The sequence below is a fragment of the Amia ocellicauda genome, chromosome 9, assembly GCF_036373705.1.
Source record: "Amia ocellicauda isolate fAmiCal2 chromosome 9, fAmiCal2.hap1, whole genome shotgun sequence".
NCBI classification, from domain to species: Eukaryota; Metazoa; Chordata; class Actinopteri; order Amiiformes; family Amiidae; genus Amia; species Amia ocellicauda.
Window position 1 is genome coordinate 36448577 of NC_089858.1, and position 52866 is coordinate 36501442.

Here is a 52866-nt window from a genome sequence, read left to right on the forward strand (position 1 = left end):
CAGCTCTCAAAGGACTTTGGGAAGAGGGGAGGGGGATGTGTGGGGGGGCATATCATCACAGTTTTGGTTGACTAGCTCGCTGTGGAAGAGGGGGAGATGGTAATATAGTAATATAGAGTTGCTGAACATTAAATGTTGTTGAACTGACATGAAATGATAATGGGCTGCAGGAGTGGCTTGAGCATCGGCAGGGATTGGCAGAGATATTTCGGAAATGTCATCCTGTATCGCGATGCTCCTCCAGGCCAAGTGTGGAGGCGGAGAGTCCCCTGCTTCCCAGAGCTGGCGCACGTCCACATTGCGTCTTGAGAATCCATCTTGGGTAAGGAAGCCGTCTCCCAGGCGTGAACGCTCCTCCTCAGTACAGCCACCGCGCGCATTCCCCCAGCGGAGCGAGAGCAAGGCAGGGCCATGGGTTGCCTGACAGGCAGGTGTTTCGGTACAGGACAACAAAAACCCATCCCACCCACCCAAAAACAGCACTGCAGAACTGGCGTGGCCCAGTCTTATTTATGGGTCTGATCAGCTGACTAGACACATTTTATACTGCACTAGAAGCTGCCAATTATAGTACAGGTGATGTGCCTTCGTTTTTACGCCATCAGCTCTAAAAGAACTTAAAACAACGTTATGACAATGATATAATAATTAGATGTATTGACTGCGCCACTTACAACAACCACCAGACCACACTGTGGCCAACTCAGTGTGAGCACCCTGCTATATATATATATATATATATATATATATATATATATACATACATATACACTCACCTAAAGGATTATTAGGAACACCATACTAATACTGTGTTTGACCCCCTTTCGCCTTCAGAACTGCCTTAATTCTACGTGGCATTGATTCAACAAGGTGCTGAAAGCATTCTTTAGAAATGTTGGCCCATATTGATAGGATAGCATCTTGCAGTTGATGGAGATTTGTGGGATGCACATCCAGGGCACGAAGCTCCCGTTCCACCACATCCCAAAGATGCTCTATTGGGTTGAGATCTGGTGACTGTGGGGGCCAGTTTAGTACAGTGAACTCATTGTCATGTTCAAGAAACCAATTTGAAATGATTCGACCTTTGTGACATGGTGCATTATCCTGCTGGAAGTAGCCATCAGAGGATGGGTACATGGTGGTCATAAAGGGATGGACATGGTCAGTCAACAATGCTCAGGTAGGCCGTGGCATTTAAACGATGCCCAGTTGGCACTAAGGGGCCTAAAGTGTGCCAAGAAAACATCCCCCACACCATTACACCACCACCACCAGCCTGCACAGTGGTAACAAGGCATGATGGATCCATGTTCTCATTCTATTTACACCAAATTCTGACTCTACCATCTGAATGTCTCAACAGAAATCGAGACTCATCAGACCAGGCAACATTTTTCCAGTCTTCAACTGTCCAATTTTGGTGAGCTTGTGCAAATTGTAGCCTCTTTTTCCTATTTGTAGTGGAGATGAGTGGTACCCGGTGGGGTCTTCTGCTGTTGTAGCCCATCCGCCTCAAGGTTGTACGTGTTGTGGCTTCACAAATGCTTTGCTGCATACCTCGGTTGTAACGAGTGGTTATTTCAGTCAAAGTTGCTCTTCTATCAGCTTGAATCAGTTGGCCCATTCTCCTCTGACCTCTAGCATCAACAAGGCATTTTCGCCCACAGGACTGCCGCATACTGGATGTTTTTCCCTTTTCACACCATTCTTTGTAAACCCTAGAAATGGTTGTGTGTGAAAATCCCAGTAACTGAGCAGATTGTGAAATACTCAGACCGGCCCGTCTGGCACCAACAACCATGCCACGCTCAAAATTGCTTAAATCGCCTTTCTTTCCCATTCAGACATTCAGTTTGGAGTTCAGGAGATTGTCTTGACCAGGACCACACCCCTAAATGCATTGAAGCAACTGCCATGTGATTGGTTGGTTAGATAATTGCATTAATGAGAAATTGAACAGGTGTTCCTAATAATCCTTTAGGTGAGTGTATATATATATATATATATAGCTCTCACACGCTGGGTTTCTCAATGTCTGTGAAACAATGTTTTAAAAAACCAACACTCCCCAGTTCGTTCTTACACAATATGAAAATTTTATTTGAAAATTATTCTGATAATTTACCTTAAGCGACACAAAATTGCCTTTCGTTGCCTCACTGTATCATATTGATGAGTGTGTGTGAAACAGAAAGAAGAGAAAAAAATATATAGTTCTGAAGGTTTAATAACTTTTGTGATTCGTTCGCTGTTTTTTTATTTGTTTGTTTGTTCACTTGTTTTTAATTTCTTTACAAAAATCTTGTGTGTGTTTGTGCTTGTTTTACTGCATAGTAACTGTAAGGGGTTTAAAAAGGTCAATATAATGCAGCAATAATATACAAAATTGAAAAAAAATAGTTCTCAATGTAAAGGAAAATGTATAAAAAAAAGGTGGCTTGAAAACCATGCATATAAAACAAAATGTACAGTATACAGTATAATTGTACTTCTTAAAGGTTAAACAAAAATCTAACAGAAACAGGAGCCTTAGCGTTGAGTTGCTGCCACCTTAGAAGTACTGTGCTGTAAAAACTAAATCAAATCTGTAAAAGTGCCGTATACAGCAATAAAAGGCTTCACAATTTCATAGCTGCCCGGGCTCTACGCTGCCTGGGTGTGACGGTACTTGGGTCTACACTTCGCTTAAATAATTCTTGCTTCTCGCAAACCGTTCATACTTTGATTCCCTTTCGTTTATATTCTTTTTTTTTATATAGCAAGATAAATAACTTGCAAGAAAAGAATAACAGTAATGATGACAACAATGATAATAAAAAATAATAATTATAATAACAATAATAATAATAATAATAATAATAATAATAATAATAATAATAATTACAAAATGAAGGAGGTTTATATTATTCCTAAATCTAACTATAATAATAAGTTAAATTGCTCATTTAAATAAAAAGGATATATGAGGAGATGCAGTTCAGCCCTGGCTATCCCTTTCCTGACGTCTGGAATCTGGGGGTCCGAATCCCACCAGACAGGCCACAGGGAACTCCACTGGGTTCTGGGATGTTTTGGCTTTAAAGTCCAGATCCCACCTGTTAGTAGAAATCCACCATTTTGTGTTTCTGTTTTTATTTCCAGAAGAACAGCACCTCTGTTTGATCTGTCCGCCAATACTGAACTTGGCTGAAGAGTTTCTATTGTGTGCTGTGTCTCGGAATCCAGGATACCTCATGCCAACAGTGCCAGGGCGAAGGGTGGGTGGGAAGAGGTATGGTAGTAAAAAGAGGTACCACTCCCATTCTTCTTTGGGAAACCGGAGGCCAAATGTGTTCCGCCTCGGGTCAAATCCCTGTGGAGATTCGAAGCCCAAGCATCTGCAGGTCAGGGAGATGGGGGCCGTAAAATATTCAGTCTGGCTTTCCCCTTTCTCCACAGAACTGGAGTGAGAGGTGATGGGAACAGGAAGTGTGGGAAGAGTGAGCAGGTTTATGTTCAGCAGCTGGCAGGCAGTCTGAGTATGGCGCTCTTCCGCTTGTGCCAAATATGGGACAGTTTGCCTCTTTGTGTTGCTGCGGACTGTTCTTCTTCGCGGTCCGGCTCCCTGGAAGAGTAAGTGTTGGTGCGGCGGCTGTCTGTCGCAGCCTGAGTGCACCAAGAAACAGGAGCTGAGGTGAAAGGTCAAGGGTGGGGTCGAAATGCCGAAAAACATGGCCTCCGTGGATGGCGACAAACAGAAGGCCGGCTGGGAGGAGGAGGGGGGTGGGGGGGGCGGTCAGGCTCCTACATGGGTGGAACAACCAATCCTGTCATTGCTGGAGAGAGAGGGAGAGGGAGAGAGAGAGAGAGAATTGTGAATAACACACAGGCGTTTTGCAGGACACAGTCAGGAAGTCACTAAATCCACCAGGAAAATCAATCAAACAATCATGCAGAAACAGGTGTGGGTGTACGAGTTAAAAGTTCTGAATCTCTGTTGTGTCAGTTTTGCCTTGTTAAACTCCCGAAGCAAATTTCCTCTCTGCTCCAACTTCTACCCTCTGTGTGACAGTCCTTCGAAAAATCTGAGAAATAGTGGAACAATAGGGCTTCCACATTAGAAACCGAAAGGCTTGTTCCACGCCAGTTTCTGTAGCCGTGCTCGGCACACAGTGGCTATCCTCAATCCGTTCGGCGGTACAGGCAGCAGAAACCCTTCCCTCTCCAGCCCACTGCACCGTACTTATCAAATGATTGCTATGATTAAACAAAGTGACATATGACAGAAGGACTGTCAGCCCATTGGTGCTTGGAGAATTCCCCCTGTAATGGTTTCCAGAACAACATCCAGATGTTCCACGAGAAAGATCCTAGTGCCAAAGAATCAGCAACGGATGAATCCCCATGAACTGATTTCCCTCAAGAAAAAGCAGTAGAGTAAAGTGCATTGTAAGTACACACCAGAGTGCACTTATAGCAGACTGAAAGTGTACGTATAGTGTACTTCACTGTACTTCTTTACCATAAGGGGTTGTTCATTATAATACAGCTAATTTCTCCCTGTCCCTTTAAGGCACGCAGGGATAAGACACATCCAGTAGGCTTGTACTTTACATGGGTGTAGGACTCGAAGAGCCAAAACCAAGTCTGTTTTACCTAATTTGTCAGCTCAGGTGTCTACATCTACCTTGGCCTAAAATAAAGACCTGCATGGAAAAGGTCTCAGAGAATTCGCTGATTCACAGTGGGCGATCTATACCTTTTCGGCACAATACAAAGCATGAAAGTGGCCCCACTACCAGTGTGAGTACTGTGGGCCAGGGCTGGGGTCAATTCCAGATTTTCCATTCCAATTCCGTTTGTCATTCCTTTTTTCAATTCCATATTCTAATTCCAGTACAGCCCATTATGTAAATGGCAAAAAGAACTGGAATCGGAATTTGGAATTGGAATTGAGAAAGTGGAATTGACCCCAGCGCTGCCAAAGGCCGAGTGCTTGGTCAGGCTTTCTGATTTTCCAATGTGTATGATGGCGCGCATGGGTACAGCGCACTGTCTTGCATGTCACCCAGCCCTGGGGTCCTGCTGTGTCTGTGATGGGATGGGGGGAATTACATGCAATGGGTTGTATGGGGGCAGGTTTGCAAAGCTCAACTGTGTTGCTGAAATGCTGCAGCCCAGACACCCAGGGGGCCAGTGGTGCTGACAGGCAGTGGTGGGCAATCGCAACTCAAAGCCACTGTGTCGCCCCCCTAACCTACACCCCCCCTCCCCCAACACACTTAAACCGCAGACCCAGGAGCCTCTCAACTCTCTAAAGATCAACTTCAAAGGCACGCAAAGTCTGAAACCAACCAAGTTTCTTTGTAAGGGTTTGGGGGGAGATGGGGGGACATGGTGGAAGGGGGATTTGACAGTACAGTTTTTGGGTACGAGTGTGTATGTGTGAGTGAGAGTCTTTCCTAAGTGCTTGTTCAGACTACTTTATGCCTTGGCTGTGTTACAAGCCGTCAAGAACAATACAGACATGGCAACAATGAGTGGAAACATGCAGAGAGCAGCGTTTTGTGTTCCAGGGTATCTGCAGGCTGAGTTGTCACTTTCAAACCTTAAAATAAACGTGATCTTTTCTTCTTGTATTCTCGTATTTAAAAACAATCACTCACAGAGCCTTTACCAAAAATAAAAAAAGCACTGAGCAGCTTCCCTTTGCCGTCCGCAGGAGTTTAGTTCCAGCGTTGCCATGGGGAAACCTGTGGCACCTCACATGACCATTAACAAGAGCTGCACGGACTTTTATGTTATGTGTTTACAAACCATCTTTGATCGAGAATGGAGAGAAAGAAAATGAAAGAAAGAAAAAAAAGACAGAACCAGAAAAAAAGAAAGAAAAAGACAAAAGAAAGCATTTGAAAACCTCTTATCTGTCACTGGAATGTCTCTCCTCCATGCTAGGTTGTTTCTTTCTCTTGGCTTCTCTGTTTTTTTGCATGACTATATTACTTGTTTCGTGCTATCCTTGTCACTATTACAGATGTCTGCACCAACACCTGTACCTGTTTTTCTGGTTGTCTTGTGTGTGATGCGCTCAGTGGGAGGTCCGTGCCGAGGGAGCTGGGCTCAAGAAAACCTGGCTGGCTGAGTGAGTGAGATGTATGTGTTACTAGCGTGTCGTCAGGAATGGTCATGACAATGTGCCGGCACGGTGCTCAGCTCTGCACCCCGGAGAGCCGGACTAAGTGTGTGGGTTACTCTGGCCCGGGCATGGGGTACCTCGGAAGCTGTTGCCCCCGGTGGCCGGGCAGGCGGGGGAGGGGGAGCCCTGGGGCCGGATGACTGGGGCGAAGGCGCTCTTCTGCTTGACGGAGGGGAACGAGGAGAAGGGCAGGATGGATGAGGAGCTGGAGCCGGGCACTGTGGGACTGGAGGGCATGACTGCACAGACACACAGACGGACACGCACACAGAGACACAGAGCTGTTAGCTGGTGGGGTTTCTCAGCGGGGCCCACTCAAACCTCACGACTCGGCGGTGGGGCTTCAAACAGACCTCAAAGTCAACAAGAGAAGGAAGAGGGGAAAAACAGAGGGAAAGGCAAGAGAGACAGAGGAACGACAGAAGGCAGGAAGGAGAGAAAGAGACACACATTCAATGGCAAATAGAGAGGCAGGCATTGACAGAATGGCAGGGCTGCAGTGGGATGGAGAACCGAATGTCTAAAATCCCTGTCCTGAGGGGCGGTGAGGACGAGCTGGGGGAGGGTTTAGAGAGTGACACTCACTGCCGTAGGGGGAGCCTGTGGGCGAGGCGCTGTTGAACCCTGGCGATCCTGGCACGCCCAGACTGGACATGGGCACCGCGCCGTACCCGTTCATCCCGCCCGAGCCGTAGCCTGACTGCTGGGGTGTGGAGGCCGAGGGGTACCCCCGGGGGGAAAGGCTGCTGGAGTTCCGGATGTACCCTGTGGAGACAACACACAGACATAAGGCCCGGCCACCAGCGGACAGATAATGGGCCGTATCCTGGTCACTGTGTTGAGTGTGAGTGTGTGAGTGTGCGTGTGCTGGGGGAGGTACCTTGTCCACCCCCCTGTCCGGGCTCCCCAATGCTGACGCCCAGCTGGCTGCTGTAGGAGTTGAGGCCCATGACGCTGCCGTGGGCCGGGGAGCTGGGTAGGGCCTGCAGCTGACTGTGAGAGCGTGGCACGCTGTACAGGGCCTCTGCGATGTCCGCCGCCCGCTTCAACAGCATGTCCTGACAGATGTGCACAAAGAGAGAGAAAGAGAAAGAGGGGGAGAGGGAGGGAATAATAGTGTTACAGTGGTCACCTCATGGAATTCCACTCTGGAAATCAGAGATACATACAGGCATGCTGCATCAGAGCTGAAGAGGGAGACAAGGGAAAGAAGAAAAGACAGAGAGAGAGAGAGAGAAATTTGCTGATCGATGTATAGACAGACAAACAGAAGGGCAGAAAAACAGACACACTGACAGACATGGATAGACAGACACACACACACACCTGGTTGCTGTGTGGGTTTCCATACAGAGCTTCCACCAAATCAGCGGCCCTCTTCAGTAGCATCTCCTGGACAGGGAGAGACGTGGATCAGTAACGACACACACACACCACGGACACACAACAGAGAGATAAGGCAACTGTTCTCCACACAGATCCTTTCTAGGGGGGACGGGGGTGTGAACAAGAATGTGGGGAGATCCTGGGGAGTGTGGAGGTGCTTCTCAGTGGGGCAAACTCCACGCTGAGGTTAGCTAAGGGTGTGTATAATTTGCAATGTTCTCACAGCGCTCAGTCCAGGGGTCACCATTCCCAGTCGAAAGAAGGAAGCCAGACGGTGCTGTACCAGTAGTTACAGGAAGTCTTCTCTTACCTTGGCCAGTTTGTCTGGGTCCCCTGGATGTCTGGGAATGACTTTCTGCAGACGCTGGAAGCCGTAATCGATGGTGGGCTCATTCAGGGCTGAAATGAGAGAGAGGCCAGGTTTCAGTACCGTGAAGGAGTTTCTCCGATAAGGTTGGACGAGAAGAGGACCCTGCCTATTGCTCCTCTACAAGCTGCAGGGGAAAGGTTATGAGGTGGACTGTAAAACTACCCTTTGCTACAACATGTGTATACCCAACAGGTTTCAGCCCATTAGTGGCGACAGATTTAGCATGGGTATTTCTGGAAGGGTTACTCTGAGAAAACAGAGCGGGTGAATCAAAATCTGGGGCCCCACAGCCCCTCTACTCTCTCCTGCCCTCGGTTTCCTGACCCAGTGCCACAGCTCAGCAGGACACACTGTATGGGGATGGATGCCGTAGTGAGCAGTGATGTGTGGATGCGGTGTAACCCTGCACTGGGAGCCTCTCGGTGGAGTAATGGCGCACTGGCTACCCTTCCCACACAGGCAGGCCACTAGAGCCCACGGGCTGAAGCAGAGGAAGTGTCAGTCAGCGCCCCCCTAGGCACTGGGCACTGGAGCCGCCCGTTCTGTCTCGGAGTCACGTTACAGTCTGGGCCTCGGTGGCGCTCAATCACGGCCCTTTCCCTAAAGTGAGTATGTCACCAATGCCCTGGCGAGGGGCAGAGGAGCGAGCGGCAGGGCAGGAGAGTTCAGCCTCTGACATCTGGAGGCCCTGGTTCATGCGCCGCTCACCAGAGGCGAACATTCTCTCCTTCTCATCTTTATTGTATTCATCCCGAGAAGGATCCTTACCAGATCGAAGTGCTGATCTGTCTCTGGTTTAACGCTCAGTTGGAGCCTGCCATAAGTGTACAGACACCTCTCTGTCTTTACTTTTGATTCTTACTTGTGTGTTTTATCTAGCTTTCACATCATAACCAGGACAATCAACTCAGAGGTCCAAACAAGGACAGCACTGGCGTTGCTGCCATGTCGCTCACCTGTGTAGATGAAGCGGCCTGGAGCTCCTTTGCAGAACTGCTTCGATTTGTAGGACAGCGTGACCTCCACGACCCCAGGGATGTGGCGAGGGGGCGTCTGCACTCGGATGGCGTGAGGGGTGATGAGCTGCAACACAGGGCACAGAGTGTCACCAACTCGGGCCATGCTGCACCACACACTGGCACAGAGCACACCCTCAGAACACCAACTGTTTTGTATATATATATATATATATATATATATATATATTTAAGGTTACTTTTTTTGGGGGGGGGTCTCAGATCATTTGAAGGACATTTTAGATTCAAGCAAAAGCACTGAGGTATGAACACACCACACCTGCAGGGGATACACCACTGAACAGCAGGGCAGAAAAGGGTCTGAATCTCCAAACAAGGTAAAACAGGGAAATCGGGTCGTTTAGTGACTTCCAGAAGGGTATACATACACTCGCAGGTTTTCAAAGTCAGGTGACCCAGTCAACCCACACATCCCCCCTGGATTCCACATGGATCCCTGCCCTGGCCCACTCTCACCTCGCTCCACACCAGCATGCTGCCGAACACCACCTGCAGCCCGTCAAAGAAGTTCTCCCCAATGACGATGACCATGGCGCCCCCGGTGGTCCAGCCCTCGCTGGGACTGATGGCTTTGATGCAGGGCGTGGCTGTGGAAGGGGACAGAGGCGCACAAATTAGCGACTGGGAAGGTTTGGAAGACCAGTCTTATCCATGCGTGTCCGTCGAGATGCAGGTGTTTGGGCTTACTCTTCTCTGTGCTTGTTGGCGATCTGTCTCAGCCACACTAATTGTGTCGTGCGCCTATCTGCTCTCCCGTCGTCTAAAGCTATGGTTTTGGCTCTCTGCTGACAGATACGATTCTAATGCAAAATAAAGAACTGCACGATTCTGACATTCTGACAAGAAACACAAGAACTCCTTCGAATCCTAGTGAAAGCCTCTCTTAAGGCTTATTGCTGACCTGCATACTGTTGCCTAAAGTGTATCGCGGCCTCTGCTGTGGAGTGAGCAGCACTTACCGTACTCCATGCCGGGCTCCGCGCCGTCGGAGGGGTCCAGCCGGCGCGCCCGCCGCCCATGTTTGGAGTTGTTGTGGACGAACATGTTGTCCGAGACAGCCAAGACATGTCCATCCACACTCACTGTAGTGGACAGCACCACCTGTGGGGAGGGGGGGGGGGGCAGGGATGACACAGAGACAAACACAAAAGTGGTTAGTTTTTTTTTTTTTATCGGCTGTGTTTCAAAGGAGCGAGGAGAAATTAAATACAATCAAATAGCATAGGTAGAGTGGGTTTCCATGCTTGATGATGATGATGATGATGATGATGATGAAGAAGAAGATAGTCATTATTATTGTTGTTGTTTTTATATGATGTCTTTTGTTACTTTTGTGTGTGTCGCCTTCAGGAAATATACTCCGAGGGTGGGCCACTGCTGGTCTTGTTGAAGTTCATTCTCACACTGCTGCTGAAACCAGCTGACCCAATCCCCCCCCCCCACCCCCATGTGGCTGTTTCGAATCTGCGCTGTTCGATTCCCTGCCAGCAAACAAGGAGGAAGCTCATTCCTTGGGTGTGTAGAGGAAGGAGGGGTTTGGGGGACAACAGAATTCTCTCACTGACATTAAACATATGGAATGAATCATACTTTTGATAAATTGTGGAAGTAATTTAATTTCTGGAAAACACTGTTGTCCTACCCTACCCCCCACCCTCCCACCCCCTCCTTGCTAGGCGAGGGAATCTGTGCAGCCTGCTTTAACTGTTACTGGTGCGTTACCACAGGAGCGAGCTCTGGTGGTGCTCTCTGACCTTGCACCTCATTGCTGATTGGCCAGGACAGATAAGAAACCAAGAGAGTGTATTACAATTCCATTTGGAGGGTCCCGTGTCATAGCTATGAGACTAGGAGACACGCACATCCTTGTGGGTAGAGCCGAGGAACTGCAGAATTTGGCGGCACATTGATGGGAATGTGGACTAAGTGTGGCTGCCTGGTCTGGTGGTCACAGCTAGGGGCCAGAACTATGGGAATGAGGCAGAGGAAGGCGGTTTGGAGTAGATGTTGGAGTTGGGGGCCTCAGGATGGGATCGAAATGGTGAGGCACTTGCAAGGAGGCAGGGTGGTCTGCCAATTAGAGACGGAGGGACAGGGGCAGGCAGCATGGTCTGCTTTTTGGGGTTGTGAGACTTGGGGGGAATGTGAGGGAGGGGTGACAGGAGAGGCAGTAAAAGCAAGGAATTATAAATGATCCATCAAAGATAAGAGGAGAGGGATCCAGTGGCTTCGAACATGTGGTTAGCGGGCAGATGTAACTTTTAACCTTGAGACGAGGGAGCAAAAGGCAGTGTGGCTCGGGCTTATAATTTAGCATGTGTCACTCTGAAGGAGTTAACACAAACACATAAAACTAGGAGAAAATATGAGACATCAACTGGTGCTGAAAGACAGAGGAAGTGAGGCGGGAGTCTCCCCAGTGACTACTTCCTGGGTCACAGAGCCTGACCTCTCCATCTGGAGCCAATCACTCAACTCTTGACAACTTCCTGAAACACCTCGGCCTATTTCCTGTCTCGCCCCCCCCCCTATTCCCTCAGACTGCTCCCCTGGAAACAGCAGGGTCGAGATCCTTGGACACACATGCACGCACTCATTCATTCACTCACTCAGTCATAAACTGCCATACCCCCCCAACACACACACTCCCAAATTCCACCATGCACACACACACATACATACACAAACACACACTACCTCCAGTGCACAGAATCACACTGCTCTGCATTACTGCGAGATCATGAACCCACAAACAATCTCTCGCACAAACACGTTCACATCATACCTGCTACCAGCCCTCCCCACACACACACACACACACACACACACAACACCGCAACTCATCAAAAGAGGCACACAATCTCACAGTCTCAGGGACGTGCATCAGAAACTGCTCAAAAAATATCTCCAATAACCAAGCGAAGCCCCAACAGTGAATTCGGGAACAATCCAAGGTGAAGCGATTATCTGAAAAAGCGCCGAGAGAGAAAACAGAATTCTTGCTGGAGTAGAATTCTGCGCCATTGCGGGGCGGGTTACTGCAGATTTTATGACATGTATTCATAAATCCCAGGGTATGCATATAAATGTGTAACTGGGGAATTATTTGTGTTGGCACAGCAGTAGAATGTTCTAGTATTTTTGCAGGGTAAAGACACTGGACCACAGAGTGAAACATCGCTCTCTTCATGGACTAGACAGGCAGGTCAAGTGAAGGAAAGAGGGAGACAGAGAGAGGGAGTTCATGGATGTAAATGTCACACTGAAGTTGAGATTACAGGACGGACAGATACAGGCTGGATAAACATGTAGATTGATAAGATCGCTAAGCAAAGGTGGATGACAAGACTCGTCATTCACACTGCAGGTATAAACCACAGGTAAATAGACATTGTAGATAGATGCTTTATCAAAATATACCAGTACTTTCTACAGAGGGAAAACCTTGGGGATAGAGAGAATGCATACACACAAAGAGGGGAAAAGACTGATAGATGGACTGGCTAAATCTGTGTGAAAAGTCCTGCACACAGATACCTAGGACAGTGACAGAGAAGACAAAATGGATGGATAAAGACACAGAGATAGCAGCTTTCTCTCTCTCCACTCTCCCCCTCTTCTCTCTCACTCCCTCTCTCTCTCCTCTCCTGTCTCCCTCCCTCCCTCTCTCCAAAAAAATACAGTCTTCCTGTTTGGCTTTGAATCTCTCACTCTCCCCCCCCTCGATCTCTCTTTTTCTCTTCCCGTCCACCTCCCCATCTCTCTCTCCCATCTCCCCCCCTCTCTGTACCTGGAATCTCCTCATGTCTCGTGGATTCCCTGCGGTCTTCAGACAGTTCTGGTTACACTTGAGGAAGAATTTCAAGAAAAACCTTGAAGAGAGAGAGAGAGAGAAAAACAACACAAAACATAAAAATCTGATCCGTTACAAAGTGCTTTCTCATAAAAAGAGCAAAAGAACACACAAAACAAACACTCCAACCCCAAAAAAGCAAATTACCACAATGTATTACAATATGGCACTTGTATTTTTGTTTACATTATTTTAATCCCAGCAGCCTGCAGATCCCAAGCTGGAATTCAAGCTCGGACAATTGGTAAACAGAGCCAGGAGTGTCTGCATTAACCCTGGCCCAAGCCTGAGAGCAGGTCTCTATGGACACAGGTGTGAGTCTTCAGGGCCACTAGGACCCGGACTGCTCCACACAAATCCATTGTGCGCCGTTGTTCCACAGAACACTACCATGGCAACCTCCAGAGGCAGGCTGGGTAAAGACGTACAGGGTCAGTTAGAGAAGGGCAGCCCTGGCTGGATAACTGTCCCAGCGGTGGCGGACGGTGGTGGGACAGTAGGTGTGTAAGCTGAGAAATGATTGGTGATGCTACATTCTTCAAAAAAATGAAGTAATAAGCGTTTGATGGGGTATATGTTACAACAAGGCCTAGCACCAGACCCATCCTAAAGGCTGTGCCTCAGCAGAGTTAATGTCCAACCAGTCCCCCCCAGGAGAGAGAAAAGGCATGAGGGCATATAAGGGAGCGGTAACCCTGGTAACCAGATTACCTTAAACACCAGATGAAAAGTTGTCAACGGATGAGCAAGAGAAAGAGTGTTGTACACATTTCTCAGTGTTTTTATGCTTTTTGCGAGTTAGGTGGTGGTGGTGGTGGGGGGGGGGGCGGTTTGTGTTGTGTTAAGATTAAAAAACAGCCCAGTTTTTTTGCAGTTTCAGCATTCAGGGCAGAAGAGTGCAGTGTGTATGTGTGTGTGTGTGTTTTTTTTCCTTTATGATGTGTGATGTGCAGGGGGGGACTAGTGGCCATTGACAACGATTCCAGCGGTGCACAGAGACTTCAAATCCCAGGTGAGCCCGGCACAGTTCTCCTGCACGCTGCCATGGCAACGGAGTTCTGCCGCAATCCCAAAGTCCCCTCGCAGCTCACGTGTAGAGAAGCCAGTGGAAACACATTCCAACACAGAGAGAGGGGAAAAGACAGAGAAAGACAGAAAGAGAGAGGGGTGGGGGGGTAGAGAGAGGGAGGACGAGAAAGAGGAAGAGAGAGATTCAAAGCAATACAGCAAGAGGAGGGAGAGAGACAGAGAGAGAGAGAGAGAGAGAGTGAGAGGGGAGAGAGAGAAGGGAGAGTAGCTCTACTTCTCATGCTGAAAACAGCTCTCCTGATGATTTTTAAATGATGCCTTGGTTGAATGAAGATACTTTGATGCACCACAAAACAAGCACACTTTCCAACATAGTATTTGACATCACTTTTCAACAACAATTTTGTTGGTTTTGCTAAATTATAAAGGAAAGACAAGCAAATAAACAACACTTTGCTATCTGTGTATTTTTCCTTTGTAGAGAGAGACATCAACTCATAGTGAAGTCCGTATCCGAACACGGGTCTCGGTTATAATGATGTTAATTTCTCCACACCAAGGTGCCAAAACGAATTCTCGAGAATGTGTTGGCAGTCCGGTGTTGTAACGGCTACTTTCCCTTCTATGCACAGTCACTGCGAAACGCAAGGCATTGCAACGGAGAACTCGGTTGAAGGTGGACATCGGATGACTGATGAGCACCCCCGTCTGCGAATTTCACCATGATCTCCCTCCTCCACTCTGGCAAACCCGGCTTTGGGAACAGTTGATTTGAGCTATTTAGGCTGAGAACGATCACTATTGTTTTTGGCCTGGGGATTCTGTGATTTATAATCCGTCTAACAGCACAGACCTCCAAAGCCCAGCGCAAAGTTTCGTTTGTATGTGAAAAGGGCAAATAGTGCCTGTGCTCTCGCTGTTTCAACCCTCCCTCGATGATCCTTCAATCTCATAACTATAATTGCAACGACCTCCCAGCAAGTCTCTCAGCTCACCTCCCAGCACCCCTAAATCTCAGCCCCACTGCATTGGTGCCGCAAACCACCGGCGAACATATAATTTTGGCAGTGCATAGTGGCAGGGCATAGCTTAAGCAGAGAGTGGGCCCCTACCAAGCAGCTCCCAGCTCTGACCAGGGGCCCACTCTAGCTCTCTGTCAGTGACCTTCTTTGTCCACCACTGGGCTGAACTGCCCTCTATTGCCCATTTGTTTGAGGAACTCGACACGTTCCAGCGTGTTGCTCTGGTTGTGCTCGGGACGCTCGGGGCACTGGCCCAGCTCTCAGGAGTGGACACAGGGCCGGTCTCTTTTTGCTGGTATTAAGCCCAACTCAACTTTTCACCTCTTTCCCCAGCACAGACGCACAGCTGCAAATTTTCAAATTAAAGCGAGAAGCGGCCGCATACATTAGCATACATTACCGGGTCCCCCTACCCACTTAACATGCAAATCTACCGCAATGTTTCCCAACACCTTCTGCCACACATTCATTTGCTGAATTATAATTAGACTAATCTTGCATAATTAATAAGTAGGGGACCCTCTTTGCACTGTTTGTGTGTGTGGTTGTGTGTGTGTGTGTGTTTGAGTGTTGTTTTTGTGGTTTATTTTCCGTTGTGTTTATCGGGGGTCCTGGGCGAACTGAGATCCCCCTGCAACAGGAGTGGCATCGGCCTTGTGCAGCTACACGTGTTGTTTAACTTCAGCAGAGTAATTACAGACAGTCGCAGGGACGGCAAAGCTGTTAACCTACAGTGTACCCTCTCCAGTACACAAAGCATTGTCTCAGCGTGTCACCGCTGTCACCTTGAAGAGACAGAGGAGATCTTGGTTTAAATTAAAGCATTTCGCCAAACTGTTATTTGACTCTGTTTGTTTTTGTTTTTTTAGGAGCCGGTGGGTGGGGTGAAATAAGATGAATACCCATTAGTACTAAAGAGCTCCATGCATTCTGGGCAATTACACAAATAAGCACAGCTGTGTTTTAAACAATTTCAAAATCCGCTATTGTGTATAATAACATCCATATTGCAAAGGTCGAAACTGACTAAAAGGAAAAATGAAAAGTTTGTATATTAACTTAACTTAATGGTTTGGCTGAACTAATGATACCATGATTTGCAGATCTCATCTCTGCACAAAACAGCAAAAACAGCAGGCTTAGGCGAAGTCAGATGCACCTTAGCGGCTATTGTAAATACAGAGTCTCTTAAGTGCATACAGTCAGTTTAGTCTCACAAACCGCAGAATGGGAATGTTTTATCCATTGGAGAACAGAGGGAAGGTGGGGGGGGGTTGCAAACTTTAAGATTATTTCTAGTGACAGTTGTTCTAAAAGTAGGCTGAACCCCAAACCCAGAGAGACACTAAACCAAGCTGTCCTAATGTCTTACTGCTATCAGGAGGAATGCAAACATGTGGGCTCTCACACAGGCCTCTGAAAAAGGAGCCGCGCAGCAATGAATATATCAGTCTGGATGAATGTACAAATGAATTAACTCGTTTTATGACTATTTTCTTCTCCTTTTTTGTGTTGTTGTTGTTGGAAGCGCAGCGCCTTTGATTTGTAATAAAGCATCCAAGGATGCAGCGAACCCCCTTTGGCTTGTAAACACTTCTCCCCCCACGTTGTGTAGAAGGGGGATGGGGGTGGTGAAACAGGGATATGTTACCCCACCAGGAAGCCACTTTTAAGCAAGTGGATGGAATTTGTCATATACCATTTTTAAAATAGCAATCCAAACATCTTCCGGACTCTGTACTGACCCTGAACATCAAACTAGTGAATCGTTTGGTTCCCTCTGATCAACTCTTCCTCTACCCCCTAGTCCCCCTTCCCCTCCCCTCCACAGGCTGCAACAGGTCGAGTCTCTCCGGAGGTGCGGGAGGGTGGCAGAGAGCAGGGGCTGAGGAGCTGTTTGCTGTCTCCAGCGCTCAGTGTGAGTGGGTGACAGGCTGTCAGCAACGTGGCTGGGTTGGCGGGGGGGCGGAGGGGGTGCTCAGTAGATCAGGCAGTGGAAAGCCGGTCTCCAGGGGAACCCCAGACAGGGACTGGGGGAGTGACAGCTAATGGCCATGCCACAGCAGGCAGCTCTGCCATCTTCCGCCTCTCTCTCTCTCTCTCTCTCTCTCTCTCTCTCTCTCTCTCGCTCGCCATATTCATAAAACATTTTCAGCCATGCAAAAGTTGTACAGCAACAAAATGATCACAAAACAATACCACTACTCTTGTTGTGAATTGTAACTGGCATCCAGTGAGATTTGTGCACAGCTTTAGCATGCTGTACATCATTGTGTCATTTTGTTATTTGGGGGAGGGCAAAAAGCAGGTGCAAACTTGGGGGAGAAGAGGAATGCCTCCCAATTCTCTCTCCCTGCCTCCCCGTGTGCCTGCCTCTGCCCTCTCCACGTCTCCCTCTCTCTCTCTCTCTCTCTCTCTCTCTCTATCATCAACTTTCCCTTGTAAATGTATCTCTCAGTGTCCCCTCCTCCTGGTTTAAAGCCTTAATCTTGAACCTGCAGGAGCACAGCAAGATTTCCAGACGGGCTTTATAATGCAGCCAGAGTCCCACAGTCAGTCAGCTGTGATCAATTTTTCTCAAGGGGAGGTGCCACATACAGTTAATACAGAAACAACACTTTTTTTGAGGGGCATTCTTTTCTCTATAAAGCACTTTTTCAACTCACAAGCACACCCCCCTCCCCACTGGTGCAGGAGAGGGTTGGCGCTCGGCTGCGGGGAGAAGTGTTCTGGTAATCCAATCCTGTGGGGTGGGGGGTACTGCTGGTGAAAGAGAGCATCTTGGGGCAGCATCTCCTCACAATGGAGTCGAGTCGGAAGCAGTGGATTAGCGCGAGCGGGGGTAGGTGGGGGTTGAGGGGCGCTCTCTGTGGCGGCGGTGACAGCTGACCGACAGCTCCACACTGCCAACCGTCCCCAGCTGTGAGGCCGCCGCACGGCTATAGAGGAGCCACGGGCCCCTTTTAATATTCATGGGCTTCTCAGGGAACTGCCCGGCTCGCCACCACTGTACCACTGCCACGGCACAGCAGGCAAACAGGCAGACTTTCCACTAGTCTTTTTTTTTTTCTTTTTTTACTTTGCCTTTGCAGATGGTCAGGTCACACAAGCAAACGCAGGGCCACACTCCTCCTCCATGTCACCTCACCCCTGTTCTTTTTGTGCAGGGTGGCGGGGGGGTTGCGGTTTGCATCATGTATGGGATGTGAAGGGCTTCACAAGGCAGACAAAGCAGAGAAGCCTGCCGGCCGTGAAGAGGGCCCACACCGAGTCCAGGTTCAGGTCATCCCGAATGCAGAGTGCGTAAAGGTTTAACTTCTGTTCCTGCTGATTTACAGCCAGCCTCTCTGGTCTACAAAACCCGTTTCACACTGAGTGCTTTTCTGCGGCACTCCTCAAATGCAACACAACGTCTGCAAATAAATGAATAAATGGATTAAACATTTTTTGAGTTTTTTGGATGTTTGTTTTCCTTCTCTGGAGCCCTCTTATTTTCATTGGGTTTCTGGGATGGGCTGTGAACAGCAGCAAGCACACACAGCAAAAGAAGACAATGCCAAGAAGATGCAAACCTCCCCCTTAGCCAACAACAACACCACCCCACTGCTGTGTCCTGCTTCTGCGGCCGAACATCTGGGCCGAGTGTCCACAGGACGAGCCTCTGGCAGGACCTCTGTGCTGTTAACCTCCCCCCTGCAGGGCCTTAGCACCAACACAACAGGCAACACAACACCCTCACCTGCGACTGGGTACGCAAAGCACACGTGTCACATCAAGACAGAGGACTCAGTGATGTCGTGGGACAATCTCTGAATTTCAGTAACAAGGTTTGCAACTGCACATCCGTCCATATCTATCATTTACACTTCGAGCATCCCTCAATAAAATACCCAGGACCAATCTGCTATTGTAAGATAGACTAACTGATGACCAACTGAAAATCACTTAAACACATTAGAGTTAGCGTCGACCCCTACTAAACTGTGGTTGTGTTTTTTGTTTTGTTTTTCCTGCTGCCGCCCTAAGTTCTGTACAGAAGGGGGAAATGAAGCTGGAGGTACTTTCAGTTAACTTTTTACACAGCTGTTTATTTGAAAAGCTAAAAATATACAGAGATAAAAAAAATAACAAGTAAAGTTGTGCAGGCAACGGTACACCTGTTTATTCAGTTAATCCAGAGCAGGGCCGTGTGGTGACGGAGAGGGGTAGGCCTGGAGACAAGACCGTCCCCCACAGTGAAATGGTTGTTAAGAAACACAAACAATGGCAGGCCTCTGTCCAAGCCTGGGGATCAATTTCCAAGCTCTCTCCACAGGGAGTCTTTTTTTTCTTTTCCCCTTTTTCTTTTTCCCCTTCAGGCCAAACTATGGGCTGCATCTGGGAGCTATTGCCTAAACAAAACAAAAACAAATTGTGCGGGTGGGTTGTGGTGACAGTGTGTGTGTGGAGGGGGGGTATATTTCTGCAAACTGACAAATTACAACATTACTCACAGCCCCCCCCCCTCGTCCCACCACAAAAGCAAACAAAACAAAACATTAAAACCCCCATTCAATTAAACAAATATATCAATAAAAACTAATGGTAAGGGGCTTTCATTTTTTTTCTGTTTTGAATGTAAGACGTGTTTCTGGTGGTTTTTAATGAGCGCGGCGGTTGGCTCTTCCTTGGGAAGAAGACTCGGCCGCCCTGCAGCAGACCGCTGAGCAGCCACGAGCTATCATCTCCCCGGAGTTTCCACAAAATGCAAGATTAATGTGCTGTCCCCCTTCCCTGGCTGCTCCGGGACTGGGTTTTTTCTACAGGCTTTGCTTATTCCCCTCCTAAGCAAGATGGACCCATTTCTGCGCTCGTGCAACACAAGCTCCCCTCACCTGAGGTTTGCCAGGCGTTGGCAAAAGTAATTACCTGGCAGCTCTATAAATTAACTTGTATCAATTTTAGCTGTGTCACATTTTTTAAATTAAAAATGACATCGAAGAGTCAGTACCGAGTGACAGCTAAGCAGTTTTGTCCAACTTCTCATCCTTGAACTTCACCTCTTGATGCCCCACATCCTGCCCCAGAAGGACTATGCCCCCACCCAGTACAGAGACAGTAATATCACATAACCCTTCCCTGGCACCCTCCTCCTCTGCTGTTTAAAACAGACTCTACCATCCCCCCTGAACATGCGTGGCGACGGCTCTGTTGTGCGACAGGTGACCGGCACGTTCCTGCGTTTGACCGACAGCTCAGGTGGCAACGCCGTCATTTCTGAAGTAACCGGAGGGAGTGGAGCACGGGAAACAACTTTCCGAGCGGCTGGTTTTGCCGTCCCCAGAAGCTGCTAAAAATAACGCGCAGCCGAGCGGTGAAGTGGCGAATGTCCGCGTGTCAGTCACACCCCGTCGCCGCAGAGACAAGCCACGCCTCCCCCCACACACCCTCTGGAGACAGCCATTAATTAGCATCCCAGCAGCAAGTCCCAGCGAGATCATTCCGACAATCGTCATGTCATTAGTGTTGTTTACTTGCCGTTCCACTTAAAGGGCTGGTTTACATCATCAGCATTGACTTCTCATTTCACTTGTTGCTGCTGATTATTTGTCTTCTCTGCTGCTGCTGTTTCTGTGTTATTTGCCAATTATAATTACCCATTCCAGCTAAAATAGATGCCAAAAATGGCAGCACTTTCTCACTGGCCTGGGAGGGAGAGCAGGTATAGTTTGGTCCAGCACTCTGAACCCCATTGATGAAGCGCCGGTACACTGATGCCTGTGCAACACCTACATCCTGACGCACATCTCTCCTAAACCGACGAATGGCCTGGATTCATTTGTATGTTTGTTCTAATTTGTAGGGGTTTATCTCGCCGTCTGCTAAGAAAGGAAAATCTTGGTGGGAGTCTTGGATGAAACACCCAGAATTAAACCGAACACACAGTCACAGTGGGTATTCAAGGAAAGGCAAACAAAATAAAAAAAAACACGAAAAAAGGAATTCCAAATGCAATAACCTCAAAAGTCACAATAACCCTAAAAAAAAACAACCACCAAAAAAACCACAAACACCAATGTTACAGCACGATTCCTAGCGAGTTGAATGCCGCAAACCATCACTGCTTAGGAAAAGTGTTTTTACACCTAGCCCACTGCTATCAAGCCCCTGTGTGTGTTGGGAGAGAGTGCTGTACAGTGCAGGGGCTTAAAATATGTCATAGGCTGAACCACGCAAGGCAGCCAGTTTTAGAAACATTATTAATGATTTTATGCTTTTGAGGGGAATGAAAAGACCATAAATGAAAAAAATGTGGCTTGTTTGAGAGCTTCTCTGTACTTTGTCACTGGCATGACAGATCTAGTGGATTTAATTAGGACAAAAATGTATGGGAACAGTGTCTGCTATTGGAGAGAGGGTCACAGTGCCAAAAAAGACTGGATTAGACAGCCTGGGCAGAGGAAAGGGATCCCTGGAGACTGGATTCAAGCTAGATACAGATGAAGGAGAAAAGGAGAGAGAGAGAGAGAGAGAGAGAGAGAGAGACAGAGAGGAATGGGGAGAAATGAATGGGTAGCAGAAAGACACCAGGACAAAGAAGGAGATGGACGGTGACGTAGACTGATAAGAGTGATGGACAGACAGGCGGAAGGAGCGAGAGGCAGATAGGTGGGTAAACAGGCAGACAGATATATACAGTGCAGCCAAAACAGGACCTGAGAGGAAACGGACAGAGGACTAAGAGAAAGAGAGGGAGTGAGAGGAGAGGAGGATGAGAAGAGACAGAGAGAGGAGCGGGGGGATACACCAGAAAGTGGGTGTCCTGGCTGTGGGCCATCATTCATCAGCTCGCCACAGAAACTTATTCCCTGACAGAGAGAAGGCGGAAAACTGGAAAAACAGATGTGGAACATTAAAACACACTCAAGGCAGGGTAACCCTCTCCTTCCTCAAAACCACACTCTCACACACACACACACACACACACACATACATGTACACTGAGATCTCACAGTCGACATCAACCAGGGGTGGGGCTAATATAACAAGGGGTGGAGAGACATTCGGTTCCAATTCTAGAGTTTTCTTTTCCTCTCAGAGTTCATGCATTTATGCAGCTTTATATGCGATTCATCAAGGAAAGAATTATGGCTATATTATCATTCTGGTCTATTACCATATCAGTGGCTGGCAACAAAGGCTGTTTGCAGTGCTTGTTCAAGGCAAGTGCATTAATTGGTTTAATGTAATACAATCTCCCCGAGACACTTTTACAAACAATACTCCTGCAAATGTCAAGGAAATCTTTCTTATATTGAACTATCTTACAGAGCAGATGAATACAAGACCTCAAGCAGCACTGAGTCCGAAATACGAGACATTTCCTTTCTGTGTAACCAACTCAGTGCTGAAGTCATACAGAAGCTGGCCTCTTGTGTGGTCAGGGGATGCTTTGGCTCTTAAAAGCTATACAGACTTTACATCTGCTCTTGTTATTGGAGCATCTCCACTCCCATCTCCTCTAACTGCCACCGTACAAAGTTGAGGACACTTCCCAGCATGCCTGCATTACAGAAAGTGACATAATTCACTTGACTTCAATGTCGTGGCCCAGGCATCATACCAAGATGCCACTGCAGACACTGGCATCGTCTTAAACATCAACTGAGATGCAAGTAATGATGTTTATGATTTCAGAAGAGGTAGCAATCAGAGACTTAAGGTCATGGCTGTTGCCAGAGACTCCGATGTGAAGAGACCTGATGGCGAGGCCCGTCATTCATCCTCAAAACTCCCCACTTGTCCAAAGGGGAGTTGAATGAAGGGAAGGCTAAATGTACCCAAATTAGGTGTTAGGGAACATTACGGGGATGCAAAATGATCTGGGAAGGTCTTTAATCAGGAGACATATACTAAATCAAATCAAACAAACTGGACCATTAAAGAAAATGCCAAACACAAATAGGGAGGAACTTTTAAACAGTTCAGCTCATGAGGGGACAGAAGGATAAAAGCAGCTTTTCCAAAGAAGGTCAGCTGCCGTGGTCGGTCTGGGGGCAACAGCTTCACCCAACACAAATTAGCACGCCCTGGCTGCACATGCCCAGATGATAGCACACTAATGGCTGCGCTCTGTGCCGTATGGTTTTCGTTCACTTGCTGTTGTGGCAAGCGCTGAGGAAGAGCAGAACAGCCCTGAGCGCAGTGAGTGGCATCAGTAGGGGGGGGCTCTGGCCTGCCAAAGGCTGCGTCCCTGCAGTGAGACAGCCGAGGCAGAGCTCAGCTGCATCTCTGTGCCTCCTGCTCTCTCGGGACCCCTGGCTTCCCCCCACTCAGCACTCCCAGAGGTCAGAGGTCAGGCTGTGTTGTTGGGAGAGGGGGAAGGGGGGCGAGGGGGACCTCAGAGGATTGGCTGCTTGCTCGTCCGGAACGCTGGGCTACCAGCCTGCCCACGCCCTCCTCGTTACCCATAACGGATAACCAAGCCTGTCACCTACTGTCCGGGGGAGAGAGAGCGAGGGAGAGCGCCTCCGCGGGTCACACTGTACACAACCTGTGCCACGAACACACTCCTTCCCCTCCTGTTCTGCACTGGGAAAACCCAGAGAAAAAACGATTGGGAAACAGACATCGGGAGACTTTTCTTCTGGTCGTTCTCTGTTCCACTGGCAGTTATAAAACACAAAACCTTCTCTCTCTAGTACGTTTTCATTTAAATAGTCAGAAGAAAAGGAGGAGATGGAGAAGCGGATAAGCATTACTCCGTGTATATAAAGTCGACTCAGTTCATCAAAAAGAAACTTCTGTTGAGTGAGAATGGCCTGTGTGCCCGAGGAGCTGTTCAGCACTGCCAGTGAGAGTGCAGCGAGTCTGCGAGTTGATGGGTAGGGAAGGCAGTGTGGTGGGGATTTGTTTTCTTCTTCTTTCGAAGGGGGGGGCAGTAATAAATACCCAGGTCCCAGAGGTCTCCTGGCAGACTGAGGGGTAGACTAGTCACCAGGGTCAGCACACAGGGCACCTCACCCTTGACCCTTGCTAATGGGGCACAGAGCCCTCCACGAAACGATACCCCTCCATTGCATTCCACGCTGGGACCTTTCACACCACACAAACACCCCCCCCCCGCTCAGCCCCCCCCGCCCCCCCCCGCCCCCACCCCCTGCTGTCACCTCTGCCTTTTTTCTTTTAGAGCTCAGTGCTGTTAGGAAACCCTGGGGGCCAATTTAGCCAGGTTTTTTTTTTTCTTGGTAAAACGACCCCCCCCCCCACAATCCCTACTTTCACCACTATTCCTTCTCCCTCCACACCACCTCTTCTGTTATTTCTTCTTCTCCATATCAATGAACAGAACCTGACAGACAGCCATTGAGGTGTCCATGTTGGCAGTGACTTCAAACACCTGATAAGAAGTTATTGTTTATTAGATACATTAGCAAACCTTAGTAAAAATAAATTCATGAAGAAATTAGTAAATACATCTTTTTAACTAAAGAATGTCATAAATGGATCTTGATTTGTTATTTTTTTACCAGGGAATGAGAATATGTTCACAGAGATTTCAGTAGGAGAAGTTTGGTTGGACGGTAACCATGGTAAGCAAAACAAGAAGATAAGTCCTTGTTGAAAGGAAAGCAGGGCAATCAAAACTGAGACACTGGAGGTGCAGCGCCAAACTGTGAGCGTGTCATTAGTTTTCTTACCATGTCACTGAGGTTCAGCACTTGGCCCATTGATGTATAGCTTCATCACTAGGACAATATTAAACTCAATTCATGGTTCTCCCTAGAGAAACAGTGTCCAGGCTGGGATAAACCTAATTACACACAATTCCTTACTCACTCCTGATCTTTACGGGCGCAACCTCCCTTTTCCTCCTGCCCAGACATACACCAGCATTTTAATCCACGTCTGACAGATCTAACCTAACATTTCTGCCTCTATGAAGAGACACATTTTAATCGATATACACACTTAACTGTCCTGCACGTATCACTCTCCTTCCCTGTCAAATTACAAAACACAGCAGCCTTACACTGTACGTTCACAGTCCTAATTGGGCCGACGTTCAGCGCAATTTTGCAATTGGAAGGCAAGGGGAAAAAGGAATCTAAGTTTGTTCATTCAGGTTTCTTGTGTCAAATTGAAAAGAAAAAAATAGAAAAAACACTGTAGTTCAGGGTGAATCAATCATTGCACCAAACAATGACAGCAAGATTCACAATCTATGTAATAAGTCAAAGGGGTTTGTCCTGGAATTGGCGAGCACTACAATAAGATCCAGAGCTTTTAAAGTTTGACTGAAGGATTCGATATGGTCTGATCCGTTTACCGAGACTATAAAAAAAGAACAAAACGCAGATTTACTGTGCCAGTGCGGCTGGGGTTGGGGCGCGCAGCTCTGTGGCAAAATGCAAATGTACTTGGAAGCGTAATGAAGTTAGCAGACCCCTCTTGGTCGGTCCTGTGAGCTTGGGAAGCGGCAGGGACGGTGATGTACGACTGGCCGGCTTCAAACAGCAGTGCTGGGGACGAGAGGCATTGATTGCCGGCTGCAGGGGGGTCACGCAGCCCCCTCCCCGTCTTTTTTTCCTTTTCCTTCTTCCCCGACTTCCAATTCGACACACATCCTGAGCAAAAGCCCCCAGGAGGACTGAGCTCAGCCCAGACAATCTCTGCCTGGCCTCTGATGGAGACAGATCACCAGAGGAAATGCGAATCAAACCCACCTGGCATCCCTACATTCCTGGCAATGCGGTTGAGGTGACCTACCAGGCAAAACTCTCCTTAAATGTGTCCCTGCTCTAGCATAGCCTGTAAGAAGCCTCTTGGCAACACAGCGCAAGGTGACTAGCTGGCACCATCAACAAGTGTCTACTTCCGCAGTGCAGGAGAGCATGCTGCCAAAAACAGAATTGTAAGCAGTAAATTAAGATTTCCCAGAGACAATATATTGAATGTAGCAAAGCAATTTAGTCAGCTTACGGTTGATTTATTGATATGCTTTACAAAGCCAAGAAAATTCCATGTATAAATCATCAGAGTCATCGAGTCTCCTGTATTTCAAAGGTAAGAGGGAATAAAATTGAGGAAGAGTGAAAGAAAGAGAATGAATGAAAGGAAAAATGCAAAAGAAAAAGCAAAAATACAGAAAAAAGAAAACACAAGTACAAAAGAAAGAAAAGGGGAAAAAAATAAAAACTTAAAAATAACTTAAAATGGAAAAACACGATAACAAAGGGAAAAAGTTACAAGGTAAGCAGGAACACACAATGGAAACTTGACAGCTAATTAATTAGTCCATAATGATAAGATGTGACAAATAACAGCTGCTGTTTACTAGCAGTACAACTGGGATGGAGAGGAAGAGATCAGAGGGAGCCGCAGCGCAGGGGATTCGGAGGGAAAATGACTCTTTTTAGAAGCTGGAGCCATGGCAAAGCTTTAAAAACACGATGAAAAGGCAGATGCACAAGAAGGTACCATGGGAAGGAGGGAGAATGGGAGAAGGACAGAGATGTAGAGGGGGAAGTTGGGCTGAGAAACAGGGTGAGAGAGGCGGGGGGTGGGAGAGAGAGAGAGAGAGAGAGAGAGGCAGGAGGGAGAGAAAGTGAAAAGGCGCTGAAGCAGAGAAAGGACAGAAGGAGATGGCCACATATGGGAAGTGCCCTTATGGGACAAATGTATACATTTCAATATAAGGTAGATGATGCGTTATATCTTTCATATTCCAAAATTGGCCCCTTTGTTGTTCACTTAAAATATATGGGAAAAACCGGAAATATATTTTCACTTATACATTCACTTATTTTATATGTTGAAAATGTATGGTAGAAATGAACCTGGCCGGATACTGTATTTTGAAAATAGACCTACACATATGGATTACTGACAAATATATTTTTTAAATACACCCCATACATACAAGCACAGAGAGAGAGGCAGAGAAAGGGAGAGAGAGAGAGAGACGCAGAAATGGACAGAAACAGAGCAAGTGAGAAAGCGTTGGTGAGCAGAGACACAGAGCGCCGCGGTGGGGAGTCCCGGTGCTGGGTGCAGTGTGGGAGAGGGAGAGCCCTGAGCTGGGTGATTTAGGAGCTGGGAAGGAGGGGGGGTGGTGTTAAGAGATGGGTATGGAATCACTCAGGCCCCTGAAATCAAGCCCCCACACTGTCGTAATTTACAGCCCGTTGCTAATCCACAGCAAATGTCCCTGGGCGCGGAGAGGAGCAGGCTGTCTGGAGCCCAGCAGGCATGCTGAGAGACTGTCAGCGGCCACGCTGCCCCAGCCTAACTAATTCATCAATAATCTTCACACCCGCGGACAGCGCAGGGCTGGGAACGCCGTCCCGCTCCATTCATCAGCACCCGAGCGCTGGCACCTCCTCCCCGAGCCTGCTGATTGCCCCCCGTGCCGGGCCTGCGCTGAGCTCTGGCACCCCCCCCCCACCTCCACGTGCGCCTGCTTCATCAGCCATCACCAGGATGAGATGCACTCTGGATTGGGAGCTTCCAGGGGCAGTTTTTACTTGTATGTATTTATTTAATGATTGACACACGCTTGCACAGCTTTCTTCAGGGTGGGCAGTCAGTTAGGACAGAGCCTCACCCACTATACTGACATCAAAGCTTCAGTTTGCAACAATGAATCAATTGCCTTTATGACCTGGTAACACGCAAACATTCACTGTGCTGAGACAACTGCCTGCTGGGAGCACCCACCGCCCCCCCCCAGCCTCCTAAACACATGAGGACTGATTGGCTCCATACTGGGTAAATACAACCAAACGGTGACACTGACTTAGTGGAGGTTGGAGGAGCAGGTCAAAATACCCAAGATGCCACTTTAGTCAGGTTCTCTAATGACCAGAGTGTGTACACTGTTCCTATGCTGTGTAATTAATCCCTAGTTTCGAAAGATTTGGGCACAATTCCACTGTTGTCCCCCCAGATCTTTCTTGCAACTGGGAACAGTGCAATTCTCACAATACGAGCATCATTTTGAGAGGCCATTAACTGAAATGGAGTAGACTTATGCCAATTACAATCAGGGCGAAACAAATAAATAAATAAAAGATGATCTGATTGCAAACACAGCACAGCACAGCACTGAGTAATTCTGCTCTAAATCAACTTTAACTGGATTTCTGTCACAGGCTCGCATCAGAAGAATGCAACTAAAATAAACTTGTTCGAAGACATTCTGTCATCTCTTTAAAATAATAATAATAATAATCATAAAAACATGCTTATAAAGGAGAACAAAATGAGGAAAAAAAATAGCAACTGTGTGATCCTGGGAAAACACAGAGAATTCCTTCCAGATTCCCAGCAAACAAACAAAACAACAGGGAGTCTGACATGGGGTAAAACCATTAAGGAAATCCAAGCTGTTTTTGATGGACGCATTGAGCCCCCCTCCGCCCTCCCCAGTCATCATCATCTTCTCAGCGGTGCAAAGAAAACAAACAGTTCATGTTACCACAGCCTCTCCAAACAATTAATGTGATATTAAATCCACTTAAGATTCCCCAAAGTTCTCTTTTTCACTATATTTAAAGATCGTGGGATTTACAGGGGGGATGCAGAGATAATCAACTGAGACTCTCACAAGGTTTCAGCAAAACAACACAAAACTGACAGAAAACCAACACTGGCATTAATGTTTATCTGTCTGGTGGCATCTTTCAGAGCCATGTGATTATAGCCAGATACTCCTGCTCTTTTGCCAAGTCACACAAGCTCAATTCAACATCTCCTCTGGCTGCAGCCATCCAGTCGCAATTACCATTGGCCAAAAAGAGGGTGCTTTGGGGTTAACCTGGCGGAGTCCTAATCTGCCACAAAGGAGCAAACTTTTCCTCCCTAATGTAGTGATCATTTACATCATGCACAGACATGCCATACACCTTGAAATCAATCGAGCTGCTTATATCTGCAACGACTCCAGCTCTGGACACCAGCACAGAAGCCTCCGATGCCAAAACGCCACCTCACCTGGAAAAACAACAGTGCGGAAAACGAATAAACTCCCAGCTCAGGATATTAGGGGCCATTTTCCCAGAGCCCCCTATAACATCGTCCATTTTATTTTATTCATGTATTTATTTTTAAATGTATTCCAAACTGCCATTTCCCCCAACCTTGTCTTGTGGACACAGACCGCACACACATCAGCGCCTGTCCTTCACATTTTAAAAGCTCTCTCTGCCACGCTGCTTCAAGGTGCTGTCTAAAAATACCGCGCCTATCACAGTAATAATTGATACCAGCTTATCTCCCCCTGCGCCCCCCGGTGACTTGTTGCCTGCCATGGCTCCTGGGGTGTTTCGCGTTAAGTGTATCTGTGCTTCTGCAGGCCAGGAACGACCTGCTGCTAAACTGCTCTGGGTTGTAGCACGGGAAATAAAACAGATGAGCCGAGGGGTGAGGAGGTGAAGGGGTCGGGGGTGCTCTGACCAATGAAGCGGGCTTTACGGCGATGTTTCGCAAGCTGGCCGCTGTAGGACATCGCGTCGCCCCCAGGCTTGGACAGGCAGACCGGACCCTGGAGTCCTTGCAAGGTCGCACATGACACAGATAAAACCAATAAATCAATCAATAAACAAACAAACAAGCAAATAAAAACTTCTCACACATTTAAATGACATCAGTTCCTGACCCTTTTGATGGCCAAGCAACACCCCTGACAAGCTGGGCCCATACAAATCTACACCCTCTTCAGTTAAGAGAGTAGAAAAACAACCCTAACCTTAAATAAAGCTTACATTTATGTTTATATGTATGTTTATGTGTATTCAAACCTGGCCCAAAATGTAACCCTAATTTTTTTCCATAAATGTATTTAAATGCCAATGTTAGAAAGATTACTAAACAAACAACAAACAATCAAAATGAAAACATAAGACCATTCCATATGTATGGTCAAATATTTCAATTTCTGATTTTCCATTTTTTTAAACATCTAAAATCTTCAATTAACACAGATGTGCCAATTCATTATAATTAATAACATTTAAAATGAGTTCTGAACTATGATACCGTGTTGCAGTGTTGAAAGGAAAGATCTGACACAACCTTTTTGTATGACATTAGTAGATTGCCTGCTCCCTAATTAAAACAAATGGTCTCATTTCAGGGAGGGGGTGGGGCTGGAAAAGATACACAAGAGAAAAAATAACACATTCAGTAAATAAATGTTACCTATTAATAACACAACTTTGCGCACCAGGACAAGCTGGGGTTTCACACTGAGAGTCAGTTTTGGTTAAAGTCTGCAACGGGGTGGGAGGCGGGATGTGCTGCTCAACAGGGTTGGGAAACGACACCATAGAGCTGAGAAAATGGGGCTGTGCCGGGGGGTGTCTGTGGGATGCCTTTGGTTGGATTCCAGGCCACCGATCTTGGCTAGAGACTTGCAGGCAAAGGCAGGACTCCCGAGGGGTTGGAAGAGGAAATTGTGCCTAATTAGCCTAACCATGGCATAGAGGTCCCAGTGGGGTAAGCACCCCAAGGGGCCGAGTGGGGACAGCCTTGGCTGAGCTCAGCCCAGCGAGGCTCCACGGCTTGGCACCATTAGCGGATTAGGCTCATGAGAGGAAGAGAGGCTCTGTATTGGCACCGGGGTCAGGGGGAAACTCGCCTGCCTGCAGTTTCCTGTAGACGTGTGCGGAAGGGAGGTTTTCACTGTGACGAGCACAAGTAATACAGCACTAACGAAGGCCTGACACTACAGGTGATTCACACTCAAAATAATACAAAATAAAGGACCCACTTTGACCTGGAAAATGCAAACAAATCACTTCACCTTCCAGATAATTGGGACTTATTTGTTTCTGGATGTTTTTACCTCCTCCAACCTAATCCGGGAGATTCACATACAAATTCCATCATTTAAGAGTATCTAAATCACTCCTCCACTGATATATTATTTCCAGCTGCCTTCACAGCGAGCGCACACAACGCAAATCATTCAGTTATGATACAGAGGCATAAACCCTATCATTAGCTGGCGTTGAACAAGCCTTCACTTCTGAGAGACGTGGACAGGGTCAAGTGAGGGGGGCGCAGTGAATTGATAACTGCTGGCTAATGCTGCAGCAGCAACACGTTCATTCAGAACGAACAGATCTGCCCAGCAGGTTCTATGCAGTGATACACCCTTAAAAAATATGTTTTTTTTGTATACAATATGTCCTCAATACACAAACACACACAAACATATAGAAAAATACACACACAAACAAAAACAAACACACAGAAAAAACATACACATACAAACACACACAAACACACAGAAAAATACACACACTCAGTGCTGCAGACCCTACACAATGAACCATGCCCCTCTTATTTAAGCACTGCTCAGGGCTACAAAAGGTGAACCCTATTAGTGGCCAGACAAATGGGATGATTGCCCGGCAGCGATGCTCAATTGGCCATCTTAATCTAATGCCTGGCAGAAGCCGGGGGTCTCTGGGCTGTGTTTAGGAGCCATGGTGTTAACTGGTGGATGGGCCGGCCCGACGGGGAGTGATAAAGGAGCCCCTCGATGTGTGGACTGTGGACCATTACCATTTCCTGTCAATACACCCCCTCATCGCGCCCGTGGCTTTTCTGACCTTCCTTTACTACTGAAGTTTTGAAGTCAGGGCTGTTTTTCAGTAAGAGTTGTTTTAGGACTTTTATCTTTAAATATGTTTGTCATTATTTTATTTTATGAATATGAATTAAATTAGATGCCCCCCTCCAGTCTCAGGGGGTTTGTGCTGCAGAGACTCTGTGATGGTTCTCCCTGTGTCTGACTTCAGATCCAGTTTTCAGTATCTTTGAATAAATAAAAGAAACTCAAAAGGAGCTTGTTTGGGGGAGTGTGGGGTTTGAATAAATAATTTTGTAGGTTTTTTTTTTTTATTTCTCTTTACAATACATCTCATTCCACATTTCATGATTTCTCAATTCACGGACGGGGGTGTGAGGGGACGCTGAGGCAAGCAGAGACAGGAAGCAGAGGTCCGGCTCTCATAGTACCCACGGCCCATCACCATCCACCCACCTCTTGTGAGTCAAATAAATGCTACTTGTAAAACAAATAAATAATAATAATAAATCATTCCAATCATGGCCTTCAGGTCCTCCGATCGAGAGCCCTGCTGAAGCACTGAAAACTCACTCAGTGAAAAAGGCTCTAACCAGCCCTCAAAAATCCAGGCCTAATCTTTAAATCAACAATACCATACACAACATGATGTAATGAGGTTTTAGATTGCTACTGAGTATGCTTTTGGGAGAGGCAAGAATGTGAACTGTGACACCCACTCACAAAAAAAGAAGGACAGAAAGATTGTGCAGTGCGAAGGTTTTTTTTTATGGAGCCCATGTGCGGTTATCCAAATTCTTCCCCGCTGGCGTCCCCAGGGTGCTTTGGGAAGTGGAAACAATGTTCTTCTCCCTTGAATTACAGCAAGAGCCTGTCCATTTTACACAGAGCAGCACAGCACTGTACACTGTACCACTGTGTCAATACACATACATTCATAGACAGACTGAGACGGACAGGAACTATTTTATACCATCCCACAAAACCGATATTTGTTAATAGCAGCACAACCATATTAAATGAACCAGGCTTGCTTCACCGAATGCAAAAAGTTGTGCTGTCCTGTAAAAAGACATCATACTGCAACACAGTCAAGATTCGGAGAGCCAGGCAAAGTATGGCGAGCACTTAAGGGATTGTATTAACTATATGTGTGTGTATGTAGGCTACATGTGTGTTTGTGTGTGTGTGTTCTCATTAGGAGAAGGGCTTGCTGATGGTTGCACAAGCCCTGTATCCCATATTGAATTCCACTATGTGAATTGGTTATCTTCAACAAGCTGAAATCCATTAAATCAAGAGCAGATGCAAGATTAAAAAAATATAGATTCTCCTCCAGCCCCAGTGATCATACAGGAAACTAATGACATCAATACAGAGGGGTTTGACGAAGGCAGTGCGGTCGAGTGGCTCCCGTACCTTCCTTACACAGTCAATACGCAGGCTGGCCACATTTCCGGGATGTCCCCCAATCATAACTCTGCTCTGTCCTCCTGTCCCCAAGTAACGGACGCTAATTTAAAGAACAGCATCCGGGGGAACAGAATCGAGGGGATTGGAAACTCTATTGATTGTTATTCCCTTCACAGCAGCTTCTGGCTGTTAAGAAGACCAAAATGATCAATTAAGGAGATTGAACAGCGCATTGATTTTTTTTTTTTTTTTTTTTTTTTCAATGGCTTTTGTTTTCTCTGTGTCCATATATTGATCCGAGGTGGGTAATTGGCACTCACGGTTCCCCAGTGCAATTTGGTCATTGCTTTAATCCCTGGCCTCCCTCCCTCCCCGGTTCCTCTGTACCTCAGGAGAACAGCTCCCCACACACACGCATTGGATTATAAGAGAAGTGATGATAAAGCACTGCATCCAGCTCCACAGGCCGCTGAGTGACGGGAACACGTCCAGATTACTTCTGGTACATGAAGTCAGCTGCCCTCCCTGGAGAGACACAAACTGACTTGGTGTAGGTGCTTTTATATCACCAACGGCTATAGACTGGGGCAGCAATGTTAATTTTGACTGATTACACAGACGGAGGGTTTGAATGTGGGGAGCCGGCCAAAAAAGTATAACCAGGAGTTCCTGCAAAACAGCTTGGGGCCTCAAAATAATAGCACTGTCGTCCCTACAGACGAGTGAAAGGCAGTGTATAGAAAGCTTCAGTTCCACTACAGACATTAACAGACTAAATCGCGCAAAATAATCATAATAAAATAGCACTAATCGAAAAAGTGAAACGCGTGCCAAAACTAGAAAAAGATAAAAAAAACTTTGACTTTTACTGAGACTTTCACATACGGCAGCTCCACTAGCCTCCTATACAGCAGAGTTCATGAACAGACTACGAGATTGACAGACCGAATGCGAATGTCCACACACTACAGAGTCCAAGTCTAGGGGGGGGCACTTCTCCGCAGAGCTTTCCTGTATTTCCTGGGCGATCCCCCTTTTGGAAAGATTATCTGACACTGATTTTCTTTTTTTTCTCCTTTCTCTTTTAATCCGGGATTACTGCTTTCAGGAAGGGAGTGTGGTATTAGCAGTGGTGCTGGAATAGGGGAAGGCGTGGGGGGGGTGTAAGGTGGAAGGGGTTGGCTCCACAATATGGGAAGGAGATTTAAAAGAAGGCTTGGGAATTGTAGCCCCAGTGTTTCTAATGTGTTTTAATAACCCTGCCTAATTACTTCGATATCAGATGGGGACGGAGGGAGGACAGGCCCCCCGGCTTGCTGAATGTTAATTGGAGAACAGGTGTTGAAGCTTCTCAAAATGAGGCTGCTGATTACCACAGCCAGCGAAACAAATGTCCCCGGCAGCTCGCCTTCAATAACATGAATAATTTAGGCTGCAAGGAGCAACCAGGGAAAGGTCAGGCTAGGGGTCGTACACACAGACACACACAAAAACCATCCCCACCCACCCCGGCTCATTTCCCTCACACACACACACGCACACACACACACACACTAACCTCCGCGCCCCCAGCCACCCATCTGAGCCCTGTATTGCACTCTCAGACAGACTGAAAACCCCCGAGGCAAAACAAGGGAGAAAATATTGTCAATCCAGCAAAGATAAATACAAGCAACAACCCCTCCCTTTAGGAGACACACACACATGCTCGCAAATCTGAGCATCTTCCACTGTGCTACTGCTGCACACAGCGATACTAATCATACACACATCACAATACACACTATCAGCATTTTTAGGCACACCTTTGCCCAACTTGGAAAGTAACAGCAAGTCTAACAAATTGTGTTCCTCAGAGCAAAAGAGTCATATGTAATATCCACTGTTTCCAAATACAGGGATATATTTATTCTGCAGATATGGTATTGAAAAGTAAAATACACGGTCTGGCAGGGAACATGTCGGCTGGAGTTTCGGGACACTACTTGAGTATTTAGATTTATTAGCGGGCAGTAATTTTGTACGAAGCTGTGTTCCCATACAATACTTTAATAGAGGAAACTATTAGGTATCTGACAAAGTGAAATATTTCTTTGATAATATAATACCCCAGTGTTACTTATAAATGTTTTTTTCTCTCTCGCTCCCTCTCTCTCTCTCTTTTGAGGGGGGGGGCAGGAGAGGGGGGTATTGGGAAAATTATTCTGAAAATGAGAAAAACATCTGTGCAAAGGAATTCTGGGAAACTCAAAAGACAACAGCCTTTTTTCTTTTTTCCGTTTAAAGAAAACTATCTTGAGCGATCCTTGGAGACGTACTGTCAACAAGGCAGCCAGCCCGAACAGAGAAGGGAGAGATAGATAGATAGAAAGAGAGAGCGATAGAGTGAGAGAGAGAGAGAGAGAGAGAGAGAGGGGAGAGAGTAAGAGAGAGAGACTGTCCATGGGAGAGAGAGAGAGCGAGAGAAGCAATTGTCATGACAACATCATATCAAATAAGAGATGTTTTTCCTTGTCTTCCAAACTGTCAATTGTGCGCTTAACTTCAGTTAACACAATAATTAAATTAAACTCCTCAGATTTTATTGTTCACATCGATGGAGCAAAATCATTTAAAAAATATTTTTTCCAAATGCTGCACCTACCCAAGGAACTACAAAGTTCAAACATCATCCAAAAAGTCAGAGGTCTGTCCATAAAATCTGTACTAAAGAACCAAGCTGAGTGTATCACGGTGAACATTTCTGCAGCTGTCTGCTTCAGTATTCTAGTGACTTCTGGTATTCTTATAATACCATGTGAGGCTGCAGTCAAGCAACGAAGACAAGATGTGATCGAAATGTAACAACGCCAGCAAACCGGAGTAAAGGAGACCCTGAGCGATGCGAGAGGAATAATGTAAAACTGCATCTTCGTACTGCTGAACCCCATTCCCAAACTAATAATGACCTCTTCGGAAAAAAAAATACTACAGCTTTCAAGTTATGACACTCTTTGATGCTCAGTGCTGGCATAAATAATGAGCTGAACACAATCAATCTTCACAACCAGGCGTGACTTTCTAGAGCGGAACACAAATAATAATAATGTGTGTTGTATACGTTAAACATTCAAATGGGGCACACGACTGCCAGAGCGCAGTGTGAACATGGCTCTCCTGAGTGGCAATGCCCAAGTTTGGCATCCACAAAGGTAAACTGATTAAATTGTACAGCCACTGACTCTAAAAAGGCCGGAGTAGATTAATAATACATACGGACTGTACGGTGCCCTGACCAGCACCCTGAGAGGCGCCATTAGCTGTGCATGTGAAAGGCCACGATAAATACATCTTTAGGTGTCAAGACCCTCCCTGCTGTTTTACACAGCCTGCCCCGTTCCTGACATAGTGCTGCTGGAGGCAATCGCCCTGCCCCCCCAACCACCCCCCGCCGCCACAGCCCACCCCGCTCTGCAGGTCCACTAGCTTTATGGCCAATAAAGCTGCCCGTGATTTGCAAGCTCTTATTACAGATGCCGGCCGCCACGCTCCCCGCGCCCCTGCTCTCCCGCCCGGCCGCTTCCACAACGCGCCACAGGGGCGATGCTCAAGGCACAATAAATTAATGTGGGACCCGCTCCACTCCCAGCCCTATTAGTGCACCGCTTCCACTTACTGTCACGGCCGAGCCGCACGGGGGGGAGATATATTTTAAATACACGCTCCTTCCTCCTGAAGGCCGAGGTGCCGCCAGGCCTGTGCGACCCGCCTTCACAAAGCAGCCTGGAGCCAATACCTGAGCTATACTCGCTCTGCCAGTGAACCGCTATTCGTAAAGCCTGGAGTGTGTTTACAGGTTTTCCCCTCGGACTAGTGAATTCAGGCCCACACTGGAGTATAGTGACCGCAGCTCTGTCAGCAGGGAGGATTTCTATTTTATTTTGGGGGGCTGGGGTTGTATTATGCATGTAGAAGATTAAAAAATAATAATACTTAGGGCTGATTTCAGAGATGTTAATTAGTCCCAGACAAGTGGTCAAAGAGGTTCATGACACCAGCTGAAGAAGGAAATGAAATGTATTCGATCTTAAAGACCGGACCAAGGCTAGGTATTGTACATAGAAACAAGTCAACCGGGCAAGATGCTTCTTTACTGCAAGCATATATCTAAAGAACATAACATTAAGATTTGACTCCTTTGTTGTTTGCCGGCTGGGTCCATGTTTTTGTTTGTTTTTTTACTTTGATTTATTTAGGGTTTGGAAACAGTGAGAGAGGCTCCCTTTGTTTTGATCATGTCCTGATTTATCAAACCTCGCAGTGCTAGGTGTGAGGGGTGAGGCTGGTCCACTGCAGCAATGTGAATGGATGGAAAGAATCCCCCTCAGCTTAGACAGGACTTTTCCAGGTTCCCAACGAGACGTCTCATTGGGCCTGCGTCTCCCAAGGCGGACAGAGAGAGAGGCTGGGCTCCGGCTCCTCAGCAGGACGCCACACAGGGGTTCAGACACAGAAAGTGCGCTGAACCCTGGGAGAGCTCCAGCTGGGAGTGAGAAGCTCGCAGGCCGGCTGTGATTCCTCTTCCCCAAGGGCCGAGGAGTGGCCAGTTTCGCATGGAAATGGTTACACAAACAAACTAACCCAGAATAAAAATTAAAAACTAAAGAAAACACTCAAAACAACACACAGTCAGATAAGCCAGGAGAGCCGCAGGAGACGGGTACATACGAGCGCCACTTTTCTACAGCGTGCGGTACAGTGTTTCTTTTTCTTTTTTTTCCTCTTTCTTCCCCCCAGGATTTGTTTTCATGAATTATTGAAGGCCGATATTTGGGAAATGGCTCCAGGAGGCAGAGAGAGAACCCAATCACAAAACAAAAATTAGAGAGCGAGAGAGAGAAGCCTCCTAGATTATGTCCCAAATTAGTCTTATTCTTATATATACATACACATATACATATATATGTATAAATATATACATACATATATAAATATATACACACACACACACACATACATATATATATATATATATATATATAAACAAGACTTGTAAAAATCAAAGCTGAGAGTGTATAAATGATTCCCGCTGTGACAGCAGGGGTGTGGTGTCACTGCAGGTGAGGAAAACCTGGCGTCCTACCTGTCGATGATGACGGGGTCCGAGGGCGTCTCGTTGCGGTTTCCACAGCTTTTCTTCTCACAACACCGGCTGCAGACACACACATACACACACACTCAATCAGTGGGTCACGCCATTAGGGAAGCATTCATTAACCATAAACAATCCTTTCTACAGCTTGTCTGCCCTGTTTTGTTGTTGTTGTTGTTTGTTTTTTTCCAAGCCACCTATTTCCAATACAACCTAAACACACCTCAGAGCAACGCAATTAATCACCAAGGCCGGGCTACATCAGGAAATATGAACAAACAGGGATACAGTGAGACAGGAAAGGCAATAACAACACTTTTGTTAAGGCCACCACTTCATTGATGGGAAAATAATCTGTATTATTTAAATGTAAAATGGAGGATGAGGTATTATTACAAAAACAGGCCTGAGTTCCCGAGCTAGAAAAAGGGAAGAAAGAAAGAAAGAATGAAAGAAAAAGAAAAAGAAAGGCAAGTAGCAGAAAGTAAGAAACAGAAAGCACCCTGGCAATCTGTCACTGATTTCGAAATCAAATATACCCCCTCCTCACCTCCTCCTCCCACCCACCAAACACACGCACACCGCCACCCCCCGCTTATCCTCCCACCCCAACCCCAATGCACACACAAATACACACACATACACACACAAGTCTCCACCCACGGTCAGCCAGGCTTTGTGTGGGTCAAAAAAAAGAGACCCCTACTCATTGCTGCATAACAAAAGTACCTCAATCCACACCATCTGCCACCTACACACACACCCCCAGCCTCCCAGACTGACAGCCCAGCTTGCGTGGCCTGATCCCCACCCCAACCCCAACCCCCCCACCCCCCCGTCAGCCTGGTGGCTCAGTTCCCAGCTGTGCGTTTTGCCCTCTTCCTCCACAGGCCCGTTATTAGCCAGCTGTGAGTCAGCATGGGCATCTGCTGGGAGCACAATGGCTTCTAACCCCGTGTAGTCGAGCGAGACACTGTGTCCCAGCATGCCTACTGACAGCAGACCCTTTCTTCTAGCACGGCTTCATTATCAGGGCCCCCACCATAAATAAGACATGATATTTCCATTTTTTCTCTCTCTCTTTCTTTTCTTTTCTTTCTTTCTGCTGCCTCATACGAAACAGAGGAAGGGCAAGTGGGTGTAGGCGGTGTGGGGGTTAAGAGATGAAATTATACTGTTTTTATGGTGCTTTTCACTTGTTTGTCGTTTTATTGTTTCAGGGCATTGTGTTGCACGAGTGGCTGCGTGTTGTCTTTGTGACGCAGGCGTTGCTCTTTGCAAGTTTCAGCGGCATCAGGGTATTGAATAGGGAATATCCCCTCAGTGCTGGAAGGATTTCTGTAATTTGCCCTTTCTTGTCAACATTGCTATTGCACACTTCCTGTTTGTGATGTACTTTTAAGTGCACAGTCTCGTAAACGAATGGGAAAGTCACTGTTTTCCAGTCCCAACTTTGAAAACAAATTCTCTGAAGATAAAAAGAAAAAGAAAAAACAAACTGAAAAATTAGCCTGAAGTGACACCATTGACTCATCGTAGGTAATTCAAGTTCAAGTGTTTTTATTTTTGTTATAAATGGCCTTAAAAAAATAAAATAAAAAAAGCCCTCAAAAATATGCGCACACTGAGCCTTGAAAGCTGAGTGAGATTTAAGACTCTCAAATCTGCAGAACTCCGCGAGAGAAACCCACAAACTGACACACAGCAGAAGTTATTATACCTATTATTTTTCTGCGGCTGCCATAGCAGAGCAGGCTAAACTGTACATACAGGAGGTCTGAATAAATCTGCATTAATTTAGTTACAAGTACAGTCGGAAGTCTGCCGTTAAAAGCAGTAGAAACCAGATACCCAAGGCTGGTAGGTGTTGAGGGTCCCAAGGCTGAGCTCAAATCCAGACTGGATCGAGCCCAAGGCCTTGTGTTAGTTCAGCGCACACTGGAATACACATTTCAGTGCTCTTACATCATAAAACAAAGGAAGTATTTAACAGCTAAAGACAGTTATCCTGCAAAGTGATTTTTTTTTTTTTAAACATGATGACCAACGAGAGCCTCTGGTCAAAGCTTGGCCGTGTTAAAGTGCACAGTTCTACACAGCACCCTGAAATGCAGCAGATTAACACAATGCTAGTTAGCTTTTGGATGAGCAAACCAGATTATCTGCTAGCACCTATACAAATAAATGGTATAGTAAAGTTTGTACTGAGAGAGAGCTGGCCCTGGTTAAGGCCTGGGCTCGATCGAAGTTTAATGAAGTCATTGGGTCATGACACTGAGCTGCTACTGTCCGGATACCGGATCTGTAATGTCCACCCGCAGGCCTAACAGGGACTCTGAGGAGACTTGCGGTTTGCAGGGAGGCAGATAAAGCCCTGATCACTGTGCTGCTCCTGCCGAGTGTGTGAGGGGTCTTACCTGCACATGACCTCGTGAGTGAGCAGCACCCGGCACATTTCTGGGTTCTTGTTCTGTCCTTCGTATGCGATGGGCTGCGGGGAAGAAAACACAAACACTCCCATCAGAACTCATTTTAATTTAATTTAAATTCCTCCAGGAGTGACGTGGGCTGTGCGGTGCGATCATTTGACTGCAGGGATTGCTGCAGAGGTGTGGACAGGAGAAAGCAGGTTCCCTTAAAAGGAGCAACAGCTGCATGGATTAGTGCAAATTAACACCCTGCGCAAAACTAAGGAAACGAGACCCGTATCAACAGCGGAGAGAAATCGCTCACAGTTTTGGTCGTAGGCCCATTGATTAATTGCAACACTCTTTCTAAGTGAAATAATATTTCATTTGATCACACGGTGGGATTAACCTGAAAATGACTGCGCTGGGCTGTCGATGCAGACTGAGGCATCTGTTCTTTAATTAAAGTGAAACGCCCAGTCTGGATGGACGGGTAATGGTTTTGTGCCACTCTAACAAGCTGTTTTTCATTGATCCATGTATTTTTTTTAGGATGGTGATGGGCTTCACAGGTTCCCAGAGAAAAAGGGATGAAGTATCATAACGAGCCATAACACCACACTCAGTGTCCAATAACAGACCTGTTTCAGTGTTGAAAACACACAAACAAGCACACAAATAAAAACAGTTCTCTCTCAGGGCCCTTGTTGTTTTTCCTGCACTACAGTGGTGCGAATGTTTATTTGGAGCGTGCATGTTCTGCATTCCCCCGTGTTGATTTAAAATCCACCAGAGGACCGTTTTTCAAAAATGAGGTCAAACTGTCGTAACAATCTGGGCCTGATTTTTGAAAGCAGTGTGCTCACATCCCATCAACCTCTCTGTCTCCTATCTGCCATCCAGACGCAAGGGGTGGGACCCAGAGCAGCTACAAAGGCACAGAGCTCGTCCTCCTGTCAAACAGCAACCCTCGTCCACACGCCCTCTCCTCATCTCAAGAAAGTGCCCTTCCATTGTGACATTGCTGCCTGATTTCCAAATACAAAATTGACACCCCCTCTGAAACCCTACTCCCCCCACAACTCCTTATCCTCCCACCCCCACCCATTGCACAAACACAACTACACACAACTGCACACGCAAGTCCCCCACACGCAGTCCACCAGTGTAATAGATCCAGACTATCAGACAGGTTGCAGTCCTCACCTGTTTGGTGACTGAGTCGATGAGCCGCGCGTACAGGTCCTGCTCCGTTCGCACCCCTGGCAAACACAAACAACACACAAGGCAGAAGGGTCAGGACTTCCTGTGTTACCCTACAGAAGGGGACAGCTGGCCCAGTCCTGGAGATGCACATGGTCCTGGTGCTCATCTAAAGCTGCCTGAAAACCCCTCAGGAATGTGCCCCTCCAGGACTAGAGATTGGCTGTCAAAGGTAACATTCCATCTTTAATTTCTATTTTAATTTTGAAGAAATCAGATCTACAACTGAAAATACAATCATCTTGAGGACAAATTAATCTAATATCAGATTATCGACATAGATTAAAAAAAAAAAAAATATATATATATATATATATATATATATCTCAGAACATGTGCTTTGAAATACAGCACTTATACTGCTGCTACTAGGTAACATTTAAAGTAGCTTGAAAGTATCAATGCAAGAGCACTTTGATTTCACTGTGAGGTTTGGAGAATTGAAGAAGGGGGGTGGGGGGGCTTATTCCTTTGGCTTTCATCTTCCTCCCAGAGGTAGTTTAAAACAAGTCATCAGAGACTCAGGGGAGCAGAAATCTGCTTCATCCACGCGTGTGTTTTGTAACTATAGGCCTAATGTTGCTTTCCCTCCTTATTAATCTGCCCTGAACATCGCTCAGTGTTCAGGTTCTTTCTAGTGCTGAGCAGCATCTCAAAGCGCTTTAGGACTCTCGTCAGCACAGGGGGATGGGGGGGGGATCTGGTCCTTAGTGAGAAAAAAAAAACACAGAAAGAGGGGACCGCTCAGCTGTGAGCTTGAGAAGGAAACGGCACAAGGCTGACAAACCGTAGAGTTACAAAGTTCAACATGTTCTGAGCGAGGTTAAAAAAATCTAAAATCTAAAATAAATAATATCTCAGCACACGCCATTTACATGAGCAAGGCCAGGGAGGAGATGCCGGAAAAAGTGATTGGCCCAGAAACCGAAACGAGGATTAATTGACCTAGCAGCTCGAGACAAACAACCTTAAACAGAACCACAGGTCCGGTTGGTTCTTGTGCTTGGTGGTTGTTGTTTTTAGTTTTCGTGTTTTAATGCAAGACATCTTAAGGCTGTTACAATCCGGTCTGCTGAATTCCCTGCTGAATTGCGTGTGTGCAGAATCTTCTCAAAGTTAAAGCTTTATATTCACACGAAGGAGACATAAAGAGGCGCAGATCGAGGCCTCCAAGTCAACATAGATCCAAAAACAGACAGATGAGAACACAGACAGGAAACACCGCTAAACAGACAGACAGACGGGATGGGTTTGTTGTGATCAGATGTCTCACCATTGCTGTACAGGAGCTGCAGTTTGTAGTGAGTTCCGTTGTTCGTCTTCTCCCCACTTTGTTCCTGTCAATGCAGAACAGAGAGAGCAGCTCAATAGATCGCATCTAAGCGAGTGTCAGCTCTGCCCCTCTGCACGTTTCCCTGCCAGTAACTGTGTGGGACATTCGTAACTAGGTTTATTAACACGTATTTTATAATAATGATGATAATAATGAATGGCTAAAAGGTGGAAAAAATTCTGACAATGTTCTTGCTCTGCGCAGATCGGAGTACACCCAGCCCCTAAGCCACTACACTGCGCCATGCTTCAGCATAGAGAGTCCTATCAAAACAAGCCACCCTGAGGCCCTGCGCAGGTGAGTTCCTGGGGTTTTTTCCAATTAGGAAAAGCAGCGTGGAGTTTAAATTCGAGAACAGCCTCCAGGCAGAGTGAAGCCCGGGGAGGTGACGGGGATTGTCGCTCACAGGGGGTTCCTCGGGGGAAGTGAGCTCTGAAGGGGGTTGTCCATGCTGGAACGGCCCAGACGTCCTCAGGAAAGCCCTGTCTAAGAAACGCCAGTGCTGAGGATGCCTGGAGCCAGAGGTGGGCAGCGATAGCCCTTTAGGGTTCGGTATGATCAGGTGTCAGGAATTCTCAAGTGGAGTGAGAGCTGTAAGAGAGTCTGTGTGTGTGTGAGTGTGTTCCTGTTTCGCATTGGTTTAAAGCACTTAAGATGTTCTTCAGAGTAAAAACACCCTGAGCTCTGAAAGAGTGCAAGTAGCAGTTGACCTTGACAGTAAAAATACTTACCCCATCCCTCTCCCCACACTCACTCCAATCCCCCCACCCCCACCCCCCCTTCCCAACAATCTCATTCTTTGTAACTGGCCTCCTAGGAGCACACGAGCCACAGCGCCCAAATAGCTTAATTCAAGGCCAGCGAGAACACCGCATGCCTGGCTCTGGATTTCCTCTGGGGGCAGAGATGCAATATAAATTCATACCGGAGGGCTACCCCCAAACAGATGCCAGGCAACCGAGCAGAAAATGAACACTTTACAATCCTCCACATTGTGGCTGGCCCTGTGTGTGCGGCTTTGACACGGCCTGTTGTTAAGAGAGCGGTGCGATGGAGTCCGGCTAGTGAATGTTTTCTGTGTGCCGCGGCACACCACAACCATGTCCCAGCCATGCCTTGTTGTGAACGATGACCCCTGTCCCTGGGAGGGGGGTCCAGGTACTCTCTTCCAAACTTGGGAATCTGCGTATCACCATCAGTGTTTGTTTTGTTTTGTCTCCGAGGTAATCATAGGCAACTCTAAGCCCACAGGACCTTCCCGCTCTCCCCGCTAGGCCACACTTCCGCATTTCTCAATTCCACCCTCGATAGTCTACCCTCTTGCATCTTTAATGTCTTAAAAATAAAGACAACTCACAAACTCCCTCAGCTCTGACTATAAACCCACACTGCCTCTCTCTCAGCTCCTCAGGCCTAACCATTCAACCAAGACTGTGTCCCGGTCGCTCCCCCACCAGCCAGGCCAGACCCCTAAAGAACTTATAGAGCTCTGTCCCTAATCATAATTGTGAAGAAGGTACCTTGTCATGCTCCACAAAGTCCACGAACGCCGTCCTCTCCACCTCCACAGGCTGTCCCTGTCGGTCGTACAGCGCCAGCACGAAGTGGAAGAAGTTGGACTTGCGCAAGTTGGAGGGCGGCTGCTTCTCGAAGTGGGCCCGGGACAGGGCCACCCCACTGTGGAACAATGACACTGTCAAAACACCGGCCACACGGGGACACAGGGGAGACAGCACACACTCACAGACTTGTGCAACATAGTAAGAGTCCAGTCCAGACTCTTAGTTTGGTATTTTTCCACACTAATAAAACAAGTTTCTTTGTAATCTGCATCTCACACATAAATTTAACTTCTGTTCATTTGTTTGGAGATTTTGATTCATGTTATAAATAAGGGTGTTGTTTTCTTTTGCTTTTAATATATTTAATACAACCAATTAGTACTTTGTTCTGGATATAGAAAAAAACAGGAAATTCAGTCTGTTTTTGAAGTAAAAACAACACTAATCTAACTTATGTGCTAGGAAAGTGATTGTGCCTTTCGGATTTGAACAATGTTTATATAAGAAAGTGAAAACAATGTTTTGTCAACTCGGCGCAATAAAAACGTCTCTGATTTTTATCTCCAATATTATGACTTCCTCTAGTAGAATATTTTCAACTGTTTGAGCAGGAAGTGATATATATTCGCAGTTGGCATGTAACAACGCGGATGAGCCTTTGGAACACAGTTTTGCTCATTTCCGCACCTAAAAAAAGCAAATACCTAAAAATTCCTTGTCTTCAATTGACCTGCCATCTGGAAATCAGCTACTTCCACGGCTTCTGGCCTGTTTATTTACTTGACACTTCAAGCAACATTTTGTCATTTCTGGACCCAAACTGCCACTTGACGCTCAGTTGTAGTAAATTAGAAGCACTTAACTAAATCGGTCTCATTCAGGATGTTATTGTGAAGGGAGGCAATACACACTAATGAAACCACGATTATGCTAGAGCTGTACATCCATGAAACTTTTGAGCTTCCACTCACTACCCAACAGTTGGAGGAGAGAGGAAGGCTTCAGAAGAACAGACCATGTCATTTATATATAAACTGCATTTGTTATATACCTTTGCATTTATGCTGGGTTAATAAATTAAGAAATGTGTTTGTTTGTGCCCCCCCAAGAACAAGCCCTCTGAAATTAATCCTTAATATTATTCTGAATTCTCTCATTAAGGATATATTAATTACATTCCAATTCAATAACTATTTTGTTATTTAAAGTGAGCTGTTAATACAGTCTTGTAATGCAGTGATAATTGTAAATTGTGCATTAGATCTAATTAGTGACAAGCATAATGCAATTCACTTCACAAACTATATGAAGGATTTTCTCTCAAGGTGAATACAGTGAACCAACGGTCCGTTTTAATCAATGCTGATACAATCCCCGGCTCATCTGGTCTTTATGCAAAAGTCCGATATATTATTATTATTATTATTAAAATAATTAATTCTAAATATTGTTCATTAATGATAAATAATGAAAAAATACCCTTTGCAATTAAATAATTAAATAAATAATAATGCAATACAAAATACAAAACCCTAAAGTCTTAATATTGTATGGATTTGAACAAGTTATCTACTCTCTCTGAAATTATAATTACACATTATTTTCAAATACCTGGTCCACCATTACGGATATAGTACTGGCATACTGTTAGGATTTTTTTTACAGTGATGAGGAGGATTTAAAGAGAGTTTACAGCATATAAAAATATGCATTTAAATCCCGAACAAAATATAGGGGTACACTAACATGAACTTGTGCTAAAAAGAAAAAAGAAAATGCAATGCGAAGCGAGTGACTGAAAGGCGTGTGTTAATTCATTTCTTTTGTTAACATTACAAAAGGTGAAAATTAGTATTAAATTCAATACAGCTGAAGACAGAGCAGAATGAATATAGACAGAAATGGAGTATCTAAAGACATTTAATCCACGAGTGGGTTTTAACACGGGAGACTTTTCCGACTTCAGGCGAACAACATGCTGCAGACAAATAGGCAATTAATTAAAGTGAGTTTATAATTGGTGGACTAATGAGACTGTATAATCCCGTTAACTTTGAGATTTTTGTCGGTGGACACACATGTGCTTTACTCTGTCCTGTACACGGGTTTAATTGCACTACCCGTTAATGGGGCACAAACTGAACATTAATTGCCGCACCGAAAACTTACAGCCGAGTCAGTCCCTTTCTCTCGTACACGAACAGGCTATGGAACATGATTCCCCAAAACATTTTCAGTAGCTATTCCTTTCGTTAAACATGAGATCATTTTGTGAGATTATGTGTTTGTTTTAATTTATTGACGAGTTTTTGTTTCTTAGATTTCATTTAAATAAATAAATAAATAAATACGTACATACATCAGACTACTGATCTTTCAGATTTAGTATGTAATTTGCACTAATGTTTTTTTTTTCGATTTCGTAAAATTAAAGTAGACGTTGGAATAGCGCATAAAGTAAAGTCAGGGTGTTTTTGGCGGCCCAAGTATAACGTCGGCAATTTGTCATTATGCCGTCCAAGATCGGTGCTCTGCTGAGTTTAAGTTACACAATGTATTTTAAATTGGGAGAGCCTGAATTCATCATGTGTTTCTTGGACACTCTAAAAGCAAATGGGTAAACTTTAACACATTCTGTTTGTTCAAAGACAACACAGTTGTGTTACAATTCACCAAGGCACAACACAATAATGTGTATTTTTAACACAATACTGTGTTTTCCCCCACACAGACTTGTGTTAAAAATACACATTATTGTGTTGTGTTTTGGTGAATTTTAACACCAAATTGTATTGTCCTTGAACAAACAGAATGTGTTAAAGTTAAAGAGAAAGGCTGGAGACGTTTGCATTTCCAAATTAATCCAAATTAAGTTGCAGGCGCTGTATGAACCCCTTTGATTTCTCTTTATAACACTGTTGGGCTGATACATGTTTTTCAACTTCTATGCGCCCACTGATAATTGTCGCAATATAGCAGACTCCTCTTAACAATAAAAAGGGTTGTTTGCTTTGTTTTGTTTTTCTTTGAACCAAAACCAATGGGATGAGCAATAGCATATAACCCCAGGCACCGCAGGTCATAATCAATGTGTTACAAATATTATTTTTGGTGTTTTGCATGTATAGACGTATTTGTTTGTTTGTTTGGTTATGGTTGTGCGATTTGGGTAAAACATACTTTAAATACATGTATTACTTCTGAGATGCTAATACAGTTAATTACCGCGAGGCAACGAAATAATAAAAACAAAACTTCTTAAGAAAGAATGATCATTTTATACAGGTTATTAAAATAAAATGTAACAATATTAATGGATGGATAAATGAATGAACGAGAGTGACTGAACATTTTTGGACAGTAACTTGCACACTGGAGGACTCGCAGTTAAAAACACATTTGAAAGACCGTTGCTAACAGATACATTATACCGATTTCTCTTTTATTTTTTTAATTTGGAATTACTGTTTATTTGGAGTTTGCGACTTTAATCACATACTAAAACTGCAATGCCCAACAAATTCAACGCATACGTAATAAAGTCATGAATAGGCTAAGAAAAAGTTGGGCAATTGCTTTTATCAGGAATACCAATACGAAATCTAGACTTTTGTTGTTGTTGTCGTATCAAGCAACGCGACCGATTATTTAACCTATATATAATAAGAGAGGCAGATGAAGGGGCCACCCCAGTGTCCCTGGGGCCACCTAGGGCCGGTTCACCGTGAACTACAACACCCGTCAAAGCAATAATTTTGCAAATTAACAGCCAATATCAATCACATCACAGGAGTCACGTTGAATTAGGTCGTGAAATCCGTGCTTTTAGGTGAAATATAGGAGTCTGACATGTTGAATATTCATTTGGCTGATATTTAGCTAATGTATCAAGGTTTTCCTTCTATAAAATTAACTGCAGGCTCTGCATGTCCTCCAGATTAAACCACTGAACGCCAAGGTGGGCACTTATTTCTTGTGTTTATGAGATTAAAATTAAGCATTGGGGCTGACATGGAAATAAATGTAGGTAACCATTTATTTTTTGTAACTACAATATCAATATGAAATAAGTTATCTTGAAACGACACTGGTACATGTTTAGACTCAGTATTTTTTTTACAAACATAGTTGCAAACATTTAAAATGAAACAATCCTGAAAATACCTGGTCAAATATTTTCATTTCGAAAATGAGAACAAAAATTAACAAACCAAAAACAAAACGTAGGACTATTTAACCGAATACGTAAAATACAAAACCATTCCATATTTACAGTTGAAAGATGTTTAATTTAATATTCTACGTGATATTTCTATTGCCATATTTTTTTATTTCATTTTAATCCAAAAACTCTTTAAACACATCTATCTCAAAACATGTGAACAGTTTGACACAAATACCTGATCTCAATAAATAACATGTCTGCTTGTTGAAACAAACGTCAGCACTTAAAAACACGAAACAGAAGGGCCTTGGGTGAAATAAATAAATATACATATATTATGCATTGTGCCTGTTTGTTTTTAAATTAAATGGGCAGAACGAATGAGACAGCCTACTTCTCAGCCTTTCTAATTGAACACGTCGTCTTTTTGCTCATACTTTTGATTTTGATGGGTGCGTTAAAATTCCACATTAAACATTTCCTTTTTCGTTGTTATTCATGTCAGCAGCAATGTTCAGGTACAATGCATAGTGCTCTGCTACTGCTGAAATAGTATTTCAGTAACTGATCTGGAAGAACAGGTCAAAGATGATTCTAGGTTATTATGGGATACAATGGCTGTGATTTACACAACAAATTCACAGCATAGGTCTGTGCCAACAGTTTGACATACCTGTGGATCGCCAATTATGAATTCGGATATTCAAATGTTTTATTTATTTATTTATTTTCTATGACTTACGAAAATATAACAAATATAAAAACTTAAAGCTGCTTTCCAACTTCGATTTAGATATATGAATATTTACCTATTTATATATAAAATTAGGTTAGATATGTGTATGTTTTGTGTGTTTAATGGGGAACGTAAACGAATTAAAATAATTTTGAAAGTTAAATTCAGAAACCTGTTTAGACACATATTGAATCAAGGCTTCTCTTTTTTTAAGTAATCCCAGAGTTCCCAATCTCTTTACAGTCTGGCGGACATTTACATTGTTCGCGTTAAAGAAACATCTCTACACAATTACAATTGCATCAGTACGCATACTGATCTACTTGAAGACTTCGTGTATAGTTTGGCGCTGCTGGCATTATTAAAGGTTACTACTGATGGTTGATGTCGTTTCTCTGGTGGGGTGAACCAGATGTTTCACGTCAATGCCCCCTTGCTGGTGTGATGCAGTGATTTAGTACAGCTACTAAAACACCAAACTGGGTGGGGGAAACAAAAGTTTGAATTAGACAGCCACTGTGACACGTCCTATTTAACATCGACATCAATTACAACACCAAGAAAACGTGCTCTGGAGGAAAAAAAAAAGAAATCTCTCCCGCTGTTGCGCTGAAGATGCCATTATCGCAGCCCCGGTGCGTGTGCGCGGTGACAGCGACTCGCATTTAAACAACGGGCCGCTGCGTCTCCGCGTCTCGCCCCGAGTGTGAAGCTCAGCGCGGGCAGCTCTGACCTGTTGCTGGCGGTGGCTTTTCGGTGCTGCGTGTCGACTTTCTAGCACATCTATGAGCAGATGCCAAGGGGGGGGGTGTGGGGGGGTCGGTGACCAGATTTAAAACCGGCTCGTGCGGTCCGTCAGCTGCACGTGCGCCTCGGACCCGGAGACTGAAGCGCCGCGCGTGAAGTGTGGTTTAAACATAGTGCGATCATGTTTGTAAATCTGTTATAAATGATTATTATGTATTGGTTATTACGCACGTATATGAACTATAGTATGACATGCATGAATGTCAGAACATGGCCGGGATTAAAACTATGACCCACCTGCTAATAGAAACAAACCCCTACTCGTTTGTTTTTCTGATGTTTTTAAAGATGCTTTTTTCTTCCACACATACATGTGGCTGCTATGATGTACAGGCTTGTAGTTCACGATTAGCGGGTGGGTCAATGTTTTGATTTAATCTTTGAGTTTCCTTATATTGTATAAAAGCACATCTCTTCCTCCTTCATTACAGCGCGACAGCGAAGTACACATCCACCCACAAAAACATGCATGGACAGCCACACACACACACACACACACACACACACACACACACACACACAGAGGTGACAGTTATAGCTAAAGCTAAAGTAAATCAAAACATTGTGGGGGGAAAGATACAAAATTGACAGATTTAATTGTAATCCGAGAAAGAAAGAAAATACTTTGCAAGTAATGATGATGCATAACAGGATATTCTTTCCATAAGTGAACTCCGATGTCTATTCAAAAGCATCCATCCGATGCTATAGGCTATATATACAGATAATAAATAGTAAGTATATAATATCTTTATTGGTTATTCTCTGTGGACATCCTTCATTTGCATTTATTATAGATGATTTTCCAAAATCTGCTGAATGCGCTGTGCGTGCATAAACTAATCAATACGAATAAAATAAAACAAACTCGCTAAAAATACTGTACATCCCCCGCATCAAAAGCACTTGACAAATAGTCACGGGTCGGGAATATACGTTACCTTTGCGCCGCTACGTTTGCATCCACAACCCCGACGTTACGAACCCAAGACCGGACCGAATCCATCTCAACCCCGAGCTGTTTGTCTTTAATACCGGATACTCCTCTGCTTAAGTGATCTTGAATCCCAAACATTTAAAAAAACAACAGACCGAGTTTGTTTGTATTATGTATGTAAAAGTATGCCAAAAACCCCGAATCGTGGACAATTCTGATATATTTGAAAAACAAAAATTCCAAACGCAGCAGTCTTGTTTGTGGAAGGCAAAAAATGTATATCAAACTTCTGGAGCTGTCAAAAATCTATAATTTTCGGTCTTCAAAAGTTTCCTTGATGTGGAGGGGTAAGCAAAGGATTTATTTCCCTTTGGGGTGCAATCATTGTTCAAAAGAAAAGCAGGAATGCGCCCAGTATCGCTCCACTGTTAACAAGGATCACCTGTTCGGTTGTGGACATATATACACTCATGCACAGAACACACACACGCACGCCTGGACATGGACACACTCTCTCTCTCTCACACACACACACACACACACACACACACACACACACTCTCTCTCTCTCTCTCTCTCTCTCTCTCTCTGTCATACACACTCAAGCGCAAACGAGCGATCATAAAGGAGAGTGATAGGCTTTCTAATCCAGATCAAATGCACTGATATGAGGAAAGCGTGGTGTGGACGCATGGATCAAACCCTCGCAATGATGCTCCAACATCTCTAGGCATGAATGAGTTACCTTGGCCGGAAAAGGGGGCGGGGCCAGTGTCCATATGAGGCGAATATCAATTTGCATCTCGGCTGCGATTGGAGGGACCGCGACCTTGGTGGAATTATGCCGGTTCGGTGTCTCCAGCTGTAGCCAATCGGTAGTGAGTTAATTTGCATAGAGATGCGTAAACTTTCTTCGGGTACCAGAGTGCGCACATCTACATCCTCCGCGCGTTACTCTGCACAATTGTTCAATTGGTTAAAAGTGCCTGTCAAAATTGTGTTTAGCTTCAGAAATGTATAAACTGATATAGTTATTCATTTCACAACTTTTTAAAACAAACAAAACATTTGTGAGAAACTAATTCAACGAAAACGTTATTTTAAAAAGACAACATATGATAATACAATATGGGTGAAAATAGATGAAATAATACATCGTAATATTGCAGTATGAGGGATACCAAAAAAAAGATAAACGTTTTACTTATTTATGTTAGTGTTTCGTTATAAGAATGTCAAAGCATTATTTCAAATGCTTACAAAAAGCTAAATGCGTAAACACACCATCTGACAACCTGTGAACAGAGGACCGGTAAATTATTTAAGGACATCACGGAAAGTCAGGATAAAAGCACCTTCGGAGTGTTTCTAAAGTTCTTAGTGTCATGCTTTTCTAAATGTTCAAAATCATTAACAGTTGCCCTAAGAAAGTGAAAACATAGCCAAACTGTAATTGTTTTAATAGTAATGATCACAGAAATGATATTATTTCTGTGCTTCAATGCGATTTTAGTTCATTGAATCAAAGCGAGTTTATCTGTTTCCATCTATTTGCCGTTCAGAGTTACACTTATTAAAAAATATTGACAGAGATCTCGCTGCATAATAAGAGATTGACTCGTTTTGCACCCTGGCGACTGTTAAGTTGACCATGAAACTG

General features: G+C 45.4%; 1 protein-coding gene across 1 annotated transcript; it reads right to left on the reverse strand.

Annotated features, from left to right (window-relative positions):
- Positions 1 to 2081: 2081 nt before the first annotated feature.
- Positions 2082 to 51902, reverse strand: ebf2 (EBF transcription factor 2). Its single transcript, XM_066714326.1, has 16 exons — positions 51211 to 51902; positions 44520 to 44676; positions 42940 to 43003; positions 41610 to 41665; positions 40413 to 40486; positions 37987 to 38055; positions 12762 to 12843; positions 9931 to 10072; positions 9428 to 9558; positions 8891 to 9017; positions 7875 to 7963; positions 7505 to 7570; positions 7059 to 7236; positions 6764 to 6943; positions 6256 to 6417; positions 2082 to 3818 (listed from the first exon to the last, which is right to left on the reverse strand). Exons 1-16 carry the CDS (start codon positions 51342 to 51344, stop codon positions 3787 to 3789), a joined length of 1743 nt encoding a protein of 580 aa, XP_066570423.1. The 5' UTR covers positions 51345 to 51902; the 3' UTR covers positions 2082 to 3786.
- Between the last annotated feature and the right edge of the window lie 964 nt (positions 51903 to 52866).

What these genes read in the sequence shown, in the direction of transcription:
- ebf2 (XM_066714326.1), bottom strand. Translation starts at nt 51,344, where the DNA reads ATGTTTGGGATTCAAGATCACTTAAGCAGAGGAGTATCCGGTATTAAA. An exon ending in GCAGCTCCTGTACAGCAATG is followed by an intron (nt 41,666 to 42,939) that starts GTGAGACATCTG and finishes TGTGTTTGCCAG; the next exon opens with GGGTGCGAACGGAGCAGGAC. An exon ending in GACCCCGTCATCATCGACAG is followed by an intron (nt 12,844 to 37,986) that starts GTAGGACGCCAG and finishes TCTCTCTTCAAG; the next exon opens with GTTTTTCTTGAAATTCTTCC.